Genomic DNA, 72089 nt, shown 5'->3' on the forward strand with positions numbered 1-72089 from the left:
CAATGAGATAGAGATGAAGAATCATTAATAGAAAGCTCAATATCAACATTGCAATTTTCATCACCACTCACCATATCATTACCTTGTGTCTTGACACACTTTGGTGAAGTGGATGAAGATGAGAACTCATCACGGCCGGAAGTGGAAGCAATGCAATCATCCTTAATAATATTGGACACATCATATTTATCTAGAATTTTTGTCCATAACTCATGAGCGCTCCAAAAAGGCAAGTATGGAAAAAGACCTACATCTCGCAAAGCATTCATAAGAACATTAGAAGCTTGAGAATTGAGATATAAATTTTTCTCATCCTCTAAAGATAGATTTTGTGAATCCATAGGAGGAGAAAAACCTATATCTACAATTTTCTCTATATGAGGGTCAATGTCCCGAAAATGACTAAGCATGCAAATTTTCCAAACATCATAATTTGTGCCATCTAATATAAGAGTGTTATCGTGCACTAATCCTCTAGCCGACATCTTTACTCTCAAGGCGGTGAAGCCTACGAATGAGAGACCTTGCTCTGATACCAATTGAAAGGACACGGATGTCGCCTAGAGGGGGGGTGAATAGGCGGTTTAAAACTTTTACGAGATGGGCTTAACAAATGCGGAATAAAACTAGCGTTTACTTTGTCAAGCCCAAAGCCTATATACTATGGTTTACCTATGTGCACCAACAACTTATGCTAAGCAATACAAGCAACTATGTGATAGCAAGATATATAACTTCAAGCACGATGGATATCACAAAGTAAAGTGCATAAGTAAAGAGCTCGGGTATAGAAATAACCGAAGTGACGCGGAGACAACGATGTATCCCGAAGTTCACACTCTTGCAAGTGCTACTCTCCGTTGGAGCGGTGTGGAGGACAAGTCACTCCAAATGCACGAGGGCCACCGTATTCTCCTCGAGAATTCCCACCAAAAGGGATGTCCTCAATCCACTATGGGACCTTAGGAAGGTCACCGAACCCGCACAAAGCTTGGGGCTATCTCCACAACTTAATTGGAGGCTCCCAATAAATTGCCACAAAGGCCTTGCCCTTGAAGATTCTCCACAACTTAATTGGAGTCCCCAAGAACACCACTATGATGCCACAAAGGCCTTGCCCTTGAAGATTCTCCACAACTTAATTGGAGTCCCCAAGAACACCACTAAGATGCCACAAAGGCCTAGAATCCGTCTAGGGTTCCAAGAACCCAAGAGTAACAACCTTCTTGCTTTCACCTCCACGAATCACCGTGGAGAACACAAACCGATGCACCAAATGCAATGGCAAGAACACCACAAAGATGCTCAAGTCCTTCTCTCTCAAATTCCAACAAAGCTACAAAAGCTATTGGGGGAATAAGAGAGGAAGAACAAAGAGGAGGAACACCAAATTTCTCCAAGATCTAGATCTAGTGGATTCCCCTCACAAAGAGAGGGATTTGATTGGTGAAGATGTAGATCTAGATCTCCTCTATCTTTCTCTCAAATAGATGCAAGATTCATGGGAGGGAGAGGGAGATAGCAAGCTCAAAGAAGGTCAACAATGGAAGCAAAACGAGCTCTAACCGTTGGGGAACTTTGGGGAAGAAGACCCCCTTAAATAGGGGCAGAGAAATCTGCCCGTTGGGGCCATAATCGTGATAGGCCGGCACTACCGGAGTGCTCCCGGCGGCAGTGCCGGGGTGCTCCCGGCGGCACTTCCGGCCCCCTATTTTTACCCAAACATCCGATACGAAAACCTTAAGAACTTTTGCATTCGGACTCCGATTTCGATGATCTTGGGCTTGTTTTAAAGCTAGGAACAAGCTCTACAAGATCATGTAGGAAACAATCATAGTCCAACAAGGGAGGATAGAAACAAATGAATAAAGGTTTTACCTATCTAAAAAAGGCAAACCGGTAAAACCTCCAATATGGAAAATGCAACAACTTGAGGTAGGAGACTTGGATTTAGGTGAAACCAATTTTGTTGTAAAGAGGATGACAAGAGCTACCCCACAAAGAGTGAAAAAGCTTAAGAACAAGTGGGGTAGGTTTTTCTATGTATTTTAGAGTGAAATCTCTCAATACGAGAAACCGAGAAAAACTCCAATATCGAAAACACAACAAGTGATCTATGCGAAATCCGTTTTCGATGAACTAGAGTTTGTCATGAGAATAAGCACAAGCTCTAAAACATCACATGGATAAGGTCCAAATAACAACCAAGAAAGATGATGCAAGGATGCAAAGGTTTGAGCTCTCTCCGAACGATACGATCGAGTTACTCACTCAAGAGCCCTCTTGATAGTACGGCAACTAAACTATAAACCGGTCTCCAACTACACCATGAGACCGGTGAGAAAGAAACCCTATCAAGAGCAAACCTTAACCTTGCGCATTCCACTTGAGCTTGATGATGATGGTCTTGACCCGCAACAAGATGGAACGCCTTTCTTGATTGTGCTTGCTTGACGAAGTCTTGTGGATTGCTCCCCCATAATCCACCATGGGAATGCTTCTTCTTCGGCGCATCTTCACATAACCATGACTACCATGTGGATTGCTCCCCCATAATCCACCATGGGAGAGCTTCTTCTTCGGCGCATCTTCACATATCCATGATCACCATATGGATGGCAAGACTCAAGCAAAGAATCTCTTCGAGATGGCTCATCTTGAACTTGCACTTCATTTCTCCATGGCAAGCTTCAAGCTTATGAATTCTTCAAGTTGGCTCATCTTGAACTTGCACTTCGTTCTTCATTCTTCATCATGTTGATGTCTTGAAGTAACTTGAGGGCTCACTTCATCTTCATCTTCAAGACATACTTGACACTTGATATCCTTCATCAAATTCTTCTTATTGCAACCTTGAAGCCAACAAATGGTTCAAGAATTGCCTATGGACAACTCCTACAAATATAACTCAATGCAAACATTAGTCCATAGGGATTGTCATTAATTACCAAAACCACACATGGGGGCTCCATGCACTTTCACCGTTGCTGCTTTCGACGGACGCCGTGTGCAACCCTCCACGACACTTTCGGTTTGAAAACTATTGGCTGGGCTTCGACAATTTCAAGGACATCGTGGCAGTTTCCTGGAATCGGCCGATGTCTTGTCATGACCCTTTCCTTAACCTGCACTGCAAGCTTACAAGGCTCGCTCGAGATCTGACCAGATGGAGTAGCAGAACAATTGGCGATCTCAAGCTAAGAGGGGCGGTGACCAGCGAACTCATTGGTTGTTTGGACAGAGCTATGGACAGTAGATGTTTGACAGCACGGGAGAGGCAATTCAGAAACATGCTCAAACTAAATCTTCTTGGTATCGCAGCACTACATCGCTTGCATTGGAGGCAGAGAGCACTGCTAGCCTGGCTCAAGGACGGCGACGCAAACACGAGTTTCTTCCACTCAAAAGCATCTGCAAGAAGGCGGAAAAATCTCGTCCTTACCCTTATGCATGATGATCTGATAATCACGATCCAGGAAGGCAAGGTTGAACTCTTACACAGTTTCTTCACGGATCTCATTGGCACACGTCGGCATAGAAACCACTCCCTCAGGCTTCATGAGCTCGGCATTGTCCCCTCCGATCAGCAAGAACTAGATGCAGATTTCTCTGAATCTGAAGTCAAAGCGGCAGTGTTCGAAATCAACGGGGACAAGGCACCTGGCCCAGATGGGTTTACTGGATGGTTCTTCCAAACTTGTTGGCATACTGTCAAAACGGAGATGCTCGCAACTATCCACACTTTCGCACACCTGCAGACCGGCGAGTTGGATGCTCTCAATGAGGCCACGCTCATACTCATACCAAAAAAAGCAGATGCACAAGAGCCCAAGAACAATAGGCCAATTAGCCTCATCTGTTTCTTCGCGAAGCTGATCTCCAAGATGCTCGCCAAGAGATTGCAACCGAAGATGGAAACATTGGTCAATCCTGCGCAGAGCATTTTCATCAAGGGCAGGGTCATCCACGACAATTTCAACTATGTCCAAGGGCTGGCCAGATCATACTATGTGAGGAAAACACCGGCCCTGCTGCTTAAGCTTGATATTGAAAAGGCTTTCGACACCGTCTCCTGGGATTTTCTCTTAGAGGTTCTGGAGGCCAAAGGGTTCAAGCAGAAGTGGAGGAATTGGATCTCAGCCATCCTAGCCACGGCCTCCACTCGCGTCCTAGTAATTGGCGAGCTCTCTGACAAGATCTGGTATAGATGCGGATTACGACAGGGGGATCCCCTTTCCCCTATGTTGTTTGTCCTGGTCATGGACGTGTTGCCAGCATTATTACATGTTGCAGACAGAGAAGGAGTCTCAGGCCAATCGGATCGCAGCTAGCCTGCTTTCGGGCCTCCCTATATGCAGATGACGTGATTATGTTCATAAACCCCTGCCAAGATGAAGTGGTTGCGGCACGCCGTATCCTCGATGCTTTTGGGGATGCCAGTGGACTGAAATCAAACTTCGCCAAGAGCACCATCTCCCCGATTCGTTGCCAAGATACCCCTCTGCAACCCCTAGTGATGGAATCCAATTGCCAAATCGTCGAGCTGCCATGCACTTACCTCAGGCTGCCTTCATCAGTCACACGCCTGACTCGAGCACAGCTGCAACCTGCCATTGATAAGATCCTAAACAAGATGGCCTCCTGGAACACGATCAGCTCCGCGGCGGGCAGGCTCACCTTGTTGCTTTCGATAGTGTATGCTATGCCAATTTTCCAGATCCTATCTGTGCACCCACCGGCATGGTTCATCAAGAGGATCGACAAAGTGGCCAGAAGCTTCCTTTGGGCGAACAAGGAGTCGGCGCCCCAAAGTGTTTGGTCAGTTGGAAACAGGTTTGCAAACCTAAGATATACGGAGCGCTGGGCATACCAGACCTTGCGGGCCGGAGCATAGCCTTGCGGTGTCGCTGGCTCTGGCAAACTTGGATGTGCCCAAATAAACCATGGGTCGGGCTGACTTTGCCATGATAACAAGGTTAGGGCCATCTTTGATTCCTCCGTCATCATCCACATCGGAGACGGCGAGAACACCCAGTTCTGGACAGACTGCTGGCGTGAGGAAGGCAAGCTTTGCGTCTTGTTTCCAGACCTATTCCTCCAGTGCACGCTGCAGCGTATCTCCATTAAGCGAGCGTTGGAGAACGATAAATGGATCAAGCACTTCAAGGCTCCCCTCCCTGCAGCAGCGATCCGCCAATTCACCGAGTTGTGGGTTTTGCTGAGACATGTTAATCTCACGCCAGGACCCCTGACACTCTAACCTGGTGATGGACGGCGGATGGCGCTTACTCCGCAAGCTCCGCATACGCAATACAGTCAATCGGCACCATCATGCCTGATTTCGCGCCAATCATCTGTAGGGCAGACGTACCACCAAAGTGCAGATTCTTCGCCTGGCTTGCGGTGAAAGGGAAGTGCCTCACGGCCGACGTCTTGGCTAAGCGGGGTTGCCCGCATGATCCTCTCTGCCCTTTATGCCGTTCGCATGATCCTCTCTGCCCTTTATGCCGTTAGAGCCCGGAAACTGCACCCCATCTCCTGATGGGCTGCCCCTTCGCGCAAGATATCTGGACCAGAGTCTTTGGGGCGGCGGCGTTGCCGCTCAACCTCAGGCCGCCGGCAGACACCCACCTGCTCGATTGGGTCTGCTCCTCTATGCAGCGTTTCGACAAAACGAGGGCCAGACTATGGAGAGCCATCATCCCGCTGGTCTGGTGGAGTATATGGATCGAAAGCAATGACCGTATTTTCAGACAACGCCAGCTCACGCTGGAGGCCGTGTTCCATAAACTCATCGCCGAGGGCAAGGAATGGGTACAAGCTGGTAGACGCTCCATCCAGGGTCTGGTGGAGCCAGATTGAGGGGCTTAGTTTGTTTGCAGTGTGTTGAGCAAAGCTCACACCTTTTCTTCTTTTCTCTCCTCTTTTTATAGTTAGGGTTTTCCTTTCCTTCTCCATGTACTCTTGGAAGATCTACTTCCATTGTACGGCCCCTATCTTCACGTAATGAAAGCAGTCGGGCTGCCTTTCCGTCAAAAAAAATTAAACTGAAATCCTTCCGAAAAAAGAAATAAAATCCTAACACTTCTTATAGATCAGAGGGAATGATTTTCTTAACAAAAAATAACCTGACATAGCGCAAGCGGCAAGGTACGTAATACATAGTGTGGCTTTTGTCATCACCATGGGAATATAAAACACTCCTTCTTTCTATGTCAATTTGTGTGTTTATCTGGTAAGTCATCAAAGTGAATTTGATCTTGTATCTAACATATTCAATTGCTTATATTTTTGGCAATTGCTGAAACATGACGTGACAAAATCCTAATATTTCGATATTGGCCGCATAAGCTTTTCTTTATTTAAAATATTGCGTGAACAAGATCTTGAACTTGAAATCTGTTAGCTCTCATAGCATACAAAATTGATGCATTAGCCAAGTTAACTAAAAGTCCAAACTCATGAAAAAGTTCTAGGCAATATATTTATATTTCAACAACTGGAACATAGCTCACGGTTGGAGTAAGTGGTGAATGACATTTTTATCCCGCATGGATGACCGCATAGTCTACGGATTGGTCCGTCGCCGTAGAGATTCACCACAGGGCAGTTTTGTTGTCCCATATGACATGTATCCTCGCCTTATGATGCCTTTTTATTCTTTTTTTCATCCCTCTCTTTTTTAGCGGCCGTGTGCATCTTTGTTATATACAGACTGGATGTGGGTTTTATGATTCTTGATGTAAACTAATGAGTCTATTAAAATCATATTTTATAAAAAAAAGTAAATGATAATCCTTCTGATCTTTAATAAGTGTTAGGATTTTGTTTAAATTTAGATAAATTTGCTAAATTTGAATTAAAACCCCGACAATTATTATAGATCGGCGTGAGTAATTTTAAGGAAAAGAAAGGATTTGTGATACCGTTGTTCCACCTATATTGTGCTACAAAATAGTAACCACGTAGGCAAAGGACAGGGAAACAAGAATTGCACCACCGAAGCTATGTCGACGTACGCGAACAGGTACCTACACGCCTAGGAGAGTGCGGTCCCAAGGCGACTAGGCTACCAGCCGCCTCCCGCCGGCGCCGCTGTTCTGCCTCGCTTTTGTGGCCTTCGGTCCATGGAGGCATGGCATTGCTCATGTCTAACCACCAGCATGTCCATATGTCTCTATCGGTCGCAACCAGGGAGAAAGGGAGGCAGCGCATGACGAGAGGGAGGAAGAGAAGCGGTCTTGGTTGCAATGGTCTTGGTGACTTTACAACTTTGTGTATACCCTGGTACATATTAATTTGGAGTCAAGGTGAAGGACGTACCTCTTCGAAAGTGCTATCAAGATCGCCAACAACTTGGTTCAAGATTCCCCGCACCAAGCACATTAAACGTTGTCAACGCTTTCTAAGGGATCATGTGGGCAAAGGCGACATCAACTTGTGCCACTTCGGAACCGAGAAGTAGCTGGCTGACATATTCATGAAACCACTAGATGAGAAGTTCTCTGAGTTGGGCGGTGAACTAAATATCATGAATCCTCTGAACATGCGATGAAGCCATGCATACATGTTGATTCCTCTAGCTATAGTATTGAAGCTTTAGATGCAGCACACTAAGGGCAGACATTGTTCTTTCAATGAACACGTGGCAATACTTGCGAGCGGAGGATTACATGTACACGCCGTGCACAAACAAATGAAAAGATGATCAATTACTTGGACGAGATTTTGTACAGAAATGGCAGTTGGCCCGACGTCCATGTAAGGCACACACTATCACACAACTGACACAAGTACTCAGAGCAGAGTAGTAGCAGCATTCAGGTTTGTGCTTCTGAATCCCTCTGTCGGCAACCCAAAGGCAGCCCTGGATCTTCTCCATGGTATGGCATGTTTCACCACTTGGGAAAACGGCAATGTCCATAAAACCGAAGCGAAGCCATCTGTACAAGTCCACCAAGACCCAGGCGCGGGATATGTTGCAAACTCCTCTGTTTCCTGTGCAGATTTTGTGCCATTCTCCCCAAGCATCCTATGTATCTCCCCCCTGCTGCAGTGTTCGCTGGAGCTTCGGTGCGTAAGAATAGTTCCAGTCAGCGATGATTTTCTCGCAGCTACAGAAGCCCGTCACCTTCATGCAACATCTGATCAGCTATTTTCGAATTCAACTGCAAGATTGAGGTAGCTAATGAGAAAATTAGTTGCAAGTGCGAACATGTGTCAATCGGGCCTTGGAACAATGATGACAAATGTAACTCAGTAAACACATGGAATACTTACAGAAGGATTTGTGAAGACTGTTAGCTGCTTATCAGCTGTTGAGGCAACAAGGGTAGTGTTGTCTTCGTTTAGAGCAACAGCTGTGATATCTTGTCCTTCTCCCAGCTTCAGCATATGAATTACCTGACATGATATCTCTTACTGGTGAGAGTTTTGCTCATAGGAAATAAGGCGGATCAATACATAAGTTCAAAATATATATTGAGTGTTCACCTCGAGTTTGTGTAGCTCAATGAAGCATATCGAGGGCACATGAACAGATAGGCCCATCTCCTTTGACTCTGCTACATCCTCATCATCACCGTGCTTCTCCATTGCATAATCTTCATCAGTAGCAGTACAGTCACCACAAACACAACTACTACCAGATAAACTTGTTCCAATTAAAGCGAAATGGCCATCCTTAGAAACCTCAATGCAACTAACACGCCCTGAGAAAGGTGACAGAACCGAGGTAGCCATTGATATTCCATTAACAGTGAAGGTGGATAGTCTTTTCTCTGGTTCATTCCAAATCAATACAATTCCTTGAGAAGATAAGCATATCAAATGTGCTTCTCCCACATCCAGCTTCCTCACGAGCCGACCTGTCCTCAAGGAATGTACAAGGACACCAGACATATGTGAAGAGGAAGCAACAAGTCCCAAGTCAGAACTAACAGAACAACAAGTTACTTCTCCGAGATGTCCTCTTAGAACATGCATAGGACCTTCAATTCGCCGCTTCTTGGAGGTTTCCAAAATTCTGATTGTACTGCTACTGCTACTATTGGCTACAGGACTACTTGGTGTTGTTGGTGTAGAAGGTGGAGGCTCTGGAGCATTTTTCCAATGTGAAGAGCTCATATGATGTATCCTCCATAGTATAATTGTTGTATCACGAGATCCTGTGACAAAATAATTGTTATCTGGAGATAGTGCGAGACAAGTCACAGGAGCAATATGCCCAGATGCAGTTTCAATGGTCCTTGCACCATCTGGGGAGATCAACTTCACAGAATTATCTGCATGCCCACCTACAGAAAGAAAAATGGACATCAGAAACAACTCAGGGAAGGAGCAGTCTGACAATATTTCATAGCATAAAAACCACTTTTTTACATAAAATGATAGCATGAAGAACCCTAATGTGGTAATATCATACTTAAATACAGCGTTTGGGCTGCACGGCAAAGCCCTGTTTTGCCGTAGTACTACTTCCAAACCATATTACTTGTCGCAGATTTAGTACTCCCTCTGTCCCGAATTAGATGTCTCGGATTTGTGTAGATTCGCATGTATTTATAAACGTGTCTAGATACATTCGTACAGAGGGAGTACAAAGTTGTACTAAATCTGTGACAAGTAATATGGGTCGGAGGGAGTATATCATCTTATTGAGAAGCTAATAAGGAAACTGGTTGTTTCACATGATCTTGTAGTGTGTTAGGCTGGACATCAGGTTTCGTCTAGATAAGAACTAGGAGAGCTCAGTACAAAGAAGGCGAGGAAATGAAGGAGAAGAAAGAAAGAGAAATGATGAGGCAAGGATACAATAATTACCAGTTATAACCTCTTTGTCACATGTAATGACAACAGTTGATGACGTTTGGATTCCAGAAGCAGCAAAAGCTATCGCCCTCGGGAAATGATAGTCTTCTGCAGAAGCAGGTCCTTTGAAGATGCGCCTTATTGCGCCGCCACTTGAGTTTATGGCATTTCTACCGTGATGAAATAGGAAAGGTGTCCCTTGGTCATCTGGAGTGCTCGGCTGCCAATGGTGCAGTGCCACATGTGCTGCAGGCACATTTGCATCTACGACTACAATACACTCATTTGACACAAGAATTGCACTAGCAGGAACATTGCACTGGTCTGGATTAGGAAGTGAATACGATCTGACTTCACTTGGGTTCCGGAATATTGTCTGCACAGAAAACGAAAAAGTCAGCAGTAAGTCATGAGATAGATAGGAAAGTATCCAGTGCTCAACGCACTTGGAAGCTCCTGTGCTGGGAAAACTATACAAGTCATGGAAAAAATCTGTTTATAAACATGTGAAACCAATTATCATGTCGTGCGCAATGTGAAATATAAATTTGGTCTCCACGTTCAGAAACACGAGACAAATTCTCAACTGAAAATAAAATTGATTTTTTTTTTTTTGCATGGGTGCATTTGAAGATCCACATGGCGGATAACCTAGCCAAAAGGGCATGGCCATACAAAGCGTAATGTTAACTATTTGTAAGCCATCTGGAGAGTGTAAACCATCTCTGCAAATAATGAACTTCTGTCATACAGATTTGGTACACAGTGCGTACTTAGCAAAATCTTGAGCTAAATGACTAGTGCGATGAATGAGACCCTCATCTGTCACATAAGTTCAGTGGCATCCAAATTTACATTCCGTGGGATGTTTTGAAGGAAAGGAATCAACAAATCCCAAAACAAATACATTTTGCAGCCATAAAAAGACGCCTTAGATCAATAAAATGCTTAAAAGGAAAAGGTCTTTTTTTTTGCAAAATACACTGATATGTCCCCATTCATCATTAGTACCACAGTTGCATGGACCGGGAAGGAAGATTAACATGCAACTCTGAAGTACGATATAATCAAGACCGTTCGCACCCGCGCGTCGCCTCCCCCAGCCACACCTCTCCTCTAGTAGGACCGTTCGCACCCCCGCGTCGCCTCCTCCTGGTGACCGGGGGACGAAACCCTAGCCCGCCGCCGCCGCCTCCCCCAGCCACACCTCTCCTCCTCGTCGTCCCCGGAGACGCCGCCGGTCAAAGGCCGCGACGCCGGTGAAGGGGGCGGCGGGGATTTAAGCTCTCGGCTCCTGGCGCGGCGATCGGAGGAGGAATGCCGTGCGAGGCTTGCTGGTGCCGGCGCGGCCGGGCGGGAGACGACCCTGCTTCGATCTGCTCCTCCGGAGCGGCCGGGGCCAGGGCGTGGTCGACCGACGTCCGCTCTGGAGGGAGCTTGGGCACTTGAGGCGGCGGCCTCTGCGAGGTGAGGGCGGCGCGGGCCCTGGCGGCGGGGGGCGCTGGCTGGTGCTGGAGACCGCCTCCATGGTCGCGTGGGTGGCGTGGAGGTGGAGGAGGGAGCTCACGGCGCGGTGGTTGCCCCGTCGACCCTGCGTCAGATCTGAAGTCGGCGGCCAGAGGCTGCGCAGTTCCCACCCCAAGGCCATGGAGCCTGGCGTCCTCGCCGGATCCACGGGCTTTGTTGGGGTGGCAGGTTCGGGGGCTCTGGCCGGGAGAGATCCTTGGCCGGCGGGGCGTCCACGGCGTCGGCGACGTCTCGGACGCCGTCATCCTTCTTGGAGGCGATGCCGAGGTACATCCTCCTTCCCCCACCCTCCCCTTGTGCCCGGGTGAAAACCTTAGATCTACGGATTGGGCGGCGACGGCGCTCCGGAGTCGTTCTTCTCCTTGGAGACGTCGCCTTGGGACGGCGGGAGGTGGGCGTTCTGCGTGTGTGTTTTGGTCTGCTGGTGGCGGCGTTTGCCGTCTCTTCTTCGGCGAGCTCTGTCTGGAAGCTGAAGTCTTTTGGGGTGCCGGTGAGGTGGCCGGTGGCGATGCTCGTTGGTCTTTGCGTGCGGTGATCTTGTCTGGCGATGGTCCTTGGCACCCTGCCCAGGTGCTCTTGCGTGCTCTAGGGTGAGCTGCTCCGCCTGCTGATGGTTCGACGCCCTACGATCCAAGGTGAGAAGGTTGGGGCCTTCTTCGGAGGTGGAGGCGGATGGCAGGCTGGCTGCATTGCGCCAAGACTTGATGTCGGCAGGGCTCTCCGGTGGCGAGCTGCACGGCATTGCTTCTCCTAAGCTTTGCCTCCCCCTCTAGATGATGACATCAAGATCAAGTTGCGTTCTTTGTTATCTTTAGTGTGTTTTGTCCTTGATGTTTGTAAGCTGTTTTCAGCACTTTGTAACTCTGCCGTTGTGGCTTTATTAATTTAAAGCTGGGCCTTTGGCCTTATGTTTTAAAAAAAACTTGCAATATGCTTTGCTGATATTTTCCCTGAGGCAAATATTAAGATGGATGTATCCCTAGTATGCCTATAAACTCTTGAATAGTGTCTAATTATATCCCTTGAATAAATTATCACATCATTAATCAGCAAGTGTGTCTTGAAATTTGTACATGATAAAGGTGATTATAAAGGTCTTTGTATTTACTTGGGATGGTTACAATTAAAAACAAGCATTTGCACCAATAAATCAATTTAAACACATGAAAGATACTTGTAAAAATCACCTGCAGCTGTAAAACATCGGCCAATCGTCTTCTCCGTATGTGTGGAACTATCAGCAACTGGGATGGCGTTTGTCCAAAATTCACTATTTGATCTTGTGTAGTTCGCCGTTGCACCTTCAGTATTTTCAGAAAAATGTGAAAAGCTAGATGGTTACTGAGATAATAAAAAATATTCAGTGCGAAGAGCTTACTGGATCGGCAATTTTATCAGTATCTACCGTCCCCTCATATGTAGCGTAGGGAAAAACATTGTTAGCCATCACTGCTTCTTTACCTCTTTGTCTATATCTGAACAAGGAAGTATTGTATGAGAAAAGGGTATAAATAGAGATGATTAATTATATGACATTAATACAAGCATATAAAGATCAATAAATTAAAGGTGTAAACACTGAATATTTTTCCTACTGATGTGTCTGTTAAAAGAAGTCATCAAATATATTGCTTTTCTTTACATCCATCTTTATTTAACATACTGACTTTTACTTCTATGAATATGTTTGAGTGAAATAAAGCGATGATGTTATGGAGTGAATACGATTGAGTGAAATAAAGAGGTGACATTATGAAGTGGCAACATAAACGGAACAGCACAACACTAACGTACCCAAATATTAGATCAATCCATTCATGCAAATGAGCGGAGACATGATCACTCTCAAGAGCCTTCCGATGTTTATGTATAAAATCAACAGGGTTCTCAGCCCAAGGAGGTAATTGTACAGAGCCTGCAGCGAAACTCAAATTTACGGGGATCAGCTTCCCTGTATGCGTAAAGATTATTTAAAAATGCTAAAATGACGACAATATATGGTATTAACTTAAGAAGTAGTTGAGCACCAACAGTGAGCCATCTGAAATGCTAGTGCTATGTCTTTCCCTACAGACTTACACTTGGTTCTCTTATGTGTATAAGACCGAAGAGAACTTACCTAGCTTTTTGATAAGATGACTCATCCCGGAGTCAACAGAATTCACGTAAGTAAATACCTCAGGAAGGTAAAACATCTCTGGAACCTAGAGAAATAATCACATGATTAGATTCCAACAAATATTATACGGAGTAATTAGATTTCTACAATAAGTACTGTGCACGGTGCAGTATTCATGAGGAAATTTGTCGGGCCAAATTTTTAACAGAACTTACTAACTCTTTTACATCATTCATGTCTTCAAGGACACTATTCCAGGTTCGGATGATATCAGAGAACATGTGATCATCATCATCAAACTTGCCACCTTGCAGCTGAATATGGAGGGTAGTGAAAGGTTCTATCCTGGTAAGATAGTACAATACCTGCAGTAGAGGTTAATATCAACACACCATCATCACAATCAAGGTACATTTAATAATAATTATTATTAAGGTCACACTAAACAACTACAGGAGGATTCACACTAATCAACAACAGGAGGGGTTCACCCTAATCAACCACAGGAGGGGTTCACAACTAATCAACCACAGGAGGGGTTGCCATTTAAATGTAGCGAGGAACCAGTTAATATTTTGGAATTACTTTATACTAAGTAGTACATCCGCTTCAAATTATAAGACGCTTTAGTAGGCCAGCCTACCAAAACGTCTTATAATTTGGAACAGACCCAGTACATCTTAGCTCAAACAAAAGCCACAACAAACAAGCAAAATTGAATAAAGGATGCAAGATCTCAAAATACGCACCGTGCTAGGACTAGAGTAGTGAGAACTGTAGTGGAATCTTGGGATAATTGGATCACTGAAACTAGAGTAATGCTCTTGGAATTTCATCAGACGTGCAGGATTTAGAGCACCAATTGGCTTCATTGAGAAAAATCAAGTACCATCACCCGTGTAAATAAATGGAAAAGCAGGGAAATACATAAAATGGGTCTAGATTAGTACATTACTATTATGAGCAGCGAGAACAGACATATAAAATTTACCTTTGAAAGATCTCGGTACGAGGAAGGATTTTCCAGGTCCAATGTTTTCGACTGGTAATCTGATACTACCCACGGGAAGATAGGATACTGCAGAAATAGGTAGGAATCATTAACAGAAAACACAAGCAAGAACCTATCGGATTCATAAATGAGAATTATGAAGCAAGACTACCTGTGTGATGTCATTGTAACTTCGCCCAGCAAGTGTATTTAGTTCCATTAAGTAGTCAAAATTGCTAATCTGCACAAGGAGGCTATACTTACATCTTTACTCTACTTAACATACATGACTACAAAAGAGTTGCACTCATATACCTCCCATTTGGCCCAACGCTCCATTAATTGTGTCTGCTTTAGGATTTGATCCGGTTTCTAAAACAAAAGTATAATAGATTAGTACCTCTGGCAGGGGTAGATTCAAAACATTCAAGTTTCTGAACTGTGTTGAACACCAACCTGGGTAGCTAGAAAAATATCACTCAAATAAGGGGGTTTGGTGTGAATGATAGCCCGATAAGCATGTCTACGTGCTTCTGTATCCTAGATATAGTTAAGATAAAACTTAAAAATGGATACTCAGACATAAGATTCAAACAACGTAAAGTGAATCTCATCAATGAAGTACCTCAAAATCAAAGAAGAAGTTTGATCTATCTACCATAAACAATTCCAAAGCACTTTGACGTAACAAATATCTGCAACAATTAATTTGAATTCAGTACGACACATACATACATACATACATACATACATAAGCACTAAATAAGCAGTGTTGATCCGCAGACACACGAGAAGGGGCACAGATGGTTAAAAATCTGAAAATGCTTCAGTTAACTTAATATTAGGTAACAATTTTAATGAATACCAGAGAACAACAAATAATTATTTACCTTCTACTATAAATCTGATGCAGTGAAGATATGAACCAGCTCCTATCTTTCTCTTGCTGATCATATTGGCCACTAGTAGATGCAACATCATCCATGTAGCTGTCATCATCGCTTATATGATCATCAACTATGAAGTTAATCCTCTTCGATGTGACCTGAGAAAAGATATTACTTTAGTGCGCCAAATTTTCACTCATGGAGCGGAATAGGAATAGCATTGTGCAACGATGCAAATAAGAACACAGATAACTTGTCAGTTCAGTCTGAGCTGCTGGAACTTGATTTAGATAGGTTCGGACACAATTATTCAAGTTTTTGATATTCTTGAACTAGTTCGATCACAAGGTGGTGATTAAGAAAATCGTCAGTGTGCTGGAATCTTAGGAGACAAAGAACAGGTGCACCCTAACCACAACAGATGGAAAAGACTGTTATTTGTTGGTTCTGAATGTTTGAAGGGTAGAGTTCCCCAACAGTTGGCTGAGGCTTTGACAAGCTGGGTTAATAATTGATTTACAAACAATGTTTTAGTCATATTTAATTCTAGCTTGTTGATTTTGATTGTGGGTGTCAGGCTCGGGTTTTCTTCTTCAGTTTTCAACTTGCTTAATCTGTGGCTTGCTTCCTGTGGAACCTTGTAAGTTTAACATAAATTACTCCGTTTCAAAAACAAAAAAAATTACTCCTTCTAAATAGTATATTTCACTTCCTACCCACATTATTTACAGTTCTTAGAGTACCACCAGAGTTTACTACGGAATCTTGTTAGAGATTACAGGATGGATCAAACTCTTCAAAGACTCAAATGACGAGTAATAACTAGTTAAACTGTTGAACACTGGACATGTTTCTGGCCCAAGTGGCCCAAGCCCATATGTGTGCTGACCTATAAAAGGAGGGAGCTGGAGGAGAGCTAACCCTAAGACAGAAAAACTACACCAGCCGCCAGGAACCAAGGAAGAGGAGGTGAGCTGCTGCTCCAACATGGTATCAGAGCAAGGCGGTAGTGGGGCCTGAAGGGAAGCCGGTTCATGTAGGGAGTGGGTCTGCGCGGCGGAGAGGAGACGAGGTGGTGCTGCGTGCAAGGGGAAGGAGAAGGACAAGCTGGACTGTGGTTCTTGCTGCTGCGTGCAGCTGCTCGTCCATGAGTGAAGCAGGGGTGGTGGTTTCTAGAGTTGTGTGTGCCTGCTGCTGGTGAAAGGAGGTTGCTAGTAAGCGTGCCCCGAAGTTGTTTGTTATTTTTGCTGGGTGAAGGTGAGAGTGCAGATGGGTGAGCCCAAAGGCCTTGCGGAGGCTCTCGAGCAGCTCACGATGTTTCTCTCAAAAGGGGGTGGCTCTGAGGCCATTGTTCCCGACAAGAAGTGGTTCAGAAGATTGACCTATCACCCACAAACATCAAGCTAGAGGGGGTTACCAACTATCTGAGTTGGTCTCGGAGGGCAATGTTGGCCGTGGATCAGAAATATCTTGATGGGTACTTATTGGGGACTGTCAAAGAACCAGGAGACAAGACTAGTGTTGAGGGAAAGAAGTGGAAACCGTCAACTCTCTTCTTATTGGGTGGCTGTTGAACTCGGTGGTGCCCTCCATTGGGCGTTTCGTGGAGAGGTTGTCCACAACTGCTGAAATATGGAAGACCTTGTCCATCTAGTACTGGTAAGGGAAATGTCATGCTCATTGCTCAGATTGATGGGAAGATTCGCCATCTCTGCCAGGGGGACATGACAGTGATGGCATATGTGGCAGAGCTGCAAGCCTTATGGGCTGATCAGGATAACTGTGACCCTCTCAAACTCTATGATGCAGCCTCCATCGAGTCAGGGCAAAAGTGGATAGCGCGCAGGCGTGTGCTCAAGTTTTTGGAGGGGCTAAGTGCTTTGATGGTAGAAAGGCATCTCTGCTGCACCACACCTCCTTGCCCACTCTTGACGAGGCCATTGCAGCAATGGGTCAAGAGGAGGTGCGGCTCTCTCTGGAACCAGCAGATGAGAAAGTTGTGTCAGCTCCAACGTTTGCTGTGACCGAGCGTAGACAGTGGAAAGAGACTAGGGACTATTTCATTTGTGGGGATACTGGTCACCTGAAGTGGTACTGCCCAACTCGTGGTAGAGGCAGGGGATATAACAGATGGGGAAGTAGGATGTCAGGAGGTAGAGGTGGATACTCATGACGTCAAACTGCTAGAGGTAGAGGAGGACACATCGGAAACTCCGGTGGTCAGAGTGCACACATGGCGACTGAAGCGGACAATGGGACGTCAAAGGATGCAGAAGTGGATGGTGCTGCCTATGGAAACTTTGCTAACTTGGTCTCCATGGATGAAGGTAATTCTGAAAAAGCATCCCTTGCTACTAATGAGAATGATACAGAATGGATTCTTGACTCTGGCGCATCTAAGCATGTTGCGGGTAAATTCGGTGTGTTTGAGTCTTACATTAAGCATCCTCCTACTCACAAAGGCACCATTCAAACTGCTGATGGTACAAAACAACCTGTTGTTGGAGAAGGCACAGCAAAATGCACTTCAAACATCTCTTTGTCATCTATTCTACACGCCCCAGCGTTTCCTGTTAATTTGCTCTCTCTGAGTGCTCTCATTGATGACATAGACTGTAGTGTGACTCTTAACAAGTTTAGTGTCGTGATTCAGGAGCGGAAGACGAGGCAGATGGTTGGGACTGGCACCAGGCGTAAGGGGCTCTGGTATGTGGAAAAAGGGGTGCAGCCAGAGTTGGTGTATGCTGCAACCATGGAAAACAAGGAAAAACAAGCTATGATCCATCACTGTAGGATGGGACATGTGTCTTTCGATAAGATGAGTAGAATATTTCCTGATATTATGTGTGGAATAAGCAATGGCAAGTTAACATGTGATGCTTGCGAATATGCTAAACATACAAGAACCTCATATGTGAGTAAGGGGCTTAGGAGCATATCTCCTTTTATGCTTATTCATTCAGATGTATGGACTTCCCCAGTGGTGTCAGTGAATGGAATGAAGTACTTTGTTACCTGTATTGACTGCTATTCTCGTATGACTTGGATTTATTTGATGCGCCACAAGGATGAGGTGTTTCACTGTTTTTACAACTTGTATGCATATGTAAAGAATCAGTTTCAAGTACAGGTGCAGGTGCTCAGGACTAACAATGGCACGGAGTATTTGAACACCACCTTTGGGGCTTTCTTGTCTGAACAAGGTATTCTTCATCAAATGACTTGCCCAGATACCCCTCCCCAAAACGGTGTGGCAGAGCGGAAAAACAGACACGTTTTGGAAGTAGCTCGCTCGCTGATGTACACAATGAATGTGCCCAAGTTTCTGTGGAGTGAAGCAGTCATGACAGCCATTTTTTTGGTTAACAGGACACCCTCCAGGATACTCGGTATGAAATCCCCATGAGAGTTGTTGTTTGGAAAAAATAAGTTTGTTGTCCCTCCGAAATTATTTGGCAGTACATGCTTTGTTCGGGACCATAGACCATAGATTGGGAAGTTAGACCCACGAGCAGTAAAATGTGTTTTTGTTGGTTATTCCTCAAGTCAGCAGGGGTATAAATGTTGGTGTCCCTCTGCAAAACGCATGTTTGTAAGTATGGATGTCACCTTCAGGGAATCCGAGCCATTCTATGGTGAGCAAACTGATCTGAGCTTGTTGTTTGCAGAACTTGACCAACTTCACTCTCTGCAAGATGGTCATGAGGGGGAGAAGGTAGTGTCTCACACTAAGGACGATTCTATGGGTAGTAAACCTGATGGTTATGTGCAGGTTCAAGTCCAACCAATAGTGGGTACGGTTCCGCTTGATTCTCCCCAGATTCCTGCTCCTGTTCAGGATCGGTGGCCACAGAATCTCCAAGTGTACACTCGACGGTAGCCACATGTGCAGGGGAGCAGGAAGGTAGTGATGTGAGTTCGCAGTAGGACATCAGCCACATGTGCAGGGGGAGCAACAAGGCAGTGCTAGCAGCCCATCTGACACAATGGATCTACCAATTGCATTGCAAAAAGAGACACGTGAAGCAGCCAGAAAGGGTGAAGTGGCAAGGAAGGCTCTTTGCGAAATGCATGCTCTACAAACTGTTTCTGATGAACATGACATTAGAAAATTTGTTTCTTACAAGGCTTTGTCTCCTTCCTATAGAGCTTTTGTGGCCTCTCTACAAACCGTGTCAATTCCAAAGGATTGGAAGACAGCAAAGCAAGATCCGAAGTGGTGCGAAGCGATGATAGAAAAGTTGGAAGCATTGAAGAAAAACAAGACATGGGTGCTAACCACATTGCCAGCAGGGAAAAAGGCAGTGAGTTGTAAGTGGATCTATACTGTGAAGCAGAATCCTGAAGGGAAGGTAGAAAATTATAAGGTCAGATTGGTCGCTAGAGGGTTTAGTCAAACTTATGGAATTGACTACGATGAGACGTTTGCTCCAGTGGCGAAGATGAACAGTAAGAATATTGGTTTCATGTGCTGCTAACTTTGGGTGGAAGTTGCATCAATTAGATGTCAAGAATGCCTTCTTACATGGTGACCTGCAGGAAGAAGTGTACATGGAGATACCACTAGATTTTGGTACCTCACGGACCAAGGGAAAAGTATGCAGGCTGAAGAAATCCTTGTATGGTCTGAAGCAATCTCCAAGGACATGGTTTGATAGGTTTAGACGAGTTGTGTGTGGTATGGGGTATGGTCAATGCAATGGTGACCACACGGTGTTCTATAGACACGCTGAGCGGAGGATCACCATTCTTGCAGTTTATGTGGATGACATTATCATCACTAGAGATGACCAAGAGGAAATAAAGAGATTGAAGGAGTGTCTGAGCAAGGAGTTTGAGGTGAAAGATTTGGGCAACCTAAAATATTTCCTTGGCATAGAAGTGGCTCGGACGAAGAAGGGAATATCTTTATGTCAACGAAAATACACCCTAGATCTCTTGAGTGACATGGGCATGATGGGATGTCGTGCATCCCCTACCCCAATTGAACAAAATCATCAAGTGACTGCACAATCAGGTGAGCTAGTGAATAAGGAAAATTATCAGAAATTGGTTGGGAGACTCCTGTACTTGTGTCATACCAGACATTACATATGTCGTGGGTGTGGTGAGCAGATACATGCATGAACCAAGGAGTGGGCATCTTGATATAGTGCACAGAATCTTGAGATACTTGAAGGGAACTCCGGGAAAGGGGTTGTGGTTTGCAAAGAGTGGGCACCTTGAGGTGGATGGCTATAGCGACTCTGATTGGGCTGGTTGTCGAGATGATAGAAGATCAACGTCAGGCTATTGTGTGTTTGTGGGAGGAATCTGGTGTCATGGAGAAGCAAGAAACAAACAGTTGTGTCCAGATCAACGGCAGAAGCTGAATACAAAGTTTTATCTAAAGGGGTGTGTGAGATGCTTTGGGTGAAGCATCTCCTGAGCGAGTTGAAGCTTCTCAGAAAGAGGCCCTTGAGAGCTTGGTGTGACAATCAGTCAGCCATAAGTATTGCAAATAATCCAGTCCAACATGATAGGACAAAACATGTGGAAATTGATCGCTTCTTCATTAAAGAGAAACTTGATGCTGGGATTATCAGCCTTACTCATGTCAGTTCTGGGAAGCAAATTGCTGATTGCTTGACAAAGGGACTGGGAACAAGGGAATGCAACTTGGCATGTGACAAGATGAGATCGATAGATATCTATCATCCATCTTGAGGGGGAGTGTTGAACACTGGACATGTTTCTGGCCCAAGTGGCCCAAGCCCATATGTGTGCTGACCTATAAAAGGAGGGAGTTGGAGGAGAGCTAACCCTAAGACAGAAAAACCACACCAGCCGCCAGGGACCAAGGAAGAGGAGGTGAGCTGCTGCTCCAACATAAACTCATGAGAGAACCAAGGTCGATCAGAATCCAGTCAAGGCAAAGAAAGCTACGTCAAAGTTTCAAGCTGTATTAAGAAATAAGGGAAGCATGCATTTATATTCCGTGATCCATTTAACTTTAGCTTTCAAGTAATATATGCTACAATCACGAATGAGAAAGTTGGCACTACTAATCGAAACTCTTTGGATTCCCTAAGAAAAGCTTATATACCAGGTATAACTATACAGGTGGAAGTACGTACATTAGCACACACTTACTTGGAAGGTTCCCCGCACAGTCTTCAGTGGTCGCACCATTATTGAGGGAAGTTCAATTATAATTCTTTTATCTTCTTCGCCGGATCTGTAACCAGGTGCAATTACTGTGGATCTAACCAAGTTGCGAACACCAGAAAAGTCCGAACTTCTTGAATCCACTGATCCTTTAAAAGGATCAGGTTGCAAGGAATTTCTTAGTTGATCATCTACACTGCTGCAAATAGTCTCAGTTTCTGTCTGCTCAGCATCTTCATGTCCTATATCCACTGACATTGCCTCAGCCACTATAACCAACGAACTTCTTGGGAGATCATTTATAAATTGAGTGTTCTCTTCCTCTGTGTGGCATGGACTGGATTCAACGCCATCACAAAGAAGCTTCTGCTCCTCAATATTAACAACTGCACCCAAATGATCCGACCCATTGTAGTTTCGTTTCATAAATCTTCTCATCCTTGATGAACACTCAGTAAAATCTAACTTCCAAAACATCTATATGAAAAAATGTAGAAAAGTACAATAAGAACTGTACAGTAATAAAAAATCATGATGGTTTTTTATATCAATGCAAGTGTAGAAGAAAAACAAGATAGGTTCCGTACACTATCGGGAGTACATAGAAGTTCTCCAAAAGGTCCATAGAGTCTGTTTGTCTCGATCAAGCAATGAAGAAGACGTCGCCATGCCCGAACACCAACAGATGCACAACGACGGTTCAAAATATCAGCCTGTGTTTGCCTCTCCATCTGAAAATACTAAATATCAGAAGCGGAAGTGTTCTGTTTGATGTTGATAAGCGGTCTGTTCTATGTTGGTAAGTGTTCAGTTTGGCGTCAACATACCTCAACTCGTTGCAAGTTCCGTGCTAAGGCAAAACTGGAAACAAGAAGTGCAACATATTTGTATGAAAGGGCAGAAAAATCTCTTCCTGACACAGACTTTGAATCAGCAGATTGCAGACATTCCATCCATGCAGCACCCATAGCTTCAGATGTATTCCACCTCTGGGCTCGCTCAATATCACCTGCAGCCCTCCTCTGTCCTGAAGTTGCCATTGCTACAGCACTAAGACCCCTTCTCGAGCCAATCTTAGAGGTACGCTCAAGGTCACGAGCAGCGGCCAAGGCTGCAGCTTTTGCAGATGCTTTGTCCTTCGGTGCAGATGAAGACATGGTTGGTGTTGTATCGAGAGGCCTCTGGAAACTTGAGAAGGTGTGTAATTTAGCTGATCTACGCTCAAGCAATGAGGTGTCACGCCTGCGCAACTTATTCGTGGGTGGTGCGATTGTTTCCGCCCCAGAGGCACCAGCAGCAATCATAGCCAATGCCATTGCAACTGGAGGAGAAGCAAAAGCAGCAGCCCACCCAGGTGATATCATTGAAACCGCGGCCTGAATTTAATGCAAAACAAAAATCCCACTGTGAACACATAGAACTATGCATACAAACAATGATGAGATCTTTATCCAAGAGGAGCAACAAAATCTTTCATATGAAATATGAAAACCTTAATGAAACGTTATGTCTAGATACAATTAGTCATGCTCAAGATCCAAATCACCATCTAAGAACAAATTCTCGAACATAAAAATGAATGTACAAAGTAAGCAATTGTAAAAAAAAAACAGATGGTCATAAGCGTGCCAAATTCAGAGTTGTGTTGCAAAAGTAGAATTTCTTTTAGAAAGCTGTAAGATTCTAACCAGCATTGCTAGATCAGAAGTATAAAGGGCACAAGAACCAAGAACTGCAATAGTTAGCTATCTTGTACGACCTAGTTAGAATCAACTGTTACCTCAATGGGCAAAGCATCTGCAGCAGAAGGGGAATCATCAACAACTAGTGGATTTTGTCCATCTGAAGATGTAAGCTCGTGAATACCAGCCAAAACTGAGCGATATCTTTTCAGGACAGCTGCAAATGGTGGCATGATCAATTCGAGATACTTCTTCCTTAATGGTTTTCTGTCACTACTTACAGCTTGCCATACCTGTTAAGATATCATAAATTTCATGAATACAAACTTTGCTGGATTTATATACTAAACAAACAGCATAAGCAGAAATACAGCAGCAGCATAGAGTTATACGATTTTCCTACATCATGTCTTATAAATAGCGGGGCTCTTTTTTTCCTCAAAAAAGTGGTCCACGCTTCTTAAGGCCAAACACAGCGAATTTTACTTGAACCTTCTGAAAGGTCGCTATTGAAGTGATATCTCTGAGAGCAACCTGTATCAGTTCACCTCATTAGGGGTCTTTCCATATAAATTGCTCCCTGATTTCTTATCTTTTGGTACGGTCTGTGGCTTTGTTGTTAGTCATGAAGGTATTAAATGCGCGAAGGTAGATTTCCTTGCTAAAACTCAAAACAAATATAAATATAAAGGGTTGAGGATAGCTTTGAACATCCAATTCAAAGTTAAGACCCAAGATGCTTTAGATAAACAGTGGGGGAAACAAGCTTTGTGCATCAGGACAATTTAACTCACAAGTATTTGGAAAACTGCAACAGTGATCATAAAAATTCTGAACATGGTTTATATGCTACACTTCAGAAAAAGGTGGCCCAGGTTCCTTCAATACACAGAAACTAACTTAGCACCCTATCGCTCATTGGATTTCAAGAAACAACGTGGTAAAAGTAAAGGATGGTTATGATTTACAATTGCATCAAATTAGCATGTTATTTCTGCTGTTAATCGCCACATAACCTTCTACTTCCTGGGTCTGCATGCCATGGGTACAAAATTACAGCTCCTTCCTCCTCATTCCACTTCTTGTGTGGCATGTAAATCCAAGACGTAGAAAGTAATGTGGCGATGAACAGTTGGAAACAACACTGATTGTCTGATTTGATCCACATTTGTAAAACCGCTATCTGTTTGGAAGAGGAGCATTTCTAGGTAAAATTTTGGTATTTTGTTCAAATTTCGACTTAAATACCAAAACTTCACCAAGAAATATAGGGGTGTTCTGAACTTTTTCAATAGTTCATAGTTCACAATCGTGTCTGGTGTGGTGATTACGAGGAATTGTTCAATCTGAAAAATAACATGGAAGACTGGTATGTTTCTAGATGCAGATCATATTCTCCCATAGGTGAAAAATAGTTTTACCTCAGAATAAAGAACAGAAGATGCTACCAGAACCCTCTGTCTCTTAGATTCAGAAACTGGCATATTCAGAACGGGGCCAAGCACTCTGCAAAATCAGGAGTTTCCAAATATTAATGAATAAGTGATGGACAAAATGAATAGTATGGAGTATAGAATGAAAGGCACTGGCTACTATCAACTATGATGTGATAATTCTGGATCAAATCCTTTTCTGGCACTGCTATATTATATAGATGATACTAAATAGCTGACATGGTGTACCTCCATAGAAGTGCAGACTCGGGTTTTCTGGCAGAAGAGCAAGAGTTACCATCAAGCGCAATCGCGCTTCCAGATTGAGAGCCCAATCCTTCTGATATATCATTCTTCATGCTAATGTTCCTCATAAAGAGGTTGTCTTCCTCACTATCACCCTCTCTCATCGAAATAAGAGTCAACCGGAGCATGCAAAAAAATGGTTGATCACTATCTAACAACTGATTAAGTGCACTCATAACACCCATGCCAGCGCCAGATACCCCTCCAGAGCCCAGGCCATCCCCAAATCCAGAATCTAGTAGAAGTGTCTGCAGCATTGCAACTGATTTCTTCACTAATGGAAGTTCAATCCAGTTCCCACTGGAGTCCTTCTCTACAACAGATTTCCAAGCTTGCCAACCACTTCCTCCTCCCCCAAAGATATTAGATTTGGATGGAATACATACACCATACCACAATCGGCTTCTGTACTTCCAACCTTCAGAAAGATCTGAAATACAGCTCCCATAGGATACAAATGCATGTCTGACAGATCCATAAGGCTCAGCTGCTGCTGCTGCCGTTACGCGTTCCATCACCTCAGCAGAAATTTGCCCATTTGCATCAGACATAGAAGCAAGAACCTGTAAAAAAATCACACAAATAATAAAGTAAGATGGTATGAAGTAGATGAAAGTGAACATGAGACTATGGACTATGAAGGGAAAATTCTGAAATAAGCTATGCTACACACAGTATACTTCTAGATTATACTCATACTTGTTACCAAGAAATAGTACACACATCTTCTCGAGTTCTAAGAAATGGTGCAACTCCTATAATGGGTAGTGGCCTTATTGACAAGAAATAGTGTACACATGCTTGTGGAATTCCAAGAAATAGTGTAATTCCCACAATGGATGGTGTCCTCGTTGACCCTTGAATTAAAAATAAATACCATCATTTACTCATCATTATATTCATGAGAAATTTTCGCTAGAAACTGGACTTTTTATATTACCTAACCAATACGATGCCACTGATGAATTAACATATTCAGCAACAAAATGATATAGAATCCCGCAAATTCACACAAATATCGCAGAAGGAAAAGGTTGATATACATGTAAGAACACTAAAAGAGCATGAAAACTTGGAGCTACATTAAATTATGAGCATAAACTAAAATTACGGAAACAATATTGTGATAATATATGCCCGTTCTAGATATACATACATCAACCGGCAGTCCACCAGCATCACTGGACAAAGACTGCCTTGATCCCCCAGCTTCTAAAGGCTCGCTACCAGTTCTGCTCAATGACCTACTGGAAGCCATTGATGCAGGAGATACAGAACTGTCAATTAAGCAGGATGTAAAGAAGTGCTGACTGCGTGACCTCAGATGATCTTCTACAAGCATCATCAGAACTATTGCATTCTCAGCCAAGACTACAGAGAGATGGGCAGCTTTTTCTGCTTGCATTTTTGCTTCTCTAGGTACCTCTGCTGCAACACCAGATGCTGCGACAGTAGTTCCTTCTTCAGACTGCTGTAGGGACAAACAATATCAACTGTGAAATGATAAAACCATAACTGCACAATTTAAAAATTAATACTCCCTCCGTCTCGTGAAACTTGTCTCAGATTTGTCCAAATTTAGATGTACCCATAAACAATGCAGACCAATGTAGAATAATATTTTATAACAAAAGTTAAGTTTGGGAAACAAACGCATATTATGCACATTTTTTCTGTTTCTTTGGGATTACATTGATGAAAAAATATGCTTTGGCAATGCATGTCTACTGCACCTGTGTATATTCATACACAGAAAGTAGTGGTGAAAGTAGTGGCCATGCAGGTTTAACCATGTTACATCTATGGACCCAATTGACTGGTCAACCTTAATTTGTAGTCTTGAATTAATCTTAAGTGTCAGATAGATGATTATTTGCAGGCACATTTGATAAGCCTAAGGTCTTTCAAAAACAGAATCTTAAGCCAGGGAAAATGGCTTGGGAGTTCTACAAGCTTGCATGGGTTTACAAGCAAAAAATCACTATGTAGCTTCTTGTGCTAATCTCATGAGTTAGCTTGTTTCATTTTCACTTAGGACCCCAGTAAAATGGATAACAAATAAGGTTAACATAGGCCCCAACAGATTCGCAGGTTTGTTCTGACTTATTCTGGAATTTGCCTTTATTTTATATAAACAGAAACGAAACGGACCTGAATAGGTCACGAGGTAAAAAAAAGGTTGAAAACTGCAACAAAGAAATGCGCAAGAAACCATGCCTTGGTCGCTGAGGTATTGTATTGTCAAATGAATAAAATTTCAAGCCCGAAGCAAAAATACTTGTAAAATAAGTAGCATCTACCTGAACTCGAAGCTCCTGAGCAGAAAAGTCAAGCAGACTACCCAGTAATCTCCTTTTGAAAATTGGTATTGATTCTTCACGTCTGAAAAAAAATCATGGAGGATATTTAGAATCCTGGTTCTCAACTAAGCTATTTTTAAAAGGCACATGGAGGATATTTAGAAGGAATTTTCAGTTCAGATGATAGGCAGGGCTGCATAACGTCATGCTTGAACATCTTATGAACTCGGGTGTTCTTTATCACCTAAACACTTCTTCTACTCAGCTAAAAAAACACTTCTTCTAGTGCCTTGTAAATAAAAAAAAGGCATGTTTTGTGGCAGGTGTTTTGTGGTGGTAGATGTAGAACTCATGGATATGATACTATATAATAAATTAACAACAAATTATGGCACAGGAGCATTGCTGCTTATTGACCTTTTGTTACCTAATTCTTTGTTCCCCCGTGCTAGATCCCCCAACCATCGAAAGCCATTCTGCACAGTGTATTGTTGCCTCAACATCCTGAAGTATGACAGCATTAAAATACCATCAAGATACAATCAAGTAACCTTGTCAAAGAAAATTCTGGCTAGCATCAAGTCAGAGAACATCATTATCATAAACAAGCTTGCAGTCCATACTCAAAAAAGAAGCTTACAATCCTACTCCAATGGTTAGGATTGACCAGAAATATAAAGGTGCAGGGGTTTTCCAAGGTTTAGTATTGACCAATGGTTTGTCCAGCTATATGCGGATTATTTTATATGAAATAGTTATCATTTAATGGTGCTTTTGAATAAGAATCCGGCAATATCAATTTTGCATCACACAATCTATGTACATTGAACAAGTTATTGGTCAAAGATAAATCTTGAAAAGCATGTGAGCCTTATATTTCTGGAAGGATGTATAAAGTTAATCTCCAAAGAAAAACAAAATAGATCATAGTCACTTGCCTTCCATCCATCTTTTTGCTGCACTGAATGCTCCAGCATAATAATTAGAAACTTGTGTATGACATCTTCAAGTTCATATATGCTTACACCATCTGAATCTTTGTTATCACCCATCTAAATATCAACTTTACATATTAGAATCGCCAGCAGTAAAAGTACAAAAAGGAAAAATGTAGAATACAACTAACACCTCTCAATGTAATACACTGCAGCATGTTCGATTTGTCATCAAGGAAAACATTACCTCATGATTAGAAATCATAACCTCCAAAATCCATTCAGGCCATTCCGCAATGGAAGTCATAGTACTTCTATTCTCGGGGTGACTGCAAACCAGAAATAGAAGATCCTGAAATGATATAGAAGGCACAAGTGATCAAATTTGAAGTGAAATAAAAATTTCCATAAAAAGCAATAATTAATCTGAAAAGATGCAGAATGACAGGTGTCCCATCCAAATACGCTTTGGTTGCTCCTAAAATAATAAAACAAAAACTCAGCACCCGTATAGGACGTTAACCATGTCTAGACTTTTACTAATTTTGGTCGCTCCTCAAGTCGTTCTTTAACATCATGGCCAACCAGCCACATCCGCACATAGTAACTTTCGAACTGCTTGTCAACACAGTGAGTACTAGTTATGACTCAGGCCCTCTAATAAACCAAAACTCACTCCCGGCATACCTTATCTGCACTACACATGGTTTAATCAAGAAAATGCTCAGGTAATACGGAGGAAACTGACAACTGAGTAAGAGGGAAGAGTACTGTTAAATTATATTTATCCATATCCTAAAGAATCCTAGGAGGAGGCCAACGGTGCGGCTGCGGTCATGGAGTGACAATTGGCACTCTACCCTGACAAGTACCTGGGAATCCCACGCTCGATCAGCGGCTTCCAGGTGAGGCGTTCCAGCCTGTGGTGGACCAGCTAGCAAACAAGCTGCCTACCTAGAAGGCATCGATGATGCCCAGGGCTGTGCGCTTGGCTCTTGTCCACTCGGTGCTAGCAGTCATCCCGCTGCATCAGCCCATAGTGCTTAGCATCAAAAGGAAGGCACTTAAGCGGGTGAACAAGATCCTATGTGGATTCTTGTGGGCGGGCAGGGCAGATGTCCATGGTGGTCATTGGCACGTCAACTGGTCCAGGGTCTGCCGCCCGCTACGGTTTGGCGGTTTGGGGATCCCAGACCTTGCTCGCAGGGCCATCAGCCTCAGGGTGTAGCTCTGGAGGATGCGTACCGACCCCCTGCGACTTTGGTGCGGGCTCAATGTGTAGTTCTCCAAGGCAGAGCGGGATGTCTTTGCTGCCTCCACCTTTATGGTGATAGGCAGCGGAGCGTCCACCCTGTTTTGGGAGGATAGGTGGCTGGATGGGAAATCAATCAGAGAGATAGTGCCGGAAGTCTGCGCGCTGATCCCTAAACACCGTAGGAGGCAGCGAAAGGTACAGAAGGCGCTGCTGGAGCGCAGCTGGATTACCGACATAGTTGGCGCCAGTGCCTTATGTACCTTCCGCTGCGCTCCTGCGGCGTTTAGGGATCAGCGCCCCTGAGTCTACTCCACAACTGGACGTACTGCCAGAGGGCCAGAGCGCTAGGCGCGCCAACAGCTGAGATCCATATACCATATGGATCCATATAGATCCATATACCATATGGATCCAGTGAACACGACTGTAACTCCAGTATGAGAAAGACAAAAAGGTGACGACAGAGTTAGTTACAAATTAAGGGTGGGCCTGCCTAGTATTCGGCATACATCCATAGACCATACATACTCTTTATAAATAAACTAATAATTCCAGTCTGAGGAAGCAGTGAACACGACTATAAAAGAAAGAAAAGGAAATTGTGTTAGCTACTCTCATGCCAGTTGCTGCATATTTATCATTAAAAAACTGAAAATCACTCTCCAGAAGATTGATTCGCTTACAGGCATTTGCTGCAGCATAGTGGTCACAGTTGGAAAAATATAAACAACAAGAAATTTCATGAATGCCAGAATCTCACAAAATGAGATTGACAATGAAAAACAAAAGTATTGTGTTCTCCTTTTTAAGTATTTGCTATCTTCCAAGGCGTTAGGAAATTATCACCTATTATTTGATTTGTGGATGTGATAAAGTATTTAGATAGCTGAACAAACTAAAATTCCTAATATGACATCGATTTAAACGTAAAAATGTTGAGAGCATAGAAATGGAGAATTCTTCATTCATGCATATAAGGAGGTACTCTATTTTCTTATTTTGTAAGAGCATGTAGAACAATCAGATCATCATGTTTGGGTTTCCGCACAGCTTCCCACAAACTAACCGGGTAACTCGCTGTTCTTCTAACATTTAATGGGCTTATTGGACGCAACTATAACATTCCTAGCATGATCATGACATCAAAAGACAAGAATGATGAGATTGGTATAAGGAATGTAAATCAAGAGAATAAAAAGAATGAAACAACTTTCTGTGAGCATATCATCTGTGATAATATAGTCATTAATGTCAATAACTATTAGGAAATAATTTAATCTTAACAATCTAGTAAATGTACCTGAATAGCACGAGCTTGGAATGCTCGTGATGCATATGGAAGAGAACGAAGTAGAACTAACAAGAGCGGAATATGTTCAAAGCGATAACCCGAATCATGAAAGTTTACATTATCATTTCCTGAAGAAATATTAATCTGCATTCAAGAAAATAAGACATAATTCAGGACAATAGAGTAAAATAAGTTGGATCTGTGACATGCTTAAATGAGTAAAACTTGAACTAGTGTGAACCATGGCCAGATAAACTTCGAAGAGCTTTTATTTGGAAGTCCTGCTTGAACTAATGTTCCGAATATTTCACTTATTCAAATAATTTAAAAGTGATAACATAATCTAATAGAAGGCATGGTAATTGTATCAACCAATTAGCATAGTGCTGAAATAAAACCACATATCTGTCCTCAATAAGTCAGTTAAAGAACACCATACCACTGCAGACATTAAAGACCTATATACATTTCTGGTCATGAGCCTTCTTGGAGCTGCTTGGAAAGCTTTCTGCAATGCAAAGAGCAATAAACATACTCTGTCTTCAAACATGGAATTTCCTTCACCACTAGTGGTTGTCAGAAAACTGCTTGGCAACTTTGGTTTTGCAATAGGTGAGGCAAGCTTCAAGTGACCTGAGGCAAGTAAAGCGCCCAAAACATGAACTATCCCAACAAGTACTCCATCACCATTATCAATATTGTATACATTATTCTGAACATTGTCAGTGATATTTGGGAAGTCCGTGCCACCCAAATTCTTTATGAACTGATCTTTTAGTAAGCACCATTTGCTAGTGGATTCATCAAGGCCAGTATTGGGTTCATGAGAGGGTGGTTCATCACGGTCAACTGACTGGATCTCATGATTGCAGTTTGCTTCACTACTGGCTGGTTTCAAGACTGAATCACTGTTACTAGATTTTGAGTGAGAACCTCCATTCCACATAGCAGCATTTTGTGGCACATTGCAACTGTTGAAAATATTGTTACCACCCGATTTAGCCTCCCTCTGCAGAAGAACAAGTAACGCCTCTACACCTCCACGGGAAATAAATGACTGAGCAAACATCTGTGCTCTAGTACTATTCGGGTGCACAATCAATCTGTAGATGAGGAGCAAGACCCTAGCAACCTGCCAACAAAGCACATTATTAAAAATCACCAGAACAATTCTCTTAATCAGTTACCACTTAAAGAAGCTATACAATGGTAGTAAGGCTGAGTTTGGTGCATATCTCATTATCGACATCCACAATTAAACATTTGTACTGATTAATTGCACAGAACATAACTCAAAAATATGGCAATAGTTTAACTAACACAAAATTAATTTTTCTCCAGAATTTTTTTATGAAACAACGACAGACGAGTATGGAGTACTCCAAATATGTGACCATAACATACTATACCAAAATACAAGATTCCAAACTCGGAACAATTTGACAAAGTATTTCCATGTATAAACATCATCCTGATGAACGAGAGAAGCACTAGCAAAACTTGGATGAGACTCTTTGTTTGTTGGCAAGAGGACTGTAATGTTGGGCTTGATTGCCAGTGCTGAGTCCAGTTACCTGGTTAGGTTGTGGGCAGTCAACAACAAATCCTACCAAACGACGGACATCATCAGAAGCCATTGTGGAAGAAGCCGCTCCTATCAACAGTTCAATAACGACTAAAAGCTCGTCAACAAGAGCATTCACTTTCCCTAGAGGTCTTTCAGTTTCTGTAAATGTGAAATTATCTATTGAATCTCTTTCACGAGTTACCCAGTAACACCTTCTGCATCCATCAAGAAGCATCTGCAACGCATTTGCTTCATACATGCAAGCAGCTTCTGCAAAAACCATGTCTGCGAGAGAAGAGAGAAGCTTTTTCTGCAGAACGAAGTTGCATGAGCTCCACATCTTGAGGTCCAGAAGCAAAGTGCTAAAGAGCTGCACTTTTAGACCAGGATCATTTCTTTGAGACTGACACAAAGATACAATCGCAGCAACAAGCTCCTCGTCATTTAGTATCTCTTTCTTCCCACTTTCCAGTTTTGACAGTGTTTCCAATAAATAATGTAAAACTTGTGATAGAAGCTCTGGTCCATGGGTACGGCATAATTCTTCCTTATTTCCAGGATGTTGAATTGCCAGGGAAATTATCCTGAAAATAGGGACACAAAGAGAAGAAGTGGCAAGAGACAGTGACAAATCACCAAGTATAGGTTCCAGGTTATCCATCTCGACATTGCTCACAGTTAATGGTAGTAAAGCCATTGGACCTCCATGAGCTAATGCCCATAAAGATTCTGCAGGTCGCACACGAGAAGATACGTGAACCATCCCAACAACTTCTGCATGCCTTCGGTGAGTACCTAAGATTCAATATAGGATAATATCAGTAGTTATTCTTCTGCTATAACCGATAAGCCAAATAGAAAATACAGAAAAATCTGTGTGTCCTTGGCAAGGATTGTAACTAGACCATGATTCAACTCCCCAAGTAACACCAAAGATATGATTACAGCTAGGCAAGGCCATCCTGGTTGCTTGTTTTTGTGTTTTTTCTTTGTTGGCCTTTTGCATTTTACGTTGGGGGTTCTTATATGAACTCATAGGCTGGCTGGTTTGTAAATTAAAATGAAGAAAGGCAAGTAAGATTGACAGTTCAACCATAGAACGAACCTGCTGAACCAGACAGAGAAGCATCGGGGCAAGATCGACCATTAAGTAGATTAGGGTGATAAAGAAGATGTAAGCTTCCTCCAGTCTCAATGTCAAGTGCATAACTATCTTCTGATAATTCCCTAATGTGGTCACAGCTAGCTTTCCAAGGCAAACCAGCGCCATTGCTGAAGCTGGGAAGTGCATCTCCTCCCCTGGAAGCTAGCCGAGTCATTCTTTCTGGCCCAATCGGCTCCACGAAAATATAGATAGGCCCCATTTCGGCAAACAATGGACACTGGCGGCAGCTGTACTCCAGGTCAGCAATACTTGGTGGCGGGTTCGTCCCAATGCAGCAGAAGGACAGGGGTTTCAAGATACGTGGGAACTCAAATGGACAGCTCTCATGAAGCTTGCCATCCACATACAACCGCAGTTCACTGTCGACCTTTCCGAGCAAACCCTGCTTGCTTGTGTACTCCAAACCAACAAAGTACCAGCACTTTGGGTTGAACTCATATGTGAAATGCAGAGAAGCCTTCTTCCCCTTTCCAGCCCCACTCTCCAGGACTAGAAACTGGCCATGGAAATAGGCCTCCACACCGTCGTTGTCAGCTGTGAGGAAACTGAAAAGACGGGGCTTCATCCCTTCTCCAGCAAGTGTGCAAGCAGCGGCAGCCGCTGACCATGCCGATGATCTCCCAGACGTTGATGCCGCAGTGGCTGCCATGGCCACTGTGGCCATAGATGTGTTCCGTGAGTTTGGGAATGCCTCTACATATATCCATGTGGCAAACCCAAAACCATTCGAGAATGGCCACCGGTTGTCCCCTGGGGCAAGCAAGCCAGAGCTCTCGCCGTCGAACTCAAACGTCGTCGCAGGGCCCTTGGCCTCGTTGCAGCCAACAGCCTTCTCCAGTGCAAGCGTGAGCGGCGTTGCCCAGCGTGTCCCAAGCGCCTTCTTGACCAAGAGGAGCCAGGAATGCAAGTCCTTGACACTAACCGAGTGCCCGCCGAGGACCTGAATGCACTGCACTAGAGGTGTCCCATCCCAATCCCTGCTCTGGCCCATTCCTACGAACAGCTTCTCTGCGGCGCCGAGGAGGATAGCGAGAAGGCCTGAGGCGGAGCACATGGTGCGGTTGCGGGTGCAGGCGCTGAGGGTGGCGAGGAGGCCACGCGCCATCCGAGTACGCGGCGACGGCTCGATGCCGCATGGAAGGTAGGGTACGAGTTCGGCCGCGATGGCCGCCGCGCGCGAGCTGGACATAATGCTGGGTGCCCTGCTGCTGCCCTCGTCGAGGCCGTCCACGCCGCCCATCGTGATCATCAGCACGTCCACGATGAAATGCGAGACCTCGCCGTTCTCCTCGGTGGCCATCTCGCGGAGGCGCTCGACCCCGCCGCCCATGATCACCGCGTCCACCGCCCGGATCACCGCCTCCGGGACGTCCGACGGCACGGACGGAGCCAGGCGTTTCCGCAGCGGTGGAGAAGGCTGGGTGGCCGCCTCCGGAGGGGCCGTCGGCGAATCCGCGGGCAACTCCACGTCCGACATCTCCTCATCGTCGACGATGTACCGCTCGCTGCTGGGCGACGCTACGTCGAAGTGCTCGACGACGCGTTCCTCCCACGGCGAGGTCGGCGAGGCGTCGGACATGGCGTGCGAGTCCTCCCCCTCCATTACATCGGCTTACTCCAAGGAAAAAATCGACGAAAATGCGAGGAATCGGCGCAATGTGGGAAGGATCAAGCGCAATGTGGGGAAAATTTTGGGGAAAAACTTTGCAGCTGGGATGTGAGGCCAGGGAGAAGTTTGGGAAAATGCTCGCGAGTGATTAGCGGTGGTGCATGGCGTGGCCCGAGAGGCGAGAGGCGGAAGGAAGAGGGGAAGCGGCCAAGCGGGGAAGGCGAAGAAACGGTGTCGTGGCGGCTTTCATGTGACCGGGCCGGTCGTGTAGTTATACGGGCGAAATAAAAGCCATTTATAAAAGTTCAGCGCAAAATGTACCGGCTTTGAAAATATTTTTGGACTTAGTTATGTGTTTGATTAGCATTAATATAGGCATCACGGTACATGATGCAACATATCTCACTTAGACTTAACTAGAAAGGAAAAAAAACTCCACACAATCTAAAATTAAGAATAAACAGAGTATAGCCTTAAGTATTTTGACATGATGTTTGAATATCAAATGTGCCATTTTCAAAAAATAAAATAACCTTAGCTCACCAGGTGATTATAACGCATGCATTCACTTTATCTCTAGTGAGGTAATAAAAAAATATAAAAATCACAGTGGATCTCGAACTTGTTGTTAATATCCAATCACCACCACCATGGACGTGTTTGGTAGGCTTCATGAAAGTTGGTAGACTGCATGGAGTGAGAAAGATTCCTTTTTCGTGGGCAACCAAACAACAGTGGACAAAACAGGCTGCATAACACGGAACTTAAAGCACTCGAAAAGGGCATTGGCCAGACTCCACACCAACGTCAGAATCGGGTGTTTCTCCAGGGCTAGGCCCGTTGCAAACGAAAGCACGTGAAGATTTTCTTGGATTTCAGTGACAGGTTGTTGGGTCCTCATATGGCAGTCTCACATGCACGTCGCCACAACCAAACAACCAGCCTAAAATATCTTCACAATCCAGAAATTTCAGCATAGGCCACCAAACGAAGTGGGAAGTACGTCTTCTGCACCGTTTCTAACGGGTTAGGCTCTACTGGGCCAACAACATGCGTTGTTTTTGGGCATGGCTGCGCGGAAACGTCAACCAAACGTGCCCCATGCTACTCCAATTAATACACGTGTTCCTCCACACATATTTCTCCATAAAAATTTAGGCATAACAAGTACTTAAAATGGTATACATAATATGCATCTACCAATACATCTTATAGATAGTAGAATTTCAATCTCAAATATCAACTCAAAAATCAAAGATCTACCACATAGGAGTTACATAGATGACGATAATCATGTTGGGAAACTAATATGGTACTAAAACAATGGTAGGATGAGAGAGAGAGAGAGAGAGAGAGAGAGAGAGAGAGAGAGAGAGAGAGAGCAAGCTACTGCCACAAACCTATAGTCTAGAGGTGAACTACTCCCTCTTCATCATGGTGCTGATGGAGATGATGTTGGAGAACCTAGACCAACCGGGGGCGGCTCAGGCCCTCCAATCTTCGCTAGTTCTGCCTCCTTTTCTGTTTTCTGCGCTGCCACATCTGAGGACGCGTCGGGGAACCTTTTTATAGGCATTTTTAAGTCAAGAATTCAATTCTGAGATGAAGACGGGCGGATGCGGAAGCTCGAGGAGGAAAAGAGGTAGGGCGGCACCAGCCCAAGGTGGTACTCGCGCCACCTGTGATCTTTTGGTCCTACGGGATCCCCTCCCGAGGTTCAACTGCTCCAGGTTCAAGTGCAATTTTCCTACCATGTCGAGCCCCCATTGGGCGAAAGGTCATGCCAGAGGTATTGGCATTAACCCGGCTGCTGGAGCATGTGGCTTGAACGCGAATCTTTGACAAGCTTCGCAGGTACGCACGATGTTCTTCGCGTCCTCTATGGCTGAGAGCGAATAAAAAACTGCTCGGAATGCCTTGGATGTAATTGCTCGACTGCTTACATGATGGCCGCATATTCCTTCATGTATGTCCTTGAGTATGAGCTGTTGAAAGAGCAAGATATCTCCATAGTGTTTTGTGTGTTTGAAAACAACACTCGAATGTACTTCACCGTATGCATTGTTGCCTTGAAAGATTTGCAGGTACACGGTGACCTCGCTGAACACCTCAGGATCAGAAGACTCAAGAGTAGTTGATAGGTTTGTGTGTGTGTGTCGCGAGGCGACGTGGTTGGAGAGGAAAAGAGAAGAAATCAGTTCCGGCATGACCAGTAGTACCGGTACCGAAAGCGGTAGTACCGCTACCGTCTTTGCTACCGGTCAAGGTACCGCTGCTGTCATCGCACAAGGGAAAAAGCTTGCAGTAAGAATGTCGGTACCTTGAAGGTACCTTGACCGGTAGTACCGCTTGAAGCGGTAATTCCGACCATGTACCGGCACGGTACCGGCCATGCTAACGCGACGGAACTTCCTCCCAAGTACCGCATCGGTACCGGGCAGGAGTCCGGGGCTCCCATAGACCCTGTCGGTACCTTTACGGTACCTGCAGCGGTAGTACCGGTTGAGCCCCACGTGTCAGCACTTCAGGCCGATTCAAGACCCAGAGCGGTAGTACCGCTCCCATGAGTGGTAGTATCGGTCGTGTGGGAACTGGGGTTAACGGTTGGATTTGGGGGCCCCTATAAAAGGGGGCCTTCTTCCCCAGCTCGACCCAAGTCTTCTCTCTCTCTCTCCTCCATTGTTGTTGAGCTCAAAACCTTGAGGATCTCCCTCCCCATCCAACCAATCATGCAAAAACTTTGAGGAGTGGTGGAGGAGACCCCGATCTGTAGTTCCACCGAAAAAGATTTCACCAATCCCACCTAGTCCTTTGTCGATCTTGATGTTAGGGTTCCTATTGTGGGATCTATTGGAGATGAGCTCCTATGGAGGCTAGCTTGGAGTTTTGCTAGCCCCATAAGGTGTTGGGAGCCTCCGGTGTTGTGGAGCTCGCACCAACCTTGTGAAGGAATCGCCGCCTCGACCGGCCTCATTAGTGGAGAAGGGAAAGCTCCTTCGTGGGGTTTTCTCGAGGAAGAAGGTGAGGCCTGTGTGGCCGTTGGACCTTTGTGGTCCACACCTCCTCAACACAGACGTACTCCCTCTTGTGAGCTATACAAATCGCGTCCCGTCTCCGCTACCCCGGTTGTCCCGCTCCCTCTCTTTACCCGCTTGTCGATTCCTTTACTTGTTGCATTGCATAGCATCATACTAGGTTCATTGTACTTGCTAAAGTTGCTACCTTTACTTCCGCATCGCGCCTAAAATTGAAAAAGACATAAAAATTGAGTAGCGACCATTCACCCCCCCCCCCTCTAGTCGCGGCACCGATCCATTCAGATGTCCCTCTTCAGGTGTGACGCATCTTTGCATGACGCCCAAGATACTATGTTTATATAGCTCACCTTTGACAACTGTAAATGCTTTAGATCGCCTGATGACTCTGCGAGCCTCAGCTGGGTCTTCTAGTATTTCTTTTTTTACAATGTACGCCAAGTATGTTTGCATCATCCTCGTCCGAAGTCGATGATTCCGGGGCTGCTGCAACCCCCCAGCCTTTTTCATGTTTGTCCTTCTTTTTCTTCGGCTGCTCCCGTACTTCGAGTTTCTTCGGCTTGATTGACCTCTCGGTGATTTCCTCCCGAAATACTCCTAGGGGTATGGACAGACATTGTGACCCGATATTTGCCAGAACATCGGCTTCATCGTTACTGAATCTACTCACATGATTTACTTCGCATCCATCGAAAGTTTTTTCGAGGTCATTGTATGCGACTGGATATGCTATAATGTTATCATTGACCGCATCGCACTTGTTCATCACTTGCTGCACTACTAACTGTGAGTCTCCGAAAATTTTCAGGCGCATTGCACCGCATGCCTTTTCCATTCTCATCCCATGTAGTAAAGCCCCATATTCTTCTTCATTGTTTGTTGCATTTGGGAAAGTCATCCGCTATATATACTTCAGTTTATCGCCTTGCGGAGAAGTGAGTATTAACCTAGCTCATGCTCCTTCTGTTCTCTTAGACCCATCGAAATTCATGTGCCAGGTACTCGATAGGTCTGGTGGTCCTCTGTTTTGGATTTCCATCCATTCTGCTATGAAATCTGGCAAGATCTGCGACTTGATTGCTTTTCTTTTTCATAGTGATGTCCCGAGGGGAAAGTTCTATTCCCCAAAGGGAGACACGTCATGTAGCCTCCGGACTGTTCAGGATGTTCGAGAGGGGCGCTTCATTGACTACTACGATTGGGTGTGCCAAAAAGTTGTGTCTCAACTTTCTTGCGGACATAAAACCCCCATATGCTAGCTATTGATAATGCGGGTATCGTTGCTTGGACTAAGATAAAACTTCATTGAGGAAATATACTGGGAGTTGGACCCCATGGATTTTCCTTCTTCTTCCCGTTCCACGACAGGGACGGTGCTGACCACCTGCGGGGTGGCTTCTATGTATAACAGTAGGGGTTCTTTTTCTCGTTGTGCCACTAGAACTGGTGGTGTCGAAATAGTGCATTTCAAGTGCTCGAACGCTTTATCTGCTTCCTCGTTCCACTCGAACTTTTTTCCCTGTTTTATAAACGCATAAAATGGTAACGCTTTTTCTCCCAACATGGCAACAAATCTGCTTAAAAGCATGCGACACGCCTTGTTAACTGTTGTATTTCCTTGAGCTTGGTTGGTTTCTTCATCGTCGGGATGGCTTGTATTTTCTCTAGATTTGCTTCAATCCCTCTACCGACACTGAATATCTGAGGAGTTCTCACGCAGGAACACCAAAGGAACATTTTGTCAGGTTCTATTTGATGCGGAACTTATTGAGGTTGTCGAATGTTACACGAAGATCGTTGATTAGGGATGGCCCGCTTTTTGTCGTGATGACCACGTCGTCGATGTATACTTGGACGTTCTTGCCAATCTGAGTTGCGAGGCACTTTTGCATCATGCACTGGTATGTGGCTCCCGCGTTCTTCAACCCGAACGACATTTTTTTATAGCAAAAACATCATAAGGGGTTATGGAGGCTGTTTTGACTTCGTATTCTATTTTTAATCGGATATGGTTGTAACCAGAGTATGCCTTCAGGAAGGAAAGACGTTTGCAGCCTGCCGGGGAGTCGATGATTTGATCGATCCGAGGGAGGGGGAAGTGATGTTGGAGATATGCCCAAGAGGCAATAATAAAATGGTTATTATAATATATCTTTGTGTTTATGATAAATATTTGCATACCATGCTATAATTGTATTAACCGAAACATTGATACATGTGTGTTATGTAAACAACAAGGAGTCCCTAGTAAGCCTCTTGTATAACTAGCTTGTTGATTAATAGATGATCATGGTTTCGTGATCATGAACATTGGATGTTATTAATAACAAGGTTATGTCATTAGATGAATTATATAATGGACACACACCCAAATAAGCGTAGCATAAGATCACGTCATTAAGTTCAGTTTGCTATAAGCTTTCGATACATAGTTACCTAGTCCTTCGACCATGAGATCATGTAAATCACTTATACCGGAAGGGTATTTTGATTACATCAAACGCCACTGTGTAAATGGGTGGTTATAAAGGTGGGATTAAGTATTCGGAAAGTATGAGTTGAGGCATTGATGACCCACAAGTATAGGGGATCGCAACAGTCTTCGAGGGAAGTAAAACCCAATTTATTGATTCGACACAAGGGGAGCCAAAGAATATTTGTAAGCCTTAACAGCGGAGTTGTCAATTCAGCTGCACCTGGAAACAGACTTGCTAGCAATAGTTTATCAGTAGCAACAGTTTTATAGCAGTAGCAGTAGTGAAATATAAGCAGCAGTGTAATAAGGACAGCAGTAGTGATTATAGTAAACCGCAGGATTAAAATACTGCAGGCATAGGGATGGATGAACGGGCGCTGCATGGATAAGATAACTCATGTAATAATCAAGACTAGGCATTTGCAGATAATAACAAAACAGTATCCAAGTACTAAACAACCATAGGCATGTGTTCCGTATATAGTCGTACGTGCTCGCAATGAGAAACTTGCACAACATCTTTTGTCCTACCAGCCGGTGGCAGCCGGGCCTCTAGGGAAACTACTGGTAATTAAGGTACTCCTTTTAATAGAGTACCGGAGCAAAGCATTAACACTCCGTGAACACATGTGATCCTCATATCACAGCCTTCCCCTCCGGCTGTCCCAATTTCTGTCACTTTGGGGCCTCGGGTTCCGGACAGCAATATGTGTATACAACTTGCAGGTAAGATCATAAAACAATGAATATCATCATGAATCAATAACATGTTCAGATCTGAAATCATGGCACTCGGGCCCTAGTGACAAGCATTAAGCATAACAAGTTGCAACAATATCATAAAAGTACCAACAACGGATACTAGGCACCATGCCCTAACAATCTTATGGCTATTACATGAACAATCTCATCCAATCCCTACCATCCCCTTCAGCCTACGGCGGGGGATTTACTCACACGTGGATGGGGGAAGCATGGATGGTCGATGGAGAGGCGTCGGTGGTGATGATGGCGATGATCTCTTCCAATTCCCCGTCCCGGCAGGGTGCCAGAACGGAGTTTCTGGTCCCAAAATTGGGTTTCGCGATGGCGGTGGAGTTCTGGATGTCTTCTGGCAGATTGATCGAACCCCCGTGCGTTTTTAGGTCAAGGGCTTTAAGTAGTCCAGAGGGGAGCGTCGGGGGCTGGCCGAGGCGGCCTCACCATATGGCGGCGCGCCGCGCCGCCACGTGGTGTGCGCACCTCGTTGCCCCCCTCCGTCACATCTTCTGGCTCCGTGAGTCTTCTGTAAAAAATAGGCCCATTGCAATTATTTCCGGGGATTTTTCTGAAAGTTGATTTTCTGCACAAAAATAAGACACCAGGGCAATTCTGCTGAAAACAGCGTTAGTCCGTGTTAGTTGTATCCAAAATACACAAATTAGAGGCAAAACAATAGCAAAAGTGTTCGGGAAAGTAGATACGTTTTGGACGTATCAACTCCCCCCAAGCTTAGCTTATTGCTTGTCCTCAAGCAATTCAGTTAACAACTGAGTGCGATAAAAGAACTTTCATGAACACATTTGCTCATATGATGTAAATATTCTCATTATATGGACGAATACTTAAGCAATTCATAATAAGATAAATGCAAATAAAGTCATCTAATAGTTGTGTCAATCATGAAAAAGATACCAACAAACTAATAATAAGCATCATGAAACATATCTATAAGCAGGATTGCAATGCTCATAAAAAGATATGATAAAGTGGTATCTCGCTTGCCCGTATTTGTACAGCAAAACATAAATGCTCAAGCACCTCTGAAGTTCATGGAGAGACTAGAAGTAAAGATTATCAAAGATAAAGGCATCAAAATTATACCACAGTTAACAATATTCTGGGACAAACATATTACACTAAGAATGACAATTATGCTCTCAAGAAGGTGCTCAAAGAAAGGATGGTGACTCAACATAAAAGTAAAAGATTGACCCTTCGCAGAGGGAAGCAGGGATTAACATGTGCTAGAGCTTTTCATTTTTAAAACAGAAGTAAAATTGTTTTGAGAGGCGTTTGTTGTTGTCAACGAATGGTAGTGGGCACTCTAACTACCTTGTCAACCAGACTTTCAAGAGCGGCTCCCATGAAGGACGTTATCTCTACCAGCAAGGTAGATCATCCCTCTTCTCTTTTGTTTACACATGTATTTTTGTTTCATTATGGATGACACTCCCCCCCCCCCAACCTTTGCTTACACAAGCCATGGCTAACCGAAGCCTCAGGTGCCTTCCAACGTTCTCATACCATGGAGGAGTGTCTATTTGCAAATTAAGTTTCTTACTGATAAATCCGGGCAAAATATGTGAAGAGAATTATTTATGAAAGTTGTAATTAATTAGGGCTGGGCACCCCGTTGCCAGCTCTTTTTGCAAAATTATTAGATAATCGGATGTGTATGCCGCTAGTCCATTGGTGAAAGTCTGACTGACAAGATTGAAAGATAAAACACCACATACTTCCTCATGAGCTATAAAACATTGACACAAATTGAGAAATACTTTGAAGGTTTTATAGGTAGCACATGAAAATTTACTTGGAATGGTTTGAAATGCCATGCATAGGTATTTATGATGGACACTTTGGAATAACTTGGTTTTCAGGGATTTGTAAGCAGGAGCAGCATTCCCGCTCAGTACAAGTGAAGGCTAGCAATAGACTGGGAAGCGACAATCAAGAGAGCAATAACTGTCATAATCATGCTTGCGACAGAATAAAATTAACGGAGGCATAAAAGTGATACAAGAACTCTGAAGCAAAGTAAATCATCGAGGCTTAATTGACTTTTTGTTTTTTCAGTCATATGCATGCGTGAGCATGTGCCAAGTCAATCCAAATGAATTATTCAGAGGAGGATACCACAATGTCATATCTATCTATGAATAAAACAATGCAAGCAGATATTTATGACATGCTACTCATATTAATAAATTGGAGCTAAACATGAGAGATCATGAACTACTAGACTTCCATTAAATGACATATACCTTACATGAACCAACTAAGCATGCTCACATGGATGAGTATATGTACAAAAATGAAAACAAATAGAGTTCATACCAGCCTCTCACCACAGTTGAGTTGTCGTAGATCGTTATTATTGCCTTTCACTTGTGTAGCTTGAATAATATGAAATGAAAACCAAGCTCCAACCACCGGAGACCGCTGAACTCCACAATAAACTTTACAAAACCGAAGAAGAACAACAAATATTTTTGGCGTTTTTGATATAAGAGTCACCGAACGAAAGTAAAATCTTTTTGGATTTTCTCATAGCAAACCAACGATAGTAAATAAAGCAAAATAGGAACAAGAAACCAAATAAACAAATGATAAAGAGAAACAACAGAAATATTTTTGGTCTTTTTGTGTTTTAGAAAAGAAACAAAGCAAAAACAAGAGAATGAAAACTAAAAGAATCACAGAAAAGCAAAGTGGCAGAAATCTGCCAAAACTTGACAGCAGTACAGTAATTATTTTTTTCGAAAATCTTCTGCTGTTCAACTCGAAAAGTGCTCAACTAATGAAAGTTAGATAATAACCTGGGGAGCATGCACAAAAATTGTCAGCTCAAAATAACGTTCTGGCTACGCATAGAAATTTTTTCAGTATCAGTCCAGAATCTGTTTTTTAGACAGCACTTCCCCAAATATCATCTTCCTCATATTAGAGGCAACCATCGGCACACAAATGAAATAAAAAGTAAAAGTAAAGGTTACTACAGTAGTAACAAACTTCAAAAACTAAAAATAAAATCCTACTGAAATAAAAATAACCGAAAGAGAAACAACCAAAAAAAAGTGAAACAAGTATATACAAATGACCGGCAATTGTAATATGCAATGAATGAGTGATGCCGGCGTACCTCCCCCCAAGCTTAGGCTTTTGGCCTAAGTGGAGATCAGCCCCAGCGAGGGTCAGGGTTCCACGCCGGTGGATCATACATGGCATGGTTGTAATAAGATCCCTGTGCAGAAAAAGAAGATGAAGGTTCCACATGTCCGGAATACTGATGTGAAGAACTTGCTGCGTCGGATGACAAGTTGAGGGGATCCTCGGCCTCCTCCATGCCGTCTCCTGTGTGATGGCCGCACCTCTCTATGTATGCATCAAGTTCATCCTCTGTGACTGACCAACCATTCCTGGAATCAAGGTTAAACAAAGCAGGTGCAGGCAATCCAACTAGCCTTTCAAATTTAATTACTCTCCACTTTCTCTTGAAAAAGGTTATCTCATAGGACAAGTTATTAAAGTTAGACTGATTAGAAACAAAGTCATGTTTTATCATGGAAACAATATCAAGTTTCTCTACAGAGAGCTGAACATCAAGAGGGTAAGGTTCCACACCATGCATAGCTAGCAAACGAGAGGCAATGAGACCTCCACAAATTCCTCCTTTATCACGGTTAGTAGCAAGCCTAAATGCTATCAAAGCACCCAAATTATAAGTTCTATCACGTTGCAATGCAGCAGCTAAGAAAACCAAGTCATGGATGGATAACTTATTTGCATTCTTTCTAGCAAGAACGCACTTGGTGATAAAGTAAGCAAAATAGCGAATAGATGGGAGTTGAATACTACGAATTTTACCACTCTCATCCGAGAAGCTTCTCCCTTGACAGATCATTTCGTATAGTTTCAAGAGTTGTTGTGGCAGCCCTCTAATCCTCTCACGTGATCCCCACTGTGGCACTTTGATAGCTGCACAAAAATCATCAAAGGGCAAATTGATAGTTTTATTGTAGATTTTATATTGGACCATGGGGTTAGGTTGGGACCAATGGTATTCAAAATCCTGCACCACTAACATGGTTAGTTTTGCATATTGGTAAGGTTCACCAACAACAAAATCTTCTAACCCTGCATTAGAAATTAGATTTTGAACATCCTGAAAAATTCCTGCACTCTTCATGAAATCGGTGCATGGGTAGTAGGAGGGGAATACCCCCTCTTCACGGTGGACTCTCATAACTTCATGCACCTCCAATTCATGTTGATTGAGTTGATGTCTATTCCACTCCATTTTCTGAAATTTTTCAACAAACATTATAAAAGTTGATCTTGAGACATATAAATGAGGGAGACTACTATAGGAACTTGATAGAGTACTAAACATGCATCAAAACTAATTTTTACAACTTGAATCAAGCATGCAAAATCACTTAACCTGTCTGTTATCACCAGAATTTGACCGAGTCAGAGGTGGGCCGCGATCAGGATGAGCTTAAAGGTTATATACGGAAGAAATACGTGGATCGGCCTTATATGCAAAATGGGCTAGATTGCCCATATATCTGTAATTTAGTAGATCGTATCTAAGATAGAGTTTTACCCGTGCACGGTTAGGTGCACGCCTAAATTAGAAAGTCCCCTGGACTATAAATATGTATCTAGGGTTTATGGAATAAACAACAACCAACGTTCAACCAACAAATCAATCTCGGCGCATCGCCAACTCCTTCGTCTCGAGGGTTTCTACCGGTAAGCATCATGCTGCCTAGATCGCATCTTGCGATCTAGGCAGCATAAGCTTCATGTTGTTCATGCGTTGCTCGTACTGAAGCCTTTTTGATGGCGAGCAACGTAGTTATCATAGATGTGTTAGGGTTAGCATAGTTCTTCGCGTAATATGCTATCGTAGTGCCACCCTTGCATATCTAGCCGCCCTTACACCTATCTTAGGTGTAGGGGCGGCACCCCGCTTGATCATTATTTAGTAGATCCGATCCGTTACGGTTGCTCCTTGTTCTTCAAGGATTAGTTTAATATCTGCAATAGTTAGGCCTTACAAAGGGTTGGAGGATCCAGCGGCACGTAGGGTGGCGTTCGCTAGTCCTAGACAGGATGTTCCGGGAATCAACCTCGTGTTGGTTTTTAGGCCCTATCTAGGATCGGCTTACGATCACCGTGCGTGGCCGCGAGGCCCAATCGTGAGTAGGATGATCCGATTATGCGGTGAAAACCCTAAATCGTCGTAGATTGAATTAGCTTTATCTTGATCAAGCAGGACCACCATATATTCGTGCACCTCGTACGAATCATGGGTGGATCGGCTCCTTGAGCCGATTCACAGGATAACCTGAGAGCCGATCGAGGCTCGTATTTAATGTTTACGTGTATGCCATGCAGGAAACTAAGCGAGGCATCTCCATCACCTTCCTGACCAGGTATAGGTCAGGTGGCACGCCCTTGAAACAGCATCGGACGTGTGTACCAGAGGCTTTGCGGGCCGTCGCTCGGAGGGACCTGGGCCAGCCGCAGCCCTAGGTTGTTCCCGGCTCTACTGTGTTGCCCGTCGCTGCCCGCCGGTGGGTTTTGACCGCAACACATTCTGGCACGCCCGGTGGGACAAGCTTCTACATCAACCACATCGCCATCTACATCTGAGATGGCGGACGGCACTCCAGTCACGTACGAGGATCTGACCGACGAGCTCAAGAAGAAATATGACGAGGTCAAAACCATCCTCGAAGCCGACCTCATCGGCTCTTTTCACAGAACCCGTTCACATGGCATCAGATGGAAGGGGTTCTCACCGGAAGGTGCACTCGATGGGATAGACCTCTCTGCCCCGTCAGAAGAACGCACCAGGTCCCTGCGGCAGGAGATCAACTACTTGGTGGCTCACTCGCTACACCGCCACTCTGAGAACCTGGTAAACACGTTGGAGCGTGTCGCTCTTCGGGTGATCCAGGAGATCATGAGGCACCAGTACTCGCCGTCAGGACCAGCTCTCGGGACGCATCAAGGAGAGTTGCCCCTCCAGTCCCATCCACCGCTGCCATTTGCGTTGGCAGCACCAGAAGTGCCGAATTCACCGGCATTCATCGTCTACAAGATTGGTGGTGACCCTAGTGATTGCCAGTTCTTGCATGAGGCGCCTAAGGAGATCCCTCACGGGTACACGTGCACGTATGTGCCAGATTGTGGTAACTGGGCGCTCACAAACCAGGCCACAACATCAGGGACTTCTGGGAAAACAGGAGGGACGTCAGCAACAGATCTTGAGAAGCAGACGTGGCTAACTAAGTACGCCACCCCGACGAACCTCCAGAGCTCAGCTCCTGCAGTTGGCTCAGAGCTGGAAAAGCAAACATGGTTGGCTAAGTACGCCACCCCGGCGAATCTTCAGAGTTCAACTCCTGCAGCCAGCACAGTGGATCAGATCAGTACCATACTGAGAGACCAGTTCGGCATGGTGCCGAAAAGGAGGGCAATCGGCTATTCCAAGCCGTACCCCGACGACTACGAAATGATCCCGCTACCACCTAAATATCGGCTCCCTGATTTCTCCAAATTCAGTGGATCAGATGGTTCCAGCTCCATCGAGCATGTGGGCCGATATTTGGCACAGCTAGGAACGGCCTCAGTGTCGGATTCCCTACGCGTGAGGTTCTTCTCACAGTCCCTCACGGGATCGGCTTTCGGGTGGTACACCTCGTTGCCACCAGACTCGATCCGGACTTGGAAGCAGTTGGAAGAACAATTCCATATGCAGTACCACTCAGAGGCTTCCGAGTCTGGCATTGCCGATCTAGCGCAGATACGTCAGAAGCGTGGAGAAACTGTGACAGAATACATCCAGCGCTTCAGGAATCTTAGGAACCGATGTTATTCGGTTCGTGTGACTGAAAAGGAAGCAGTCGAGTTGGCAGTAGCGGGCCTCGCAACACCGCTCAAGGACATGGCCTCCCAAGCAGACTATCCCTCACTGGCGCACATGGTTCAGAAACTGTCGGCATATGAACAACGCTACCCGGACCTGTACCAGGATAAATTCAAGCGTGCAGTAGTCCTGGTCGAGGCAGAGGAAGATGAAGTTTCTGCGGCAGATCAAGAGGTAGCAGTGGCTGAATGGACTCGGGGGGCAAACCCCGTGTCCTGCAAATGGGTAAAGCCACCAGGCCCGCCCAGGGGGTTTGATTTTGACGTGACCAAAACTGAGCAAATCTTCGACCTCCTGCTTAAGGAGAAGCAGTTGACGATTCCCGAAGGTCTCAAATTCCCCACGGTACAAGAGCTGAACGGAAAGCCATACTGCAAATGGCATAACTCGCTCTCCCATGCCACCAACGACTGCAGGGTGTGGCGTCAGCAGATCCAAATGGCGATAGAAAAAGGACGTCTGATTTTCAACCAGTACGCCATGAAGGTCGACACCCAACCCTTCCCCGCCGTTAACATGGTGGAATGCACTTACCCTGAAGATTGCCAGCCAGGATCCTCGTTCAGCATCAACATGGTAGGACTTGGCCACCACACTGGCAAGGATGGAGACGAGGGCAGCTGCTTTCGTAGCAAGGACACAGAGGAGGCCGCTCCACGCGATCGGCTCCGTCATGATGGCAAGCGCTACGTCACAGAGGGAGAAGTGAAGAACATAAGATATCAGCGACCCCTCTCTGATCACCTCCTCAACAAGTATGTGAGTCAGTATGACCAACGCCGACGATCTAGCGATGATGATGAAAGAGATCGTCTGGCTAGAGAAGCTAGAAGACATCGTCGGCATGATCGCGATGAGGAGGAGCACGAGCGCCGTGCCAAAGGAAAATCAAGGGAGCAAGACGACAACGATAGGCACTGGGATTGCCCCTTCTTCAGACACTGCTGGGATTCAGGAATGAGCCGATTGCCCAGAATGCAACCAGAAGAAGAAGGAGGCAGCCAACGTGTCCGTGTTCAAGCGCTTAGGGCCTCTCCCGCCACAAAGCAAACGCGCTGAGTCCCCTCGGTGGGAAGATCTCGAGGATTCAGAAGACGAGGGACAAGAAGAAGAAGAAGACAGGTACCACCGGCCAAGGTGGTGCCCTGATGGACTCAGCCGTTCACAAAAGCGAAGGGTTCAGCGATTGCGCGGCCTGGAGGAAGCCGAAAGGTTATACTTGCATACGTTAAGGAAGGCACGACCTGATCTGGCTGCGAAAATTCAGCGAACCCTGGACGAAGAGGGTCGACCACGGAAAATGGAGTGGCGTCCCAAGCAAAGGAAAGCCGACGATGAAACATCGGCTGGTACAAACATGGTGCTCGTCCTTCCGACGGAGCTTAGTGCTCCACGATTACACGATGCACTCAAGGTGGACGACAGCAAGCGCATCAACATGATAAAGTCAGAGGTTGGGCTGGTTTTATCCACCAGCCTGACCGAGTAGCAAGAACAAACCGATGAGCAAACGGGGCGAGGCTGATCCTTGTGATCGGCCCCAAAAATTATGAAGGGGCATTACAGAACCTTCAGTCAGCGCTTCAATCGATATGGAGGCCGATTCCAGCAATCGGCCAAAATTATCTTCACCACATGTTCTGCTTGTGTTCAACATCGATCTACTGGGCAGCGGCCACGTCGGCGGATGAAAGTTAGCACGAATCCTCGCGGAGCCGACGTGCAAGTACAGTGCCTTGGCTAACCACAAAGCCGATATCTGCAGTCACCTGGCAGATTCGGCTCGGGGGGCATATAGTCAGATGAACATGTGCAGATAAACATGTGTAAACATGTGTGTAGTGAAACATTGGGGACCGATTAGGAAAAATCGGCCAGTAAAAAAAATTTCATAACAACATACAGCCGATGCAAGGGCATCGACTTCAGAATTAGAAACGAAGCCAATGCGCAGCCATCGACTCCAGTACAGTTACACAAGACCAAGACCTACTGGCTATGTGCTCAAGGTTCACATTTTCGCCAAGATGGTTTTCAGTTTGGTGTTTCATTTACAACATCGGCGTTCAGTGGAAGAAAGCTGATCAATGACATGTGCATCCTCGCCGGTGTTCTCGCCTTGATTAAGGCTCGGGGGGCAGCTAACTTGATAGATGTTCTGTTTTGGGAGCCGATTGGAGTCACATCGACTGACCCTGCATCGTGACCTTCTCTGAAAGCAGTTCAGGTGTTGCAAAAGAAAACTGCTAAAGCTATGGAGAGGAGCCGGAAAAGGAGGCCGTCGGCTTTACAGGTTTTGGACCGTCCTATTGCTCAAGGAAAGAGGAACAAAAGAAGAGCCGATTTCTCGCATACTACGGATCCTGTGTCACTAATCCTCGCTGCCCTCGTCGTCGGCGTCGTAGCTGCCGCCGGCGCTACTTCCAGAGAACTCCTCGTCACCGCTGCCCCAACTTTCGGCCGGAGCTTCTTCCTTTTCGTCGTCATCATCATCTTCACTGACCGCCCGAGCACGGAGGCGCTTCGCCGGCGGGTACCCAGCGGAGGAAGAGGAATCGTCTTCTGCCTCTTCTTCTTCTACCTCCTCGTCCTCCTCTTCCTCCCCATTGTCAGAGGAAGTGGAGTTCCTCCATGAGTGGAGGTCATCCTCGCTTTCGCTCTTCAGTTCCCCTTCCGTGAGGAACTGGAGGTTGCCATCCTCATCAGTCAGGGGCATGTCGCCATCTGACAGGAAGTCAGAATCCCACTCGGACTCCGACATCGGCTCGCTCGAGGAAGAAGATTGGAAAGAGAGGCCAGAGGAGATGGATGAAGAAGAAGACATTGCTACAGGGGAAGAGGGTTTTTTGGTGCCGATAGCTAGACCCAAGGAGGGGGGTGAAAAGCGAGTCAGTCGGCACAGTTAAATAAGGAGGAGCCTGATGGGGATTTAATGCCTTTGCAGTTTCCAAGGAAGTAGTGCTGAAGCTATCAATTTTTTCAGAAAAGTTGAGAGGATAGGGCATTATGATGAAGAATGCTGCGACGGTTCTGCTCTGCTACAACATGACCTGACGAAGAAAAACAGAGTGATTTTGGAATTTTAATTCCAAAACCAGGGGGGCATGTGTTATCACCAGAATTTGACCGAGTCAGAGGTGGGCCGCGATCAGGATGAGCTTAAAGGTTATATACGGAAGAAATACGTGGATCGGCCTTATATGCAAAATGGGCTAGATTGCCCATATATCTGTAATTTAGTAGATCGTATCTAAGATAGAGTTTTACCCGTGCACGGTTAGGTGCACGCCTAAATTAGAAAGTCCCCTGGACTATAAATATGTATCTAGGGTTTATGGAATAAACAACAACCAACGTTCAACCAACAAATCAATCTCGGCGCATCGCCAACTCCTTCGTCTCGAGGGTTTCTACCGGTAAGCATCATGCTGCCTAGATCGCATCTTGCGATCTAGGCAGCATAAGCTTCATGTTGTTCATGCGTTGCTCGTACTGAAGCCTTTTTGATGGCGAGCAACGTAGTTATCATAGATGTGTTAGGGTTAGCATAGTTCTTCGCGTAATATGCTATCGTAGTGCCACCCTTGCATATCTAGCCGCCCTTACACCTATCTTAGGTGTAGGGGCGGCACCCCCGCTTGATAATTATTTAGTAGATCCGATCCGTTACGGTTGCTCCTTGTTCTTCAAGGATTAGTTTAATATCTGCAATAGTTAGGCCTTACAAAGGGTTGGAGGATCCAGCGGCACGTAGGGTGGCGTTCGCTAGTCCTAGACAGGATGTTCCGGGAATCAACCTCGTGTTGGTTTTTAGGCCCTATCTAGGATCGGCTTACGATCACCGTGCGTGGCCGCGAGGCCCAATCGTGAGTAGGATGATCCGATTATGCGGTGAAAACCCTAAATCGTCGTAGATTGAATTAGCTTTATCTTGATCAAGCAGGACCACCATATATTCGTGCACCTCGTACGAATCATGGGTGGATCGGCTCCTTGAGCCGATTCACAGGATAACCTGAGAGCTGATCGAGGCTCGTATTTAATGTTTACGTGTATGCCATGCAGGAAACTAAGCGAGGCATCTCCATCACCTTCCTGACCAGGTATAGGTCAGGTGGCACGCCCTTGCAACAGCATCGGACGTGTGTACCAGAGGCTTTGCGGGCCGTCGCTCGGAGGGACCTGGGCCAGCCGCAGCCCTAGGTTGTTCTCGGCTCTACTGTGTTGCCCGTCACTGCCCGCCGGTGGGTTTTGACCGCAACAATGTCACCTACAGCAGCAAATTACTCAAGATATACTCAACTATACAAAATTATATTTGGATAATCGAAGGAGTCACATACCGGAGAACAAATGCTCCAAATCTCAGCAGCACAGATGGGCTGAGCAAGGAGATCGAAAATTTCGAGCAAGAACAGCAAGAAACTCGGGTTTGAACAATGGTGTCGTGTTTTCCCGTGGAAGAGAGTGGAGTGGTAGGTGGATGAGTGAGTGGAGGGCCAGGTGGGGCCCTCACCACAGGGCGGCACGCCCCCCTTTCTGGCCGCGCCAGCACATGGGGTGCAGCCCTGGGGTGCCCCACTGGTCAGCCCCAGGCACTCCTAGGTTGCATTTTGAAAAATAGGACCAGTGGTATAATTTTTATAAATTTTTGAAAACTTCGAAAAATGAACATTTCTGGGTGTTAAAATAACTGTTTCAGGGCAAAAAAAGATATCCAAAATTTCAAACAACTAAAGCATCTTGCAAACCAAGTAGTACTACAGCAAGTAAAACAAGTGGAGAAAGAAAGAAATGTTGTTTAGCTCTCCTATGCATTTAAAATGTACTTGTTAACAAGGTTGATCAAGTCTTGCCACCAAATAAATTTTACATGACATAAGAAGAAATAAACCTCAAATCAATCATGTTACCTTATATTGTATTGATATGGATCCAATCATAATATTTTGATATCCTTCTTTAGGCTCATATATAGGACAATCAATAACTCCCACTTTGATAGATCTCAAATTAGAAATTGTATTAAATCCATATACTTTATCAATCTTCTTAGGAAAATAAACAGTATGCTCCTTGTCATCAACATTGAAAGTAACTTTTCCTTTATTGCAATCAATAACAGCCCCTGCAGTGTTAAGAAAAGGTCTTCCAATAATAATAGACATATTATCATCTTCGGGCATTTCCAACACAACAAAATCAGTTAATATTAAGCAATTATTAGCAACTTGAACAGGAACATCCTCACATATACCAACAGGAACAGCAGTAGATTTATCAGCCATTTGCAAAGATATATCAGTTTGTATCAACTTATCTAAATAAAGTCTCTTGTAAAGAGAAAAAGACATAACACTAACTCCTGCTCCCAAATCACATAGAGTAGTTCTAACATAATTATTCTTGATGGAACAAGGGATAGTCGGTATACCTGGGTCTCCCAGCTTCTTTGGAACCTTGCCATTGAAAGAGTAATTAGCAAGCATAGTGGAAATCTCTTCATTAGGAATTTTCCTTTTGTTAGAGACAATATCTTTCATATACTTTGAATAAGGAGGCAATTTAATAGCATCAGTCAAAGGGATTTGCAAAAACAAAGGTTTCATCCAATCATAAAATTTATTATAGTGTTCTTCCTCCTTTGATTTTAGTTTCTTAACAGGAAAAGGCATTTGCTTTTGAACCCAAGGTTCCCTTTCATTACCATGTTTCTTAGCAATGAAATCTTCTTTAGTGTACTTTTTATTTTTAGCATGCTTTTCAGGTTCATTTTCAATCTCTTCTTTATCAGAAACATCATGCTTATCATTATCTTTATCATGTTCATTACCACTTTCAGTTTCAGCATCAGAAATAGAAATACTATTAGGATCATTAACAGGTTCAGAAGATTCTACAACAGTTTTATGTTTCTTCTTCTTTTTCTTAGAAGAGGCACTAGTTTCTTTAGTTCGTTGAGAATCTTGTTCTACTCTTTTGGGATGCCCCTCAGGATATAGAGGATCCTGAGTAGAAACACCTCCTCTAGTTGTTACTTCATAAGCATGTTTTCCTTTATGAGTATTTTTTAACAAGTCATTTTGCACTTTAGTGAGTTGATCAATTTGAGTTTGAACCATATGAAAATGTTTAACAAGCATCTTAACATCATTGGAGGTTCTCTCCACAATATCATGCAATTTACTAATAGCTTGAGAATTTTCCATTAGATGATTCTCTACTCTCATATTAAAGTTATCTTGCTTAACAACATAATTATCAAATTCATCTAAACATTGATCAGGAGGTTTTGAGTAAGGAATGTCTCCTTTATCAAAGCGTTGAAGAGAATGTACCTCAATCGTGGATGAAGGGGGAGTTATCTTACATAAATCTTCTATGGGACGTAAATTCTTCACATCTTCAGATTTAATACCTTTCTCTTTAAGAGATTTCTTGGCTTCCCTCATATCTTCATCAGTTAATTCAATCATACCCCTCTTCTTCAATATTGGTGTTGGGGTTAGCTCAGGTGTAGTCCAATCATCATGATTTTGGCCTATTCTAGCCAATAATTCTTCAGCTTCGTCTGGAGTTCTTTTCCTGAAAACACAACTAGCACAACTATCCAGGTATGCCCTAGACTCAATGGTTAGTCCACTATAAAATATATCAAGTAAGTCATGCTTTTCCAAATCATGTCCAGGCCGAGCTCTAAGAAGAGAGCAAAACCTTGCCCAAGCTTCAGGCAATTTCTCCCCATCTTCCTGGTCAAAACTATAAATTTTCTGCAAAGCAATATGTTGAGCACTAGCAGGAAAATATTTTCGAAAGAAAACATCAAGCAAACAACTTGGACTATCAATAGAATCAGGAGGCAAACTATTATACCAAATTTTAGCATCATCCTTTAATGAGAAAGGAAAAAATTTAGCAACAAAATAAGTACGCTTCTTAATATCATCAGAAAACAAGCTACTCAAAGTAGAAAGCTCATTCATGTGCTCTACAGCACTTTCTTTTTCAGTACCACAAAAAGGTGTTCTCTCAACAATAGATATATGAGATAAATCAAGAGAAAAATCATAATCCTTGTCCTTAATGTTTATAGGAGATGTGGCAAATTTAGGATCAAGAGACAGTTTATATATAACAGCATGTTGTGCAAGAAGCTTTTTAATATTACTTACACCAGTAGTAGCATTATATCTATCAATAAAATCATCATCAATTTCCACATAATCTTCATCAGGATCATCACTAGAGTGTTCAACAGACTCAGGTGAATTAACAGGTGTAATAGTATTTTCATTAGGAATTTCAGTATTTTCAATTTGTCTAGACCTAGCAATTGTAGCATCTAGAAAAGGACCTAATGAACCATTATCATCAAGCACAGTAGAAGCATCATCAAAATTATCAGAGGAATTTTCAGATTCAGCAGAAGTACCAACACGTGAAGCTTGTGGTGGTGAAACAAGTTGACTTATCACAGATGGTGAATCAAGAGCAGCAGAGGTACTCAGAGTTGTACCTTTTCTTGTAGTGGATGGTAATATGGCGACTTTAGCATCACGAGTTTTACCCATGATGGAGGATTTGCAGCGAACAATATCAATTCAGGTGAACTTGCAAATAAAGCTATGCTCCCCGGCAACGGCGCCAGAAAATAGTCTTGATGACCCACAAGTATAGGGGATCGCAACAGTCTTCGAGGGAAGTAAAACCCAATTTATTGATTCGACACAAGGGGAGCCAAAGAATATTTGTAAGCCTTAACAGCGGAGTTGTCAATTCAGCTGCACCTGGAAACAGACTTGCTCGCAATAGTTTATCAGTAGCAACAGTTTTATAGCAGTAGCAGTAGTGAAATATAAGCAGCAGCGTAATAAGGACAGCAGTAGTGATTATAGTAAACAGCAGGATTAAAATACTGTAGGCATAGGGATGGATGAACGGGTGCTGCATGGATAAGATAACTCATGTAATAATCAAGACTAGGCATTTGCAGATAATAATAAAATAGTATCCAAGTACTAAACAACCATAGGCATGTGTTCCGTATATAGTCGTACTTGCTCGCAATGAGAAACTTGCACAACATCTTTTGTCCTACCAGCCGGTGGTAGCCGGGCCTCTAGGGAAACTACTGGTAATTAAGGTACTCCTTTTAATAGAGTACCGGAGCAAAGCATTAACACTCCGTGAACACATGTGATTCCTCATATCACAGCCTTCCCCTCCGGTTGTCCCAATTTCTGTCACTTTGGGGCCTCGGGTTCCGGACAGCAATATGTGTATACAACTTGCAGGTAAGATCATAAAACAATGAATATCATCATGAATCAATAACATGTTCAGATCTGAAATCATGGCACTCGGGCCCTAGTGACAAGCATTAAGCATAACAAGTTGCAACAATATCATAAAAGTACCAACAACGGATACTAGGCACCATGCCCTAACAATCTTATGGCTATTACATGAACAATCTCATCCAATCCCTACCATCCCCTTCAGCCTAAGGCGGGGGATTTACTCACACATGGATGGGGGAAGCATGGATGGTCGATGGAGAGGCGTCGGTGGTGATGATGGCGATGATCTCTTCCAATTCCCCGTCCCGGCAGGGTGCCAGAACGGAGTTTCTGGTCCCGAAATTGGGTTTCGCGATGGCGGCGGAGTTCTGGATGTCTTCTGGCAGATTGGTCGAACCCCCGTGCGTTTTTAGGTCAAGGGCTTTAAGTAGTCCAGAGGGGAGCGTCGGGGGCTGGCCGAGGCGGCCTCACCATATGGCGGCGCGGCCATGGGCCCACCGTGCCGCCACGTGGTGTGCACACCTCGTTGCCCCCCTCCGTCACATCTTCTGGCTTCGTGAGTCTTCTGTAAAAATAGGCCCATTGCAATTATTTCCGGGGATTTTCCTGAAAGTTGATTTTCTGCACAAAAATAAGACACCAGGGCAATTCTGCTGAAAATAGCGTTAGTCCGTGTTAGTTGTATCCAAAATACACAAATTAGAGGCAAAACAATAGCAAAAGTGTTCGGGAAAGTAGATACGTTTTGGACGTATCAGGCATATGGATCAAGAGTGGGATTTGTCCATCCCGATGACGGATAGATATACTCTGGGCCCTCTCGGTGGAATGTCGTCTGATTAGCTTGCAAGCATGTGAATAGTTCACAAGAGATGATATGCCACGGTACGAGTAAAGAGTACTTGTTGGAGATGAGGTTGAACGAGGTATAGAGATACCGATGATCAAACCTCGGACAAGTAAAATATCGCGAGACAAAGGGAATCGGTATCGTATGTAAATGGTTCAATCGATCACTAAGTTATCGTTGAATATGTGGGAGCCATTATGGATCTCCAGATCCCGCTATTGGTTATTGGTCGGAGAAGAGTCTCAACCATGTCTGCATAGTTCACGAACCGTAGGGTGACACACTTAAGGTTTGATGTCGTTTTAAGTAGATATGGAATATGGAATGGAGTTCGAAGTTTTGTTCGAAGTCTCAGATGGGATCCAGGACATCACGAGGAGGTCCGGAATGGTCCGGAGAATAAGATTCATATATAGGAAGTCACTTTCCAAGTTTGGAAATGATCCGGTGCATTTATGGAAGGCGCTAGAATGTTCTAGAACCTTCCGGATGAAATCACCATGGAAGGTGGAGTCCCGGTTGGACTCCACCAAACCCAACCAGCCAACCAAGTGGGAGGGTGGAGTCCATGGAGGACTCCACCTCCTTGGCCGGCCAAAGGCGGAAAGGCCGTTTTTGAATTGGGGTCTTATTCGAAGACTGTGGGAAAACCCTTGGGGTTCCACCTACATAATGAGGAGTAGAGGGAGGGGGCAGCCTTGTACTTGGCCGCACCACCATAGGGGGGCCCCTGGCCGGCGCCCCTACCCCCTCTCTCCCAAACCCTAGCACACCTCCCTCCTCATACCTCTCCCGCAACGCTTAGGCGAAGCCCTGCCAGAGATCTCCACCACCACCGCCACCACACCGTCGTGTTGTCGGGATTCCGAGGAGGATCTACTACATCCGCTGCCCGCTGGAACGGGGAGAAGGACGTCGTCATCAACACCGAACGTGTGACCGAGTACGGAGGTGCTGCCTGACTGTGGCACCGTCAAGATCTTCTACGCTTTTCGAAAGCGGCAAGTAATCGACTACAGCAACAACGAGATCTAATTTCGTAGGCTTTGGAAATCTTCGAGGGTTAGTCTCATGATCTTCTCGTTGCTACCATCTTCTAGATTGGATCTTGGCTTGTTATTCATTCTTGCGGTAGGAAATTTTTTTGTTTTCTATGTTACGAATCCCATCAAGTGATTCTTTGGACAATGTTTATTGAGACACGTGAAGTCGACCCACATGCGAAGGACATCAGTGTTTTTCTTCGGGACTAAAACTGGATTGGAGACCCAAATATCCTAAGTCTTTATTTCTTTGATGAAGCCGGCGTCTTCAAGGCGATGAATTTCTGACAGCATGCCCTTGCGATTTGGCTCAGAGAAGCGACGCAGAGGTTGTCGTATTGGTCTGGCTCTTGGATCTAGATTAAGTGCATGCCCAGCAAGTTCCCTGGGTACTCCTGACATGTCAGCTGGACACTATGCGAAGATTTCCCAGCACTCACGGAGGAACTCGACGAGGACAGTTTCCTATGTGCGATCCAAGTTGGTCACGATGGATGTTGTCTTCTTGGGATCTGTTGGGTGGATATGTACTTCCTTGGTGTCTTTGGAGGTGTCGAAAGCTTGCTCTTGCAAGGATCTACCCCCGTATGGCAACACATCATGGTTAGCGGTGAATTTTGTCGCCTCGTACTCAGCATGCATTCCAAACGACTCGGAAATTCTGTTGAAATCCCTGTCGCACTTATCTGACAATGCGAAGCTTCCACTGACCATTATTGGGCCGATGGGTCCAGGAATCCTCCACAAGAGGTATGCGTAATGAAGCACTGCCATGAACCTGGCGTATGCGGGTCGCCCCAGGAGGGTGTGGTACTGTGATGACCAGTCAATGACCTCAAACTCGAGCTTTTCCTTCCTGAAATTCTCCACTGTCTCGAATTGTATGTCGAGAGCTATTTTGCCCAAGGGGTAGCTGGGCTTCTCGGCCGTTATTCCATGAAAAATTGTTTCCGTTGATTTCAGATTGGCCAGCGAAATATGCATCTTTCTCAATGTATCTGCGTAGATTAGATTTATGCTGCTTCCTCCATCTATGAATACTCGAGGGATCTCATACCCTTCGATGACTGCTGGTAACACCATCTTTGAATGTCTTGGTTGCGGCATCTGGGGTGGGTGATCTTCTATGTTGAATCCTATTGGCTGATCTGACCAATTAAGGTACTCGACAGTTGGTGGTGGTGATAGTACTGCCATGTTTACCCGTCGAGTAATCAGCTTTTGCGATCTGTTCGTTGGCCTGCCCTTCTTGATCATCACTACGTACTGATCCCTTTGGCTGCGTATATCTGCTGCTAGCGTTTGGAGGACCCGCAATCTGCAGCTGATTTTGCTGGTTCCCGTTGGTGATTGCTGGTGGTGGTGGTGGTATGTGCACCTCACTTCTTAGCCCTGGTGCATATCCTCTATTAACTGCTTCAGCTTGTGTGTTTTCTATGATCCTTCGCAGGGCCTGGAATGTTCGATAGACTTTTTGGAGGTGACCCAACGTCCTCCTTCCTTCGGGATCTATATAAAAGTGCATCTGGCATGGTCAGTTCATGATTTCTTCTGGTGACATGTTGTACGCCCGTAGATACCTGGATGATTGCTCTGCCTACTAGAATTAGGCGCATATCTATTGTCACTTCGCTGCTCACTGCCCCTGCGGTAATCATTGCGGTGGTTATTACCATTGTTGCTACGGGAACCAGCCGAGACTTGGCTAGGACTGTCGTATTCCGCAAAGCAGCTAAATCTTCGTCTATATTGGTTGTTGTTCCTGTTACGATCTTCCTCGGGTGAACGAGGCCGCTTGTTCTGGACAAAATATTCGCCATCAGCCCACTTATTTGCTATGTCCATGAGTTCCGCAATCGTTCTCGGGTTCGCTCTTCCCAGCTCTTCCACTAGGTCTCTTCTGTGGATGCCTCCGATGAACGCGTCGATTGCCATTTCATCAGACACATGCTCAACCAAATTTTTTATGAGGTTCCACCGCTGGATTGAAAGGACGAGATGTCGCCTAGAGGGGGGTGAATAGGCGTTTAAAAACTCTTACGGATTTGGCTTGTAAGAATGCGGAATTAAACTAACGCTAATTTTACAGGCACAAACCCTAAATATGCTAGGCTCAACTAAGTGCAACAACAATTAGAGTTAAGCAAGGTAGGCACAAGATATATGTAGCACAAGTGATAGAAAAATATATGTACTTCAAGCACGATGGCTATCACAAGGAAAGTAAGCTCGGGTATAGAAATAACCGAGGCACACGGAGATGAAGATGTATTCTCGTGTTCCCTTCCTTTGCAAGAAGGTACGTCACGTTTGGAGGGGTGGAGGTCCCACGAAGGATTACCCAACGCCACAAAGCCTCACCCTATTCTCCGAGCCTATCCCACGAAGGAATAGTCCTTTCCTTATGGCTAGCTTTTCCTCCACTCCGGAGATGGTAAGCTCCACAACCACTTCATAAGCTCCACGAAGGAGAAGCCCGGGCCCCTTCACAATCTTCCACGAAGAGGTCACCGGGACACCAACCAAGCCAACTAGGAGGTCACCCTCCAAGAGTAACAAGCTCACGGTCTCTCACTCGAACTAATCGTGGTGGAGAGCTCAACACTATGCAATGATGCAAAGCAAAAACACTAGAGGTGTTCAAATCCTTCACACTCAAATCCCACCAAAGCAACTGATGCTAGGATGATATTAGAGAGGAAGAACAAAGGAGGAAATCAACAAATAACTCCAAGATCTAGATCCCAAGAGTTCCCCTCACTTAGAGGAGGAATGGATTGGAGGAGGTTGTAGATCTAGATCTCCTCTTTCAGATCCCCCAAGAATATGCAAGAATCATAGGAGGGAAGGGAGAGGAATCAAGCTCAAGAGGTTCAACAATGGTGGTCAAGAATAAGCTCAAGAACACTAGAAAACTGTTGGGGAAGAAGCCCCTTTTATAGCCAAACGAAATATGACCGTTTGGGGTAGATGTGGGAGTTGTTCGTGCAGCCTAGCAAACTGAGCCAAAACCGGGCCAGGGACTGGGCCACCTGGTGGGAGAGCCGGTCAGACCGGGCCACAGGACCGGGCGACCCTGAGAGCCCCCTGGAAAATGTCTGGTTGGCACCGGTGTGGGAGCCGGTCTGTGCCGAACAAGCCGGTGAGACAGTCGGCGCCACCGGGCCAAACATGAAAAATGGTTTACAAAAACCATGATAACTTTTGCGTCCAGACTTCGATTTTGATGATCTTGGGATTGTTGGAATCAGAAAAACAAGCCCTACAACTGTATGCATAGAAAAATCATTGGCCACCCACGGAATAAAAACCACAAGATGAATGTTATGACCTATCTATAAAAGAGACACCGGTAAAACTTTCAAGCTCGAAAACACAATAGAAGATGCATACGAATTCCATTTTCGATGAACTTGGGCTTGTTATAATGCTAGCAACAAGCTCAAGAACCTTACACATAGAAACACCAAGAAGAAAGAAGATTTATGGAATGCAAATCATGCAAAGTGCTGAGCTCCCTAAGACGATGTGATCAAGTTACCCAACTGAAAGCCCCTCTTGATAGTGCGGCTATGTATCCTATAACTCGGTCTCCCAACAACCACCTTGAGACCGGTAAAAGGATAACTAGAAAGGCCATACCTTTGCCTTGCGCATCCCGCTTGATCTTGATGATAACTCTTCAAGCTCCACTCAAGCCGAAATGCCTCACTTGATCATTGGTGCTTCGTGAAGACTCACAAATACTCCCCCATACACCATGATGGTAAAGCCCCATTGATGCACATCTTCACTTGTCCATTATCACCAAATGGACGGCAAGCTTCAAGCATATGATCCTCTTGAGATGCTCAACCTGAACTTGCCCAACTCAACCTTGATGACGATCACCACTTGACGTCATCCTCTCATGGGCTATATGAGATCTCACTTTTGATGCATGCCCATGGAAAGATACCTAACCCACATAGACAACACAAGGGAACATATGTGATGGGTTAGTTCATAAAGCATAATTGACACGGCTTACCATACCACATGACTTCTCGTGGCACATTCTCCATGCTTCATGTATTGACCAAACTTGAATCTATTCTTCACTCTTTGTATTGGTCAACCTTGTATCTTCTCATGCTCTATCATACTATCTTGAGGTGTATATAGAATTCTTCATTTGTTTGCATGCTCTAAATCTTAGTCAACCATAGCTCAACTTATGAGACTATCATGACACCGACTTAGAGCCATAACTTGAATTCTTCACTTGGAATCAAGCACTCAAGATCTTGATCATTCATTGCTTATCACATAAGCTAGAGCCTGGCTAATATCGAGTTCCACATAAGAACTCTATCTTAATTTCTTCTTCTTGATCATATCCCATATATATATCTTCAAATCGATGATCTTGATGCCAATACACATGGTATATCTTTATCTTCATGGCATCCATACTTGAATCCAACACATGGAATACAAGTAGTACCTATGGAATATTCCTTCATATAAACTCAGTAAAAACATTAGTCCATAGGGGTTGTCACTAACTACCAAAAACACACATAGGGGAAATATACCCTTACATGGATGTATGCTCGCATTGACTCGCCCGATTTTTGCGTGCAGGTTCTCAACTGCTCGATCGACGCTGGCTTTTTTGCATGTGGACTTAAAGTTCTGCACAAACAACCTCTCGAAGATTTCCCAATTGTCTATCGACCCTTCTGGCAATTTCCTCATCCATGATCTTGCGGCTCCACTGAGGTGAACTTGAATGCTTTGCATGGCCGTTGCTCTTGTGCCTCTGGCTAACTTTACTGTTTCCAGGTAGTCGACCAACCAATCATCTGGATCTTGGAGTACGTCGAAAGTTTTGTAGTTGTCGGGTAGTTTAAAGCTAGGAGGTACCCGAGTATTGCGAACCCTACGGGTAAAGCAAGGGAGTCTGCATAATTCCTCTTCGCCATCCTCAGTGTGGCGAGTTTCTTGACTTCTATCTTCGCGACCTCTCTCTTCATGTGCTCTACCAACTCGTGCCTGAGCTGCGTTGTTCCTCGCCTCGCCCTCTCTTTGGATATTTCGAGTTGCGACTGCTGGATGTCGAGGGCTGCATTATTGCCGATGTGGTGACCTTGATCTGTGAGATCTTGCGGTTTCCTGGATGACCTCTCTACCAGTTGTTGCTGCCCCCATAATGTCGATGCCTGCCATAGCACTTTGATATAAGGATGCTCGAGGATCGCCCTAAGGTGGCCTGGTTGCCATCAGATATGCATGTGTTGCCATGTAATCTGCTTCTGGCGTCTTGGGCGTTATGTGCCCTCTCGAATCTATCGACATGAAGGAAATGTTGAGATCTTGAATCATTGTTCTCCTCACTCGGCTTCGGGTATGCCTGCCATCCGAGACATTGCTCTTCCACGGGGTTCTCTGTGGTTGTTTGCTGAGTTCCCTGATTGCACGCTCAAATTAGCTCTGCGTTCCCTGGATGCATCCGCTGCTACTTTCCTTGCATCTAGCTTCCCTTGCATCTTTTGCAACTCGCGTCTTGTGCGGCTGAGTTTATATTGATATGTTGTTAGCTCCTCCTCCGTTGCTTGCGTTGTCATCGATTCTGTGCCGTTTATGGCCCTTGCGCCTCTATGCCATGTAGCTTGGGAAAGTTGCACCTGCTCTCTTGGCTGAGCTCCAGCATATTTGTTTCCTGTTCCTTTTGTGAGATTTGCGGGATCTACATAGGGGTTACCCTATGGGTCGAAAGCCTTGGATTGCTCGTCTACTTCGCGACCCAACGCTGTGAGCACGCATATCTGATGGTGTGTTGAGTCTGCGCTATCATCGAACTTGGATCTTGAATCATCGAGTTCTTTCTGCGTGATGCTAGACTTGGCATCTGCACACCATGCAAAGGGTAGGTGACACCGTCTTATTGATCGGCAAAGGCCTCTTCGCTAACAATAAAGTTGGTGTTGTTGGTGAGGTCGAAATTAGTGAAGTTGTCGGAGTTTGTGCCTTGAAGCGGATCGGCTTCAGCGGTCGACCCGAACATCATCATGCCGAATAGATCGACGAGTTTCCCGCTGTCAGCGGGCTTGGTGAAGCATAGCGGCGAAATCTCCTCGTTGCCTGAGTCGATGGATGATGTCGATGATCCCGAGGATTCAGGCTTGGCTGCCGGCGGTCCCTAAAAAATAGGGGCCAAAAAGCGATATGAACCTTCCTCCCCGACGAGGAACCGGAAACTCCCGAACGTCATGTTCATTGCTTCTCCCAAGTTGGCATATGTAGGAAAACGGGCGGGAGGGTGAGGAACAAAATCGACAAGACCAGATTGGATCTGTTTACTGATACGTCCCAAACGTATCTATAATTTCTTATGTTCCATGCTACTATTATGATGATACTCACATGTTTTATACACATTATATGTCATTATTATGCATTTTCCGGCACTAACCTATTGACGAGATGCCGAAGAGCCAGTTGCTGTTTTCTGCTATTTTTGGTTTCAGAAATCCTACAAAGGAAATATTCTCGGAATTGGACGAAATCAACGCCCAGGGGCTTATTTTTCCACGAAGCTTCCAGAAGTCCGAAGAGGAAACGAAGTGGGGCCACGAGGCGGCGACACAATAGGGCGGCGCGGCCCAAGCCCTGGCCGCACCGGCCTACTGTGTGGGCCCCTCGTGACGCCTCCTGACCTGCCCTTCCGCCTACATATAGTCTTCGTCGCAAAACCCCCAGTACCGAGAGCCACGATACGGAAAACCTTCCAGAGACGCAGCCGCCGCCAATCCCATCTCGGGGGATTCAGGAGATCGCCTCCGGCACCCTGCCGGAGAGGGGAATCATCTCCCGGAGGGCTCTTCATCGCCATGATCGCCTCCGGATCGATGTGTGAGTAGTTCACCCCTGGACTATGGGTCCATAGCAGTAGCTAGATGGTCGTCTTATCCTCATTGTGCTATCATGTTAGATCTTGTGAGCTGCCTATCATGATCAAGATCATCTATTTGTAATGCTACATGTTGTGTTTGTTGGGATCCTATGAATATTAAATACTATGTCAAGTTGATTATCAATCTATCATATATGTTGTTTATGTTCTTGCATGCTCTCCGTTGCTAGTAGAGGCTCTGGCCAAGTTGATACTTGTGACTCCAAGAGGGAGTATTTATGCTCGATAGTGGCTTCATGCCTCCATTGAATCTGGGACAGTGACAGAAAGTTCTAAGGTTGTGGATGTGCTGTTGCCACTAGGGATAAAACATCGATGCTTTGTCTTAGGATATTTGTGTTGATTACATTACGCACCATACTTAATGCAATTGTCTGTTGCTTGCAACTTAATACCGGAAGGGGTTCGGATGATAACCTGAAAGTGGACTTTTTAGGCATAGATGCATGCTGGATAGCGGTCTATGTACTTTGTCGTAATGCCCTGATTAAATCTCATAGTACTCATCATGATATTTGTATGTGCATTGTTATTCCTTCTTTATTTGTCAATTGCCCAAATGTAATTTGTTCACCCAACATCTGTTTATCTTATGGGAGAGACACCACTAGTGAACTGTGGACCCCGGTCCTATTCTTTACATCTGAAATACAATCTACTGCAATTGTTCTTTACTGTTCTTCGCAAACAATCATCATCTTCCACACAATACGTTTAATCCTTTGTTTTCAGCAAGCCGGTGAGATTGACAACCTCACTGTTACGTTGGGGCAAAGTACTTTGATTGTGTTGTGCAGGTTCCACGTTGGCGCCGGAATCCCTGGTGTTGCGCCGCACTACACTCCGCCGCCATCAACCTTCAATGTGCTTCTTGGCTCCTCCTGGTTCGATAAACCTTGGTTTCTTTCTGAGGGAAAACTTGCTACTGTCTGCATCACACCTTCCTCTTGGGGTTCCCAACGGACGTGTGTTAATTGCACGCATCAAGCATATTTTTTGGCGCCGTTGCCGGGGAGATCAAGACACGCTGCAAGGGGAGTCTCCACTTCCAATCTCTTTACTTTGTTTTTGTCTTGCTTTACTTTACTTTATTTACTACTTTGTTTGTTGCACTAAAACAAAAACACAAAAAAATTAGTTGCTAGTTTTACTTTATTTACTATCTTGTTTGCGTTCTCTATATCAAAAACACAAAAAAATTAGTTACTCGCATTTACTTTATCTAGTTTGCTTTATTTACTATTGCTAAAATGAATACTCCTGAAAATACTAAGTTGTGTGACTTCACGAACACTAATAATAATGATTTCTTATGCACACCTATTGCTCCACCTGCTACTACAGCAGAATTCTTTGAAATTAAACCTGCTTTACTGAATCTTGTTATGAGAGAGCAATTTTCTGGTGTTAGTTCTGATGATGCTGCTGCCCATCTTAATAATTTTGTTGAACTTTGTGAAATGCAAAAGTATAAGGATGTAGATGGTGACATTATAAAATTAAAATTGTTTCCTTTCTCCTTAAGAGGAAGAGCTAAAGATTGGTTGCTATCTTTGCCTAAGAATAGTATTGATTCATGGACTAAATGTAAAGATGCTTTTATTGGTAGATATTATCCTCCTGCTAAAATTATATCTTTGAGAAGTAGCATAATGAATTTTAAGCAATTGGATAATGAACATGTTGCTCAAGCATGGGAGAGAATGAAATCTTTGGTAAAGAATTGCCCAACCCATGGACTGACTACTTGGATGATCATCCAAACCTTCTATGCAGGATTAAATTTTTCTTCGCGGAACCTATTGGATTCAGCTGCTGAAGGTACCTTTATGTCCATCACTCTAGGCGCGGCAACAAAGCTTCTTGATGATATGATGATAAATTACTCTGAATGGCACACGGAAAGGGCTCCACAAGGTAAGAAGGTAAATTCTGTCGAAGAAACCTCCTCCTTGAGTGATAAGATTGATGCTATTATGTCTATGCTTGTGAATGGTAGATCTAATGTTGATCCAAATAATGTTCCTTTAGCTTCATTGATTGCTCAAGGAGATAATGTTGATGTGAACTTCATTAAAAATAATAATTTCAACAACAATGCTTATAGGAATAATTCTGGTAATTCTTATGGTAGATATGATGAAAAGATGCTAGAAATTGAAAGGTCCACTAAGAGCTTTATGCAATCACAATATGAGCAAAATCAATTGTTTACTAAAACAATGAATGAACAATCTACCTTGTTGAAAAATATAGGAAATCAACTTGAAAATTTGAATATGGAGATTTCGGGTTTGCAAACTAAGATTTCAAATGCTGAAAACCGAATCTCATACATGTCTGCGTCACAATCCTCCTTAATTAATAAAATGGCTGCTAAACCTGAGGATATTGATAATAAGATTGTTACTACAGCAAATGCCATCCAAGTTAGAATTAATGAGAATATAAGATTGATGGCTGAATTGCATGCTAGGTGGGAAAGAGAAGAAAATGAAAAACTTGCTAAAGAGAGTAATGTAGCTAAAGTTTGGACTATTACCACCACTAGTAATGATAATGATTCACATGTTGCTAAACCCCCTACTATCAATGATAAAATAATTGGTGTTGGCAATGTTTCTACTCCTAGTGCAAAGCGTGCAAAATTACCTGAAACTGCTAAAACTGCTGAAATTGCTTGTGATAAAACTGCTAAAAAAAATTCCAACATTGGGGACAATGATCCCATTGCTGTAGATCATAATGGTTTAGATTTTGATGATTGTCACATCTCTGAAGTTATAAAGTTCTTACAAAAACTTGCTAGAAGTCCTAATGCTAGTGCTATAAATTTGGCCTTTACAAAACATATTACAAATGCTCTCATAAAAGCTAGAGAAGAGAAACTAAAACTTGAAACTTCTATTCCTAGGAAGTTAGAAGATGGTTGGGAGCCCATCATTAAGATGAGGGTCAATGATTTTGATTGTAATGCTTTATGTGATCTTGGTGCAAGTATTTCTGTTATGTCTAAGAAAATCTATGATATGCTTGACTTGCCACCATTGAAAAATTGTTATTTGGATGTTAATCTTGCTGATAATGCTATAAAGAAACCTTTGGGGAGGATTGATAATGTTCGTATTATGGTTAACAATAACCTTGTCCCCGTTGATTTTGTTGTCTTGGATATTGAATGCAATGCATCTTGTCCCATTATATTGGGAAGACCTTTTCTTCGAACTGTTGGTGCTACTATTGATATGAAGGAAGGTAATATTAAATATCAATTTCCTCTCAAGAAATGTATGGAACACTTCCCTAGAAAGAAAATGAAGTTACCTTATGATTCTATTATTAGAACAAATTATGATGTCGATGCTTCATCTCTTGATAATACTTGATTCACACTTTCTGCGCCTAGCTGAAAGGCGTTAAAGAAAAGCGCTTATGGGAGACAACCCATCATTTTACTACAGTACCTTTGTTTTATATTTGAGTCTTGGAAGTTGTTACTACTGTAGCAACTTGTCCTTATCTTTATTTCATTGCATTGTTGTGCCAAGTAAAGTCTTTGATAGTAAAGTCAATACTAGATTTGGATTACTGCGCAGAAACAGATTTCTTGCTGTCACGAATTTGGGCAGGGTTCTCTGTAGGTAACTCAGAAAAATATGCCAATTTACGTGCGTGATCCTCAGATATGTACGCAACTTTCATTCAATTTGAGCATTTTCATCTGAGTAAGTTAAGTGCCGCTGGAAAATTCGTCTTTATGGACTGTTCTGTTTTGACAGATTCTGCCTTTTATTTCGCATTGCCTGTTTTGCTATGTTTGATGGATTTCTTTGTTCCATTAACTTTCAGTAGCTTTGTGCAATGTCCAGAAGTGTTAAGAATGATTATGTCACCTCTGAATGTATGAGTTTTCAATTATGCACAAACCCTCTAATGAGTTTGTTTCGAGTTTGGTGTGGAGGAAGTTTTCAAGGGTCAAGAGAGGAGGATGATATACTATGATCAAGAAGAGTGAAAAGTCTAAGCTTGCGGATGCCCCCGTGGTTCATCCCTGCATATTTTAAGAAGACTCAAGCATCTAAGTTTGGGGATGCCCAAGGCATCCCCTTCTTCATCGACAACTTATCAGGTCACCTCTAGTGAAACTATATTTTTATTCAGTCACATCTTATGTGCTTTGCTTGGAGCGTCTGTTTGTTTATTTTTGTTTTTGTTTGAATAAAATCGGATCCTAGCATTCTTTATGTGGGAGAGAGACACGCTCCGCTGTTGCATATGAACACATGTGTTCTTAGCTTTATTCTTAATGTTCATTGCGAAGGTTGAACTACCTCGTTCATTGATATATGGTTGGAAACGGAAAATGCCCATGTGGTAAATGGTATAATGTCTTGAATAATTTGATACTTGGCAATTGTTGTGCTCATATAGATCATGTTTAAGCTCTTGCATCATATGCTTTGTACCTATTAATGAAGAACTACATAGAGCATGTTAAAATTTGGTTTGCATGATTGGTCTCTCTAAGTCTAGATATTTTCTGGTTGAGGTGTTTGAACAACAAGGAGACGATGTGAAGTCTTATAATGCTTACAATATGTTTATATGTGAGTCTTGATGTACCATTTTATACTTGAGTTTGCTTCAAACAACCTTGCTAGCCTAGCCTTGTATTGAGAGGAATTCTTCTCGTGCATCCAAATCCTTGAGCCAAATACTATGCCATTTGTGTCCACCATACCTACCTACCACATGGTATTTCTCTGCCATTCCAAAGTACATTACTTGAGTGCTACCTTTAAAATTTCTATTCTTTGCCTTTACAATATATAGCTCATGGGACAAATAGCCTTAAAAACTATTGTGGTGAAGAATATGTACTTATGTATCTTATTTCTTAATAAGTTGCTTGTTGAGCGGTAACCATGTTTTTGGGGACGCCATCAACTTTTATCTTTGTTGAATATCATGTGACTTGCTATGCATGTTCGTCTTGTCTGAAGTAAGGGCGATTTTCATGATCAAATGGTTTGAGTATGCATATTGTTAGAGAAGAACATTGGGCCGCTAACTAAAGCCATGAATCATGGTGGAAGTTTCAGTTTGGACACAAAACCTCAATCTCTTATGAGAATATTACCTGTTGTTGAATGCTTAAGCATTAAAAGAGGAGTCCATTATCTGTTGTCTATGTTGTCCCGGTATGGATGTCTGAGTTGAGAATAATCAAAAGCGAGAAATCCAATGCGAACTTTCTCCTTAGACCTCTGTACAGGCGGCATAGAGGTACCCCTTTGTGACACTTGGTTGAAACATACGTTATGCGATGATAATCCGTGTTAATCCAAGCTAATTAGGACAAGGTGCGGGCACTATTAGTATACTATGCATGAGGCTTGCAACTTATAGGATGTCTTATACATAACACATATGATTTATTACTACCGTTGACAAAATTGTTTCATGTTTTCAAAATGAAAAGCTCTAGCACAAAAATAGTAATCCATGCTTCCCTCTGCGTAGGGCCTATCTTCTACTTTATTGTTGAGTCAGCTTACCTACTTCTTTCTATCTTAGAAGCAAACACTTGTGTAAATGATGCGTGTGGTTGACACGTCCGTTGGGAACCCCAAGAGGAAGGTGTGATGCGCACAGCGGCAAGTTTCCCTCAGTAAGAAACCAAGGTTTAATCGAACCAGTAGGAGTCAAGAAGCACGTTGAAGGTTGATGGCGGTGGGATGTAGTGCGGCGCAACACCAGAGATTCCGGCGCCAACGTGGAACCTGTACAACACAACCAAAGTACTTTGCCCCAACGAAACAGTGAGGTTGTCAATCTCACCGGCTTGCTGTAACAAAGGATTAACCGTATTGTGTGGAAGATGATTGTTTGCAGAAAACAGTAGAACAAGTATTGCAGTAGATTGTATTTCAGTATAGAGAATTGGACCGGGGTCCACAGTTCACTAGAGGTGTCTCTCCCATAAGATAAACAGCATGTTGGGTGAACAAATTACAGTTGGGCAATTGACAAATAAAGAGGGCATGACCATGCACATACATATTATGATGAGTATAGTGAGATTTAATTGGGCATTACGACAAAGTACATAGACCGCTATCCAGCATGCATCTATGCCTAAAAAGTCCACCTTCAGGTTATCATCCGAACCCCCTCCAGTATTAAGTTGCTAACAACAGACAATTGCATTAAGTATTGCGCGTAATGTAATCAGTGACTATATCTTCGAACATAGCACTAATGTTTTATCCCTAGTGGCAACAGCACATCCATAATCTTAGAGATTTCTGTCACTTCCCCAGATTCACGGAGACATGAACCCACTATCGAGCATAAATACTCCCTCTTGGAGTTACAAGCATCTACTTGGCCAGAGCATCTACTAGTAACGGAGAGCATGCAAGATCATAAACAACACATAGACATAACTTTGATAATCAACATAACAAGTATTCTCTATTCATCGGATCCCAACAAACGCAACATATAGAATTACAGATAGATGATCTTGATCATGTTAGGCAGCTCACAAGATCCGACAATGAAGCACAATGGGGAGAAGACAACCATCTAGCTACTGCTATGGACCCATAGTCCAGGGGTAGACTACTCACACATCACTCCGGAGGCGACCATGGCGGCGTAGAGTCCTCCGGGAGATGATTCCCCTCTCCGGC

The 72089-nt window shown here is 44.1% G+C and overlaps 2 protein-coding genes and 1 pseudogene across 3 annotated transcripts; 1 reads left to right on the forward strand and 2 right to left on the reverse strand.

Moving 5' to 3' along the window:
- Positions 1-7689: 7689 nt before the first annotated feature.
- On the reverse strand, positions 7690-35255 carry LOC127306776 (BEACH domain-containing protein C2). 2 transcript variants are annotated; one of them, XM_051337478.1, is made up of 31 exons: positions 33356-35255; positions 32258-33045; positions 31123-31815; positions 30693-30827; positions 28385-28489; positions 28141-28254; positions 27630-27706; positions 27203-27284; positions 26059-26373; positions 24846-25465; positions 24585-24669; positions 23262-23456; positions 22309-22857; positions 22069-22212; positions 21467-21958; positions 15338-15492; positions 15073-15142; positions 14904-14987; positions 14763-14819; positions 14620-14688; positions 14448-14534; positions 14206-14322; positions 13672-13821; positions 13457-13541; positions 13132-13252; positions 12716-12812; positions 12525-12638; positions 9823-10186; positions 8494-9296; positions 8281-8403; positions 7690-8131 (listed from the first exon to the last, which is right to left on the reverse strand). In XM_051337478.1, exons 1-31 carry the CDS (start codon positions 35016-35018, stop codon positions 8033-8035), a joined length of 8652 nt encoding a protein of 2883 aa, XP_051193438.1. In that variant the 5' UTR covers positions 35019-35255; the 3' UTR covers positions 7690-8032. The 2 variants fall into 2 exon arrangements, with proteins under 2 accessions (XP_051193438.1, XP_051193439.1); XM_051337479.1 differs by having other exon boundaries at positions 7690-8168.
- LOC139831997 (uncharacterized) lies at positions 16604-19989 on the forward strand (annotated as a pseudogene).
- Positions 35256-58898: 23643 nt separating the features above from the next.
- Positions 58899-59630, reverse strand: LOC127310184 (uncharacterized). Its single transcript, XM_051340876.1, has one exon. It carries the CDS (start codon positions 59628-59630, stop codon positions 58899-58901), a length of 732 nt encoding a protein of 243 aa, XP_051196836.1.
- Between the last annotated feature and the right edge of the window lie 12459 nt (positions 59631-72089).

The sequence above is a fragment of the Lolium perenne genome, chromosome 6, assembly GCF_019359855.2.
Source record: "Lolium perenne isolate Kyuss_39 chromosome 6, Kyuss_2.0, whole genome shotgun sequence".
NCBI lineage: Eukaryota > Viridiplantae > Streptophyta > Magnoliopsida > Poales > Poaceae > Lolium > Lolium perenne.

Bases quoted from the DNA above. Each gene is read 5' to 3' on its own strand.
- LOC127306776 (XM_051337478.1), bottom strand. From the start codon at position 35,018: ATGGAGGGGGAGGACTCGCACGCCATGTCCGACGCCTCGCCGACCTCG. The intron at 25,466-26,058 runs GTATGTATATCT...ATTTTTTTACAG, and splicing joins CTGGTGGACTGCCGGTTGAT to GTTCTTGCTTCTATGTCTGA. The intron at 21,959-22,068 runs GTACGGAACCTA...TTTTTCATATAG, and splicing joins TTCTATGTACTCCCGATAGT to ATGTTTTGGAAGTTAGATTT.
- LOC127310184 (XM_051340876.1), bottom strand. From the start codon at position 59,630: ATGGCAGTACTATCACCACCACCAACTGTCGAGTACCTTAATTGGTCA.